At 42.4% G+C, this 60,948-nt stretch overlaps 2 protein-coding genes across 4 annotated transcripts; both read left to right on the top strand.

Moving 5' to 3' along the window:
* The first annotated feature begins 2,059 nt into the window (after positions 1 to 2,059).
* unm_hu7912 (un-named hu7912) lies at positions 2,060 to 10,435 on the top strand. Its single transcript, XM_035164979.2, has 2 exons — positions 2,060 to 2,339; positions 5,221 to 10,435. Exon 2 carries the CDS (start codon positions 5,273 to 5,275, stop codon positions 8,480 to 8,482), a length of 3,210 nt encoding a protein of 1,069 aa, XP_035020870.1. The 5' UTR covers positions 2,060 to 2,339; positions 5,221 to 5,272; the 3' UTR covers positions 8,483 to 10,435.
* Positions 10,436 to 12,446: 2,011 nt separating this feature from the next.
* Positions 12,447 to 40,951, top strand: gapvd1 (GTPase activating protein and VPS9 domains 1). 3 transcript variants are annotated; one of them, XM_035165649.2, is made up of 30 exons: positions 12,447 to 12,599; positions 18,394 to 18,611; positions 18,952 to 19,219; positions 19,330 to 19,902; positions 19,984 to 20,067; positions 20,163 to 20,297; positions 20,810 to 21,002; positions 21,610 to 21,690; positions 21,946 to 21,969; positions 23,465 to 23,619; positions 24,384 to 24,513; positions 24,841 to 24,966; positions 25,086 to 25,259; positions 27,771 to 27,908; positions 29,113 to 29,247; positions 29,831 to 29,950; positions 30,309 to 30,386; positions 32,358 to 32,704; positions 32,884 to 32,971; positions 33,768 to 33,800; positions 34,446 to 34,517; positions 34,613 to 34,750; positions 34,847 to 34,973; positions 35,096 to 35,208; positions 35,745 to 35,904; positions 36,037 to 36,224; positions 36,535 to 36,748; positions 37,228 to 37,300; positions 37,421 to 37,618; positions 37,904 to 40,951. In XM_035165649.2, the coding sequence occupies exons 2-30, from the start codon at positions 18,427 to 18,429 to the stop codon at positions 38,042 to 38,044; spliced, it is 4,491 nt and encodes a 1,496-aa protein (XP_035021540.1). In that variant the 5' UTR covers positions 12,447 to 12,599; positions 18,394 to 18,426; the 3' UTR covers positions 38,045 to 40,951. The 3 variants fall into 3 exon arrangements, with proteins under 3 accessions (XP_035021540.1, XP_035021541.1, XP_035021542.1); XM_035165650.2 differs by lacking the exon at positions 21,946 to 21,969; XM_035165651.2 differs by lacking the exon at positions 33,768 to 33,800.
* The last annotated feature ends 19,997 nt before the right edge of the window (positions 40,952 to 60,948 follow it).

Raw genomic sequence — 60,948 nt, 5'->3', positions numbered from 1 at the left:
GAAATATTAACCACTGCAGGGACCACACACAACATCCCTCACTTCCCCGGGGGGTTCCCATGATACAGTCAAACTGAAATGTTTTTGCTTTAACATCTCCATCTAATGTGTTTTCTTTGTTCCTCTGACATATGACGACAGTCCAAAATAACTTGCTCTGTATCGGGCCTGCCACACTGGCTATTTTTGGGGCCCAGGCAGAGAAATCAGATAGAAACTTTGCAGAAAGACACTTAATCTTGGATAGATTTAATTGGAGACATCTGGATAACTGAAGGTTTGTTTACTGTGCCAGCATGAGTGGGAAGCCGGAAGAAAGCAGAATGGCCAGATTCTTCCTTATGGCTCATTACGTCTGTGACGTCTGAGCAGTGTGAGCTCGTGTTGGAGGCAGAATGGCGTAGTGTTCGGCTTCAGTGTTGTTACTTTGTGGTGGTATTAGTCTGATCGATCCCTGTCAGAGGGGCTTCTAATCAACAGAGCCATTGATTTCCTCTCCACGGAGCCTGTGAGGTGCCTGCGACACCTGCTAGCAGCCAGCTGACGGACACTTATGCCTGCTAACCCACAGCTGACACAAACTGATGCCAAAGCACTGTGCCGGTGAGGGTGAGTCACACATGCCCAGATAGATCCCACTCTCAGCTCAGGGATGCTGGAAGCCACACAATGTGAGATCCACTGTACTGTTGTTCTGAATCATATCTAATACACGTGGTGTGTCACAGATGGAGTCTTGGCCGTGGTGTTCTGTCACCAGGACGCAGGCAGGAAAAGTATAGATAGTCCATGCTCGAGCAGCGTGTGAAGCTGACTCTCCTGCAGCGAAATGAGCTCTGTCAAAGCAAAGTATCATTGTGATCTTCAGCGTGATCAGCACACTTCGTCTGTAGTGATTTCTCTCTTAGCCGTCAGAGTGCTACGGTAAGCAGTTTTCCTGCGGCAGTCACATGCTCCGGGCCGGGGCTCACAGCCAGATGTCCCCATCATCAATTCAGACAATGCAGAAGGATGTGGCGCGGTGGGACTCTGGGGCAGATGTGTGTTACACGGGGGCTTCTTGCAAAAGTACAAACACATGATCTGCAAGCGAGAGAGGATATTATATTAAGAAGCCTCGTGGGTTATCTGAGCAGTTCCTTCAGGGGCCAATCTGTGCCAATGTATGCACAGGCTCTCCAAGCAGATTTGAATCACTGTAAACACTTGGCTCGAGATAATGTATGTTGTGATTTGATGCCTTACAAATAAAATGAATTGAACTGCATGCAGTCCATCAGACTATAAAGCAGCAGTGATTAGTCAACTTTACTGTTTTCTACAACTATTTTGTTTTTCGAAAAACCTCTAAATAGTTTTAAGCGAACAATTTCCCAAGCCCACACACACACACACACACACACACACACACACACACACACACACACACACACACACACACACACACACACACATACACATGCACATACGCTCAAGATTCAATCTCGATGCAATAATTTGAGGCTTTTCTTTATGCTGATGAATGAAAGTAAATTTAATACTTTTGCTTTTTGGGTGGAGGACCATTTAAAGGTGTCACCTGAGAGTATGGAGAGTTACAACCTGCACTGTCACAGTTTTCTGATATTTCATAGATGGGGAAAGTAGTGGCACATTAGTCAGTGATGGAATTAAGAAGCAAACAGTTAATCTTTCCCATCCCCATGCCCACTGGTGTAGGAGGAGCACCAGTGGCTACAGGTTTAGGAGAGGCTCGGTTGTGTGATGCAGTCTTTTCAACCTGTCTGCAGACTTTCATAAATGTCACCATCAGATCTGCTTTGATCACAGAGCCCCTCTCTCTCACTGCAGGATGACCACACAGCCAGCAGCTCCACCGGAAAACACTCACGCACTTACATTTAGAGCTCCATATATTCAGAGATGAACGGAGACACCGCAGTGCACTGTGAACACCCACCCAACCCCAGCCCCGCTCCCCTCCTCCTCCTCCTCCTCCTCCTCCAAGCGCCCCCTCCTCACATAAACACGCACAACCACGCCTCCAGAGGCACGCGCACAGGCGCAGGCTCGGACACACCTCCTCCTTCCTCCCCATCACACACACTCACAAACACACGCACACTCTCTCAAAGACATAAGCGCGCGCGAGAGCATCGCCGGGTGACACAGACAACATGTAAAAGCAGCATGAAGGACGTGCGCTCGGCTCCGGGAGGCTCACAGCAGGTGCGCCAGGACTGAGGCTGCAGCCCGCGGGGAGAGCGGGCTGCTGCTGCTGCTGCCGCTGCTTCTACACCACCACCACCACCACCATGTCCCCCGCATCCGACGACACGGTAAGGCCCCGCATTCACTTCTTAGATCTAACATGCACAAACTTAGCCCAAGTCATTCCCACCGGGCTCCCTGCTCACGATCGGCGGCCCCCGTCCCCCAGCTGAGCCCTCCGCCTCCGCCTGTCTTTTTCCCTGCTGCAAACGATGCCATTGAAAGGCATCGGGTCAGCCTCGGAGAGGATGGAGGGCCGTCCTGCGCCGCAGCACCAAAATAACAGGAGGGTGCCCGGGTGCGCCGGAGCCAGTGTTGGGTAACAACGAGGCTCAGTGCGCCGCGGCTTGGCCCCTGGGGGGGGTTCAGGCGAACTGCATCACATTTGCTATTCTCTGGAAATCCCTGCAGGAGAGCACACCCCCCAAGTTGTTTTACTTGCAATTCATCACCCAAGTGAATATGAGCCCAATATTCATTAACCTGCATGTAACCATAAACACCGCATGGCACCATGAAGAGGCTGCAGCCATTCTTACTGGTTATTTAACAGATTTTTTTTCCCCCAGCCTGAGATTTTTCCCTCAGTGAGCAACTAAGAGGAGTGTTTCATGGTTTCTTTGCTGTGTGCTGTAGCCATGGAGACAGTATGTGGCATGCTGTGCTAGAAAGTGTAGCCCCCCCCCCATGGTAACAGCATCAGACCATGAAGATGAACAGAGGGAGGAATGTGTTGAGTTATAGTCTTGTACCATCTTGGCTTGACCTTCAATTAAAAACAAACAAGAAAAAACAATCTGTTGTGTCAATGATCAGTGTGATTAAATATTAAGAGGAAAAGTCTTCATATTTCTACAGGGAGTTAGAAGTGTGTCTGTGGTCATCTTCTGTAATGATGACCTCACAGTAGACCTATTTAATTCTGATATTTTATCAATCTCGTGTAGTATTTGCTGTATAATTCCTTGTAGAGTCCTTATGTAGAGCTATTTGTACACTATCATTGCAAATCCATTAATATCTACTTTAACCATGTTGTCTCGCTACACTTGGAGAGCTGATGGCTATTATTCATATCCATTAATGTATTCAAAGTGGTGCTCTTGTTTGAGGCAGATAGATTGTGGTAGTGAACTACTCACATCCTTCACCTCATCGGCTCTATTTTTTATACTGAATGAAGAAGTCTCGTCATCCCGCTGACACCTCATCTCATTCATTTAAACCTAGAAAGATTGGAAGATTGGAACTGATGGATTGAAGTAACTTACTTTTCCTATGTGGTTTAGACATCATTTCCACCGTCATCACTAATAGGATATTAATAATGCAACGCTTTATGCTGTATGGGAACAAATGACACAGAATTAATTCCAGATTATTGTTGTATCAATAACACATGAGTGACCATCGTCCCAACAGTGACAGAACAGCTGATAATGAAATATATTCAACCAGAATGGCAGACTTGTAAGAAAGCAGCAGTTTTCACAGGCTTTCAGAAGCTTTGGCTTAAAAAGCTTTGAAATGCTTAAACTTCATTGGATTTAATTTAATAATTTAAAGTTGTTGATTTTAACATACCAAATTAAAACCTAGATTACCTGAATAATTTGTTACTCGCACAATAAGATGAATATAATAGTTTTACTGTGTAGAAGTAATGTAATAGCAAGGTTGTCATGATAAATGCAATGAGATACTGAGTATAAAATCATAGATCATAGATCTTTTGAAACAGTCTCTTTTTTAGATATCTGATAAAATAAATAGAATAATTGTTTTAATGCAACCATAGCTGTTTGTTTCTGTTTATTAAGTGCAGCCAAAAGTACCCACACGTACTCTACATTATGTCCAGGAACAAGAAATTCGAACAAACCAAGCAGAGCAGTGAATAACAGAAAAGGTTTGTTCGTCATGTTGGTCGTGTGTGAACAGACGTGAACCTGGTGTGTTGTGGAGACATGACAGAGAGATGGCTGGTCAGTCCTCTCTCATCACGACGAACAGATGGTAGCTCAGGGTTGGCTTGTGGGCGAGTGCCAACAAGAAAGCCCATGTGTATGACACATAAAAATCCATTGTTGAAATAACATACATGATATTCTTTATATGCCTAATAAAATCGTCTGCATATTTTTTTTTTTTATCTCAGAGAGAAGTTGTTGAGGAGATGTGAATAATTAAAACTGTAGAGGACAAAATGTTTTGTTGTGCTGCTTATTTTTAAATGTTTGACTCTGTAATAATCCTCCAATGAAAATCAAACAAATCTTTAATATCATCTTTGTTTACATTGTAAGCTCACTAATATATAATTATAGATAACTTATTTAATGGTATCCCAATATTTGCTGCAGTAATACAGTAAAATCAAAAATAAACATGTCTACAGCCATGTTTAGTAATTCATCTTTGAATCAAGTGAAGTTAAAAAGTTAGATTCCTTAGTAAACAGCAGTTTGTTGTGTTACAGTGTATGTTAAATTTGATATTTTTTTAATTAAAAGCTTTGTATCTGATTTTAGTATACAATATATTCATTCTAAATAAAGACTATGTCTCAGCCTGCTATAACTGTTTGAGGTTGTACATGCTGCCACCTCAAATATGTTATATTAACTCAAGGTTTTAAGAGAATGACTGGTTGTCAAGTTGGTAAGATATTGTGTTGTGGCTACTGGCAAGAAATCAACCTTGGGTTGTAAATAAGTCTTTAAATCGGTTACATTTTTACCAGGTCATCTTTACAGGAATCAGACCAAAAACGGATATTGTTATATATATTTGCTTGTAATGTTAATGGACTGAAATGATTTCAGCACATGTTTTGAATCACAGACTAAGTAGATATGTCCTTTGTACAACTTATTGTGTTTTTTCTTGAAACTTTACTTGAAGCCCATACAGTGCATTCAGTTGTTTTTGTTTTATCTCTTCCCACAGGCTGTGTTGATCTTGAATGACACCTAATGGAGACCAATGAAGTTACTTTAAGATGACACGGACACATCCCCCTGATATACTGGCATCGACTTTGTATCAGGACATTAGTTCAAATCCTATCAACGACCACTCTTTTTCTCTCCACTCCTCCCAGCAATGTGACTTGAAAATGATAGACAAACCAGAAATCATTAACAAAAGACACTGCCGTAGCTTTGACTTCATTGAGTCACTGGATGATCCACAGTCTTTTTCATCCTCAATGGAGTACCCGTACAAGAGGGCTGAGCATCAGACATTAAACAAAGATGTCATGTGGAATGGACTTGATCAACAGGGACATCTTCGCTTTTCGTCTCCCGATCTGTTTAATACCAGGCAGTTCCAGCAGCAGAACAGCCATGAAAAAAACAGCCATCTTACATGGTCGGACTCTAAAAAGAGAACAAGATCTAAAAGTGCTCCAAGGGTTAAGGCAACCCTCACTCCTGTGCCCATCTCAGTGTCTCCTCCAGGAGCCAGGAAGGGCAGGGATGCACCTCAGGCTGCATCAGATACCCTGAGGACTTCTGAAACACCAAGAGAATCCTACACATCAAACAGGGCTTTTTTGAATGAGGTGCATCCTATCAAACTTCAGCCTCACTCTCCCCTCTATGTGTCAGACTGTTTTGAGGAGGACAAACCAGAAAAACCAGCTGTAACCCCTCATGTCAGGTGCCGTGTGGACATTAAACCAGACGCTTCTGTACTGCAGCACACATCTAGGCAGGTTCCTAATGTACGGACTGAGCACCTTTGGCAGAGATACTCCCAGGCTAGTAGCAGTCGAGGTTTGTATGTACCACGACAGGTTGTCTCCTCGCCAACACCCACACCAAGCGAATGCTATAGTGGAGATTTTAGACAAGGATACCACTACACCACCAGCATGTCTCCCATTTCCTACCAGCATCTAGACATGCACAGAATGCAGTCACCAACAGCACCATATCTGAGTCAAGAGCAAAGAGCTTACTCAAATCCGAACATACCCACCAAGTTTTTCTACACAGAGGACCCTGTTCGGTATCCAGGCCATCCCTATTCTAGAGCACACTTTCAGGATGATCACTCTAGTTTAACCAGCCATGGTAGTACAATGACATGTCAGTATGATCCAAGGACTAGATTGGTGCATACCCTTCCAGTCAGGCCATATTACACAGAGCGCCTGTCCAACAGAGAGCCAGCACACTCTGCATATAGTAGGCCTTACTCCACGAGTGAGGCAGGGTCCTACTTTTCTCAAGCTCCATTGTCAAGATCTTACTATGGAGATGACAGCCAGTTCAATCCATACCATACTAGTAGCTCAAGGTTGTTTTATCCCAAACAGTTCAGCTCTCCTGAGGAGCAGTACTTTCACTCAAGGCCATATTATACGGAGGGTCGTCAACGCCCACGAATGTCCCAGGCTTTTTCAGATGACTTGTATCGCTCAAGTATATCTGGTTATTCTAACCGGTCTTCTCTGCACACACCACCAAGTGTAAGACAAGACCCCAGTATACCCCCGTGGTTTACTAGCAGCTATGTAGACACAAGTAGACTCGGAGCGGAGGTCAAAAACCATTCCAAGTCTTGGGACAATATTCTATATCCACGGCATGACAGAGAGCAGTCAGTACCTCGTGGACGAAGCTATGAGAACCTGTTTTACCAAGCAAAGCATGGAGCACCCGCTGATGTTACATCTCAACCTGTTATACTTAACCTCTCCAGTTCGCCAAGACGTTATGCTGCACTCTCACTATCCGAAAACTCGTTAGAGAGGGGGTCAAGCAGTCCGTGGAGGAACATCAAGAGTGGGAACTGGTTTGTAACACCGGAGATTACCATAACAGACAATGACATCTCTGCAGCCAACAGCAAGCGGCGTGATGTGCACTCTGTCCGTTGGGATATGTCGGATGCTGAAAAGACTTCATCTTCGAGAATACTGCATCAGAAGCAGCCGTCCACCACAGCAGACATAACCAAAGACAGGAAACACAACAACTTCTCCCTCCAGCAGAGTCTAGAGCAGCTGGACGAACTCCTAGCAGATTTGGTTGTTGATTACAAACCACCAACTTGCAGAAAATCAAGTGTCGACCTTTTGGACCAGCTAAAACAACTCATTACTGAAGATGATGACAAAGACAGAGAATCTTCTGGACTTGAAAACTTAGGCTGTCTGAACACACAGCAGTCCTCTAAATCAAGCCCTGACACAATCAAAGACCCCGATAGTGGGTGTGATGCTTTACAAAGGAGTGCAGAAGAATGTTCTCCAGACCACAGCACAGATGATGATGACACTATGGTGTGTGCTAACAAGAAATGCAACCGGATCGAGAGCATGTTCAATGCTTGCTTGTACTACAAATCATGTCACAGTTGCTACACCTTTTATTGCTCACGAAACTGCCGCAGGGACAACTGGGAGACCCACAAAGAAACCTGCCTTTATGGTCGGGTCAGCAGTGTGTGCCGACACACTCTTAAGTTCTGCAGAGAGAGCTCAGATATCCACAAAGCGTTCTCTCGTGTGGCTAAAGCTGGCTACCTCTCCAGAGGGAGAGGCGTTCTCTTCCTGGGTTTTGCTAATCCAGACACAGCTGACAACTTCCTGCATGTTGGGCTGGAGAGCCTCCTCATGTCTCCCACATACTTGTCTCTCAGAGAACTGGATGGATTCAAGGACAACCTTGGTGAATACTGCAAGGAACTGCAGCAGGCAGGGAATGAGTATGACCCCAATGAATGTTTCCTTCTGAATGTATCCATAGCTGTTGGTGAACTAGTGCCTAATAGACCTTCACCAAGAGTCCCAGCACCAACAGTTCGAAAATATGCAAAGGTGTCCTTGGCCTCCTCAAGTCCTGACAAAAAGGTACTTAAGAGGGACAGTGAAATGGAAACGCTCATCCTCACTCCACCTCCAGGCACACCAGATATTGACAAGGAGGGGGAGGAAGGGAGAAAAGCCAGAGAGGTTTGCTTTGTCAACATCCAGCGTGAGCTCAGGACCAGGGGAGTCTTCCTTCGTCACGAGTATCCCAAGATCTATAATCAGCTGTGTGAGTTTGTGGAGAGCAACAAAAGGTTCACTCCTACCACGATTTACCCAATAGACAAGAGAACAGGGAAACAGTTTATGTGCATGATCATGGCTGCATCTGAGCCAAGAACACTGGACTGGTTGGGTACCCCTCATCTCTTGGATGATATTATATAATATATCACTGAATAGTAATGGTAATGATGTCAGTACACAGTATGTACATACTGTAAATACAAGGTGTAAGCAAATTGAACACTGATACAGAAATATGTGTGTATATGTGAGGAATCTCTGCTCTCTCTCTCTCTTTCTCTCTCTCTCTCGCTCTTTCTTTTTTCTCTCTATTGCCACACACAAACACTAACACTCTCATAGACACACACATATACACTACAGTGTACACTCACTTTTAAAAGTTTCCCTATATTGTTTTTGGCTTGTTTTGATCCTGTTGCACTCAGAAGAGTTAATAGCCTGCATGTAGATTAGGCACAAAAACAGTTATCCAGGTGTTTAAGGTGTGAATATGTTTGATCTGTGCCGTTTCTGCAGACTATGTATGAAGCACATAATATTTATGAAGTACACATCTCATTGCCTCCACATTATAGTGGGCACAGCCAGGTCTCATGTTGTAACTGTCACCCACTTTTGATTTAGTTTGACTAATGTTATAGCAGAAATTTATATTATACCTTGTTGGTTGTAATATTACAACTTTTGTTTTGTATTTAAGTATTGTTTCCTAAGTATACTGTAGTTGTGTGGGTATTTGTTATTATTGCTATATTAGTTATTATTTGATAGTTTGACAAAGACGTACAATCAAACAGTTTTTTCCACCTCATTTATATTTTTGTTGGGTCTTACTTCATCCTGCGATAAGACTTGATGTCATCCTTCTATAAATTGCTTTGTTTGAAAGTGGCCTTCAGACGAAAAAAAAAAAGCATTTGACACGAAGCAATGTATAGGTTTAGCTATTTCTAAAGGCTTGACAGCTCTTGACTTAGGTTGTTTGAATTACCATTGTAAAAGAAGAATTATTTTGCTCAAAGCATGTTATTTATATCAAGTATTTTAATATTTATATTGCTAATAGTTAATTGTTTCATGTTAATGAGATACAAATTGATGCTATGACATGTAAGAGGTATATAATATATATTGAGTATTAGATAATTTGAACATCATTACCTTGAGACCTTATTGTAACTAATACCGCAGTATGTTCTTAAACAATATGCAATAAAAGAGCAACCTTAACATCTATATAGTAAACCCTATTTTAATATTAATATTGAGTAATTCCTTGGAGCCAAGAGCTGCAAAGACTTTGTTTGCACTAAAACATAAATTATGAAACAAGAATGTTCCTAACATAGCTGCACCACTGAACCCAGATGATATGCTTGCTTCCTTTGCCATTGTTGACTCATCTAAGGTTGCTCTTTTACTCGGTTATATACATATATCTTTGTGCAAGACCTTCCACAAGTTTCTATTTTGTGATGTTTATAACCTATATATAAATATATAATAAATGGAATTTAATGAGTGACCTTGTGGCTTTGCATTTCTCCACCAGAGTAATCCCTATCCAGTTTTTGAACAGGAGGTTAAAATAATCTTCCAATCGGCATGATAGACTTGCACATTGACATCGGTTATAAATCGTTTTTGCTCTTCACTGGGGTATTAGATCTCTCTCTGTTTAGTGACACACATGAAGGACTGGCCTGTTCAATGTAGAAATAGCCCGTCCCTCATGTATTCAGAAATAATTTACTTTGTTGGTGTTCCATTATTATAAATGATCTTCTCTTGGTTTTGATATAATGACTGCCGGTGATAGCACAAGAGTGCATGAAATGGATAAGAAAACATTTTGTTTGCATAGTGCATATAATACCTATTTACAATCATTTCATTTTACAGTAAATACAGGTTTAAGATTAGAATGGGGGATGAGGTGTAGAGCACACTATTATTGTTCCTGTTTTTAATAATATGTGGCAACTGATGTTTCAACCAGCGACTGTACATTTGCATTGGTAAATCTGCTCTGATGAAGATATGCTGTCTGTCAAAATATTAGTTTTTGCTTAATAAAAGCTTGAATTATAACCGCATCCTCAAATTTCTTCTCATTGTTTTCTCTGAGACACTGAAATGTTGAGATTCCCTCATCCGTTTCATGCTGTGAATCTTCTGTTGTGTTGCTCGCTAAAGGGTTTAGTGTTGCCTCATTCTTCCATGTTATTAGACCACCACCTAGTGGAATAATGCATAACTTATGTGAAACATAAAATTTGCTTTTTTTATTCAGTCCATTATAGGTTTTCAATCTGCATTCTACTGTCTATTAAACTTTCCTTTCAAAATATCAAATTGAAGGCTTATGGCATTTTGTTTTACCTGTTATTCTGTCATATTAAGTATTAAGTGCAGTGCCAGGGGATGAAGTTCAGGTAAAAGTATTTCAACTGCAGTGTTGTTTGTGAATGACTATAGATCAAGATGCTAAGACAGTGCACCTTCGTCAAAAAGTTTGCTCTAATCCAACAATTATGTGTCTTTCCATCACCTCTAAGTGTATTCTCATCAGCATATTACACATCATCATATTATCATTTTGTCAGACTGTTGCATTCAAAGGCTGTAGGCGTTTTTATTTGCTGAAATTTTGAACAGCTCAAATAGTTTCACACACACACACCCACACCCCCACACACAAAGACAAAACAATAATAATTCACAACTGATATGCCGTAGTAACAAATTGGATGTAAAATCCAGAGAGGTGAGCAGGTATTCTGCTTTTCTGGGTTCCACCATGCCATGTGGGCCCCTGCTCTGCTTTATCTCAGAAGCATTTATTTTATTGTTGGTCAGCTCAGAGTGGTTAGCAGCAACATGTCTGAGTTCTCAATTTAAGTGTGTGAGGGTATATGAGGCCCACAGTTACTAGAATGGTCGCCAGTTATTTCATGCATATTTAAGTGGGATTAGTACGTCAGGATTTATCTTTACAAATAGCTTAAAACTAAATATTCAGTGCCAATGAATGTCAAACAGGATCCAGATGTTCAAATATATACAGAATTTGGATACAAAAATATAACAAAATAGTCTCTTTTTTTAAGAATATGGAACATGCTGCTTTATGACCATCAAGACAAAAATGTGTTATTTCAATTTTTTTTTAAACATGTTGACTGAAATTAGCATAAGAACTTGAAACAGATCATTAGAAAAGTTTTGCAAACAATAAAGAAAGCATTGATTACCTCCTATCTTCAGCATCTGTTTGTCTGTCTATTAGCAGGATAACACAAAAACTACTGGATGGATTACCATGACATTTGGTGGAAGGAAGAGTCAGGGAAGAGCACATTCAATCTTAGTGTGATTTGCAAACAGGGGGAAGATCCAGGCTTTTTTTCCTCTTTCTTCAACATTGTGAGATGGGGCATTTTATGTTAGTTGACTCATGGATCTTGATGAAAAAAAAAATGTTTAATGAAAGTGTGCAATTGGGTGCAGATCCAAATTAAAAATCTGGATTTGGTGAATTTAAATGTTAATAGTGATAGTGATAATAAAAGCAGATTGACAGATATTATTCAGTAAAATATGACTTACAGCGTTTTTGAACACACACTGCACACACACTCCAGACAACACGGACGACACCATCACGCCCCCTGGGGCTTGGCACTACTCTCATCCTATCCACCGCGGGCCTTATGTTTACTATGTGGTACTGTGTACTATATTTTTAGTGCTTAAAATGTGGTGTACTTATCTGTTCTGTTTTTTGCATACTTATATGTTCCGTCTGATTATAAAATGGCATATGAATCTAGTCTATTTCCTGTATATATGGCAGAATTAACAATACAGTTGACTTTGACAAAACCCCCAAAGGCCCGAGTGTGAGGTTTTCCATTGTAAACTGTTGTATGATTTTAAACCAGAAAAACGTCTGTAATTATTATTATTGTTATTATTACATAACTAATATTACCGATTATTCACGACAGATATGTGGGCCTGTTTTTCTACAACGTGAACTACGATGAAATGTCCCTATAACGCAGCTCTCGCGCATGCGTGCGGCGCGTGTCTCCTCGTGATGACAGCGAATGACAGCAGCACAGTTCGCTCCTGCAGCAGATCCAGTGTGAGACGGCTAACCGCCAGCGAACTGCCCGTGTGACTCGACTCATCCTCGGATCGGCTGCGTTTGGAGAGACCGAGGACAACCAGCGCACGATAATTACGCTCGGTGAGTTGTCGAATTCCAGTCAGCACGTTTTATTCCGTCGCGTTCGGCCACTCGGGAGCTTGCAGCCCCGACGCTAAGCTAACGTAGCTAACTAGCTCGTCGTTAGCTCACCCGTCTCGACTAGCGACCGTTAGCCGGGTGTAACTTGGTTTAGGTTAGCAGCCGACTGCTAGTTTAGCTTAGCTTCCCCGGTGTGTTGTCTGCGCTCAAATCAGTGGCAACACGGTGCAAACACTTATTCGCTGATGCCATTACGGCGGCTGGGTGTCTAGTGTCAGTTTCCATCGTAGCCTTTAGCTGACCCAACGGTGGTCTCACGGGAGAATTAGATTTGACCATCAGTACGTCCGAGGCGCCTCAGTGTAACAACCACACCACAACAGACATTATGTAAAGCTCTCTCTTTATGTGTTTGCCGCCGGGCGACATCCTGTCCGGATACTTCTCCGTCCAGTCAAGGACGATCTGAGCACATTAGCAGCACATTAAACTCTCTGTGCCAAACGTACCCCCACCCCACCCAGGGAGCCGCTGGAAGGAATGTCTCAAGTTGTCCCTAACAACACAAGCATTCACATCCAGCGGGTGTAGGCCCTGCGATACAATAACACGGACCATTTAACATCATGCATGTCCAAACACTGGGTATTGTTGTTAGCTGCTTGTAGCATAGAGGCAATGATATTCCCGTTTTGTCCAATATTTCTGATGTAATCCGGCAAAAAAAAGTCAAATGTGAGGCTCCGCTGCTTTTCTCTACTTGATGTCACCATAAATATTGCTGGTGTTTGGCTAAACAGATTACTCAAACACCTACAGAGCATCTGAACTCCAAATCTAAATGTTAAACAATGAAAAAGAGGCTTGATTACAAAGCAAGTCATTCCATCTGTGCACCCCCTAAGGAGTAATATTTTCTCCCCCACTGAGTAGACGAATAGTGACACATTATATGACAGTAATCTGCATGTCTGTGTATGAGTCAGTAGTTAGTTTCTCTTGATTTTTTTTTTTTTTATGATTAATGTTAATCATGAGATTCAGTCTGTCAACTTGTCTGTGTTGCTGTAAAATCCGGTTTCTTTCATGGTTTGAGTGGAATGATTTTGAAGTTCAAGTGTGATGTCACCCACTTTTTTTGCTTTGTAGCTAGATTTACAATATGTCCCAGCAGTTTTCTTGTCAGGATGCAAGATAATGAAAGGTTTGCAGAAAACAGACAAGAGGCTGAAAACGCAAACATTTTATATTCAGGCCAAAACTTCGATCTACTGTATGCTCTTTCCTTCACCTGATGGTTATTGTAAATACGTCACTGCTTCATTATTTCCTTGCATGTTGTTGTTCTCAGATTATTTGGTCTCCCTGAACAGAGTCAGAAATATCTCTAAAGCAGTTTTAAGAAATTTTCTTTTGTCTTTCACATATGAAGAATGTAGCAGGAGATTGTCAGAGTCATACGTGTTTACAACAACAGGAACATTTCTGGAACATTTAGGTGAGGATGATGCTTGAGTTTCACATGCTGAATGCAACGTTTTTTTAACAGCACATTGGACTCAGCTCATTTCACCAAAAGCTTCTGAATCTCGTTTTCTTTCCAAGTGTTTTCTACCTGTATGAAACCTCCCTTTCCATTCCGAGATATTTGTATCCTCCTTGGTTTTTTTCAGGCTTTCTTCCGTCATGCCCACACGCCCCCACTTGCTCACTGTGAATTTTCTGGACATTTTCCTGCTGTATTCTCGCATGAGCTCACTCTGACTTTTGACATTTTACATGGAGGATGGCAGGGAACGTTCCAGAAAATATGCAGAGTAGCTGACTCTAATATTTGCATTCTCACATACAGCCCCTTATCTGAAAGCAGTTTTAGTTCAGCGTCAGGAAGTTGCCCTCAAAACAACTGATAAAGTGTCAGTAACTGGGTTAAGTTCTACGATACCTGGGTGTAAAGTACAAGCTGTAACATTTAACTTCAAGACATCATAGACAATTAGTAAACTGTGTTCCATGTCACTGCTAAATGCTGTTTATCCACAAGTCTTTAACATAACACCCAGTGATTAACTACATATTTAGGTGGATAACAAAAACAGTTTTTGAGTTCCAGCATAAACAATGTTCTGCTGTATTAGGTTTAGAAACATGGATTTAGGAAGAAGCAACTGTATTGGGACACAGCTTATGTGTGTTGTGTGTTTTGTTTTTCATTTTGCCACCACTACAGCTTCTAGTGTCACAGACAGTAGACGCAGGTTAAACATTCCTGTGAGGCAATAGTGGCCTTAAAGCTAGATCGGTGCGCTTGTGTCACGTCAGGACAGATCTGCACGGGGAAAGTGAAAGAGCAGTGCTCGACTCTGCCCTATCTGCTTTAACTGACTGAATACTCCAACCAGAAATTTAATGCCGGCTTAGTGACTGATTAACTGATTTTACAAAAACAGTGTGGTTATCGCTCAAGGTTGAGTAGAAAGTGTCACCCGTGAACCTCGTGTATGTGGAGCGGTGTAAGAAATCATCTAGAAGGGAAGCGTGAAGAGGATGTTGGCTCAGAACCGTGAATACCTTCTGTAGAAAGTGAAATCCTTTTCAATATCTATAAAAAGCATTGGTGTGAGAGAGTGTGTGATTTTTGGAGTGGGTGGAGTGGGCTTTGTTCTAAACACCTTTACTGTGGTGCTGTGAAGTTTACATACATTCCCTTTAAAGAGTAGTGTTGTTTTGTCGTTCACAAGAAAACATTATTTTGAACTTATAAACTTTTTCATGAAGTATTTGGGAAGTGCTTTGGCATTTTAAATTCAAATGTTTGCCACCTGTCTCTTATGCTGCCTTATTGTTATATTAATAGTTCTAAGTTGGATGCTATGTTTGAACGTATGTGGCTGGGCAATGAAACAATATCAATAATTATCAAAATGTAATTTTCATTAATAGCAATATAACAAAAGTCCAGTGTATATTGACATATTGCTCATGCATTGTGCAAGGCTATAGTGAGGAGGTATAACACATAATTGATCTACCACAGATTTGTAAAATTGTTGTTTATCAAGTGTTCATTGTTGTCATTATCTACACACATAGAAAATCACAAAACCACAACCTTCACTCAGGAGCAAAAATCTGTCTTTACTGAACTTAACCATTATGTGACATTTATCCTTATAATTAGCACTATTGCCTGATATGAACATTGTTATCGTGATATTAGGCCGTATCGTCCAGCCGTAGTTGAACATTCAGTCACCTTGAATGAAGGTGTTGCCATTCTCACACAGCTCACAAGTCTGAACACTTCACAATCTGTTTGGTTTTGCTTCTGCTTTAGAGTTCCTCAATGCTCTCCATAACTGACTCGCCAGGTAGCTTCTATGTGTGAGCCACACATGCAAGAGTACTGGATGGACACTGGAGGCTATAGCAGTTAACCTCTCTGCAGGCCACTTAATGGCCTAGTAGCTTTCACTTCCTTTACAAGTATGTGAGGAATGTGCTTATTGGAGAACATGAGTACATACGTGGAACTGACTCCTGAGAGTAGTACCTTTCTGTATTATACCATTACCATTGTAATAATTGTTTCAGTTTTTGAATATGCCAAACTTGCCCCTTTTCAACCTCTTACATGTGAATATCTGTGGCTTTTTCTGCCTCCTCTGGTTGTGAACTTAATAATTTTGCCCATAGAAGAAAGCAATATGAAGACTTCACATACCTTGGGAAATTAATGGTGGACATTTTTCACTTTTAACAATCAGTTTATTAATACAGAAAATAATCAGCCGATTGTTAGATAATGATAAACATCAGTCACTAACTTCATGTGATCATCATTTACCATTTCCCACACTGTGCTTTAGCTTGTATTTATTTTGCCTCTATTATGTCTATTTAGCATTTATAGTCTATATAAACATAAAATCATTTTTTTAATGAATTGTTTTGGTCTTTAAAAGTGAAAAAATAATGAATACAAGTCATAGTCATAACAAGTCAACAAAAAAAGTGTAATATTGTGAAATGATGAGAAGCTACACACATTTAAAACATTTTAGAAAGTGTTGGTGATTGCTTGATTTTTTCATTGAGTGATTGCAGCAGGAGTGTCATATTTCTCATGTGATGAGGAGCAGTTGTGCGTTATGATGAAAACATTTATATCCATGTTTCTCCCCAAACCAGGGAGTATATGTATAAGATTAATATTGTTTTTTTAACAAAAAAGATCCATCACTCATCCATACATCACTAATCCCTGTTTATTCTTGGTTTGCCGAGGGAATTTATTGTAGAACCATCAATATATGCGTGAATCTGCATGACCGATTTGATTTGTCAGGCATATCACCTCTGACGCTGTGGTTGTCTGTTACCTTGTGAACAATGACACTGCCTTGCGGTCATTCCTATTCTGAGGCACCTTTCTCCAGTCTCGTCTGATTCTCTTCCCACAGCCCCAGCTCCACTGGATAAATCTGTGTTTGCTATGTTAGTGACCAGTTACAAAGAGGCGTTTGTGTAAAACTTTCACAGAGAAATCATTCAAATTTCATGCACTCAACTTGGATTGTATGTCTTGGCTGTGTGTGTCTGGAAGAGGACGAGTAATTAGCATACTCTGCTGTGTAGCATCTTGTGAAGCATGCTCTTGCTGTTGTTGTCAGGCCAGTGTGTGCAACACGCTGAATGCAAATGATCACTTCCCTTGCATGATGTGAGCATCATGTGTGAGCCAGAGCTTTACTATTTCCTGTTTTTCCTTTTGAAAAGATATTATTGTAAATGTACTGTGAATCAATACTGATACTGTGGTGTCATGGGTTGGAATGTGGTCAGAGAAGTTTACTGTATTGTCAAGTCGAGTCAAACGTTGGTTCAGAATGTTAGTTTTTTTGGCAGAGTGTTATATAACTGATCATGCACTTTGTACTCTGATTGGTGGTGCCTGCTAAAAAAACATTGCCGTTTATTTCATTGACGCTTCAATGGGTATTCCACGTTTATAAAATGCCGGGATTTCATATTTGAAGCATGAGATATTTAGTGTTTTTGTTCCTTGTATGAGTCAGTCTCCAGAAACACAGGATTCTATGTTTCCTAGAACCTGACTAATATAGATTTTTGGGGGCCAATGCTAATATTTGGGAGAAAAAAAAGTTCAATATAAAAATTGGCAGTGATTCCTAAGATGTTATCAAATCCATATGACACAAACATGCATTGAGGCTTGATATTTTACATTTTAATCTCTAAAACTTTATTGTAAATAACCAATTTTTTTTCAATAAAAAACTTTAACAACTGAATATACAGAACTTTAATTCAGAAAATAAACATATGTTGTGAATACAAATGCATAAATATATGTTATCAGCACATATCAACAACAATGATACTGATGTCTGTGAATGGCGCATATCTGTGCTAATGTATTTATCTTCCTGAAAAAATATCCACCTGTTTTAAACTCCATGTTCTGTTTTGACTTTATGAATTCAAGATAACAAGGATCATTTTGTCTGACTGTACAAAGCTTCTCCAGAGCTACAGTGGATACTATATAGCTGTGTTCAGATGATGAATAGTGTCAATGACAAGTAAATTTACTTTTATATGTGAAACTGGTGGAGTTCCCCTTAACAGTTATCTCAAGAAACTTTAACTAGCTATTGAAACTTGACTGGCATTTACAAAAAGGTAATTTGACCTTTTTGTTATGTTTGCGTTCCACATATTCACGTCATTTACCTGTTTCTGTTCCGTCTTTGTCTCCTTTGTGCTCCAGTTATTTACCTCTCGCCTGCCTGAGCTGGTGAAGATGGTGAAGCCAGACATCCACACTCTGGCCCACCACCTGAAGCAGGAGCGGCTGTATGTGGGGTCGGAAAAGCAGCTAATCCAGAGGCTCAACAGTGATGTGCTGAAGACAGCTGAGAGGCTGTACAGGGCCGCATGGATCGCCAAGCAGCAGAGGATCAACCTCGATCGTCTCATTCTCACCAGGTCAGAGTTACCATCATGATTCACTTTGGCCTAGACATGGAGTTGTAAAAGGAAGGATAGGTGTACAGCCAGGATGTGCTTGATCTAGTTTAGCATATAGAACTTGTAACTTGGTGGTTTAATCTGTAAAAAGGACGATTTGTGTTTGAAGTTCAAAAGCTAAACGGGCAAGTTACTACAGTTTAGATTAGTTGTCCGAAAAGGGAGAGTACAGTGATGTTCTTGTGTTACGTTGGATATATGTCAATTTAAAACGGAATTGTGAAGTAGAAAAAATAAGTTGTTGGTAAAATACATTTCACATTATGCATATTAGTAATGAAACAACCTTTGTCTGTAGTGTGGAGGCCTCTCCTGCCGAATGCTGCCAACATGCCAAAATGCTGGAGGACACACAGTTTGTTGATGGCTACAAGACCCTGGGCTTCCAGGAGACGATCTATGGCGAGTTTTTGGCCCGGTTGAGGGAGAACCCCAGACTGGTAGCTTCCTGCCTGGTGGCAGGAGAGAGGCTGAACCAGGAGCACACCCCCGGGGTCATCTATACAGTCTTCACCTCACTTTATGGCAACTGTATCATGCAGGAGGACGAGAGCTATTTGCTACAGGTTTGGGGCCCTCTAGTGTCACACAGTAGAAAAACAGTTTTATAACTTCTCAGCAAAATTAAATGTTTTTAACTGGTACATGCGTTTTTTATTTTCCTGCCAACTCCTAGGTGTTGCGGTACCTGGTAGAGTTTGAGCTGAAGGAGAGTGACAACCCTCGCCGTCTGCTGCGACGGGGAACCTGTGCCTTCAGCATCCTTTTCAAGCTCTTCTCAGAGGGCCTGTACTCAGCCAAGCTCTTCCTCACTGCCACCCTCCACGAACCCATTATGCAGCTACTGGTGGAAGATGAAGACCACCTGGAGACGGACCCAGGCAAGGTTACAGAGCGCCTCACTCCGGCTCAGCAGGAGCGCTTCGGAGAGAAGGGCTCTGATGACTACAAACAAAGGGTGCAGGCAGCTGTGGAGGCCAACGAAGCCAAGCTGGTGGCTTTGGTCAACAAATTTATTGGTTACTTGAAGCAAAACACCTACTGCTTCCCCCACAGCCTGCGCTGGATTGTGTCCCAGATGTACAAGACGTTGTCATGTGTGGAGCGTCTTGAAGTAGGTGAGGTGCGCACCATGTGTACAGACCTGCTGCTGACCTGCTTCATCTGTCCAGCTATCGTCAACCCGGAGCAGTATGGTATAATCTCTGATGCCCCCATCAATGAAGTTGCACGCTTTAATCTAATGCAGGTAAGTTTACTCTTCTTCACACTTGAACACGTGACAGTCATTCTCCTGAAGACTGATACTGCATCATTTTTTGTGACACAGGTGGGGCAGCTTTTGCAGCAGTTGGCAATGGCTGATGATGATGCAGATCCAAGGCGGAAAAGCAGTTTGTCTAAATTTGATAAGGTATGTGTAACCAGTGTACATTTTCTTTTAATTTTGGCTTAAGTTCCTGAAATGTCTCCTTATGCTAAGTCACCTTTCTGGCTCTCTGTCCCCAGAGTTGTGTTGCTGCCTTTCTGGATGTGGTAATTGGAGGAAGAGCAGCCGAGACCCCGCCCATGTCCTCGATGAACCTTCTAGAAGGCCTCAGCAGGACTGTGGTCTATATTACACATGATCAGCTGCTAGCAATGGTGAGCTCTTTTGCTACCGATATCCAAATGTAAGATTAATAACATTGCATCATAGGTTCTCAACAAACCAGGTCATATGATAAGATTTTGCTGCAAACATTTCTTTGAAACCACTTGAAAAGAACTTTCAAGTACACAGTTTGTGTATTTTGGGTGGACAGAATAACAAAAATACCAAACAATATAAGCTGTGTGTTAAATGTCCTTTTGGTAAAGATCAGAAGAGCAAATATCTTGCTTAGCACATGTCTTCCAGTCAGTGTTGTTCATCCTTCTCTTAGGACCAATTGCATTGTAACTTTTCTGTGTTTCTACACATGTTATCATTATTGAGAGCTTAACTGTACTTCACTTTACACCATTCACACAGTTACAAGTAGCACCAGCATTACATTTTGTACCAGGCAATAGCTTACATTTATAAAGAACAAGAGCTTGGCAAGCACACAGTGTCATCAAACGATGAGTTACTGTGATGATCTTAAGAACAACGTCTTTCCTTTGTTGCGTAGGTGGACTTTGTGCGCAGTGTGACTGCAGGGGACCAACTCCGGGAGGAGGAGCACATGGCCCTGGAGAACCTGCTGGCCAACGTGCCCCAGTCCCGAACTGTGAAGAGCAACAGTCTGGAGCTCACTCCCTCCAACACCCCCCAGCTCTCCCCGGCTACCACTCCTGCCAACAAGAAGAACAGGCTCCCCATAGGTACCTACCTGCACTGCGTCTAAGCCTCTGCCTTTCTGCCACTCTGGTTTTCAGAATAAATGGCTGATGTGTTGATTGGTCTGTATGATGCAACCTCTTGTAATTTCCAAATATGAGGATCTGAAGGATATTTTGCTCATAAGAATATCAAAATCTGAAGCAAGAACTCGTAAATAGAAGGGTAATATTTTGTTTAATGAGAAGCAAAGTAAACAAGCTGAGTGGTGATGGCTAGTCAAAGTCCTGAGTGTTATTAGAAGCTAATGAGCGCCTTCTCAGCTTGTTATGAAGATAATTAGCATGGCCTGGATTGAGGCTCAATTACAGAAATGACAACCAATTAAATTACCAAATATAAATGAGCTAATTTTAATTGGAATGGATGGAAAAGATGCATAGACTACCTTCATTAGCATTTCCAAGACAAATGATGCTGTAGCAACATCCCCTTAATTAGAAACCAACCACTTGTGCCTGCTTCTCTGAAATGTGACATATACATACACAGATCTTGACTTGACACTCTTATGAAATGTACTCTGTATTCTTTCTCCAACTCCCTACCTTATCCTTCTCCTTTCCTCCTGTGCTGCCAATGAATGACCAGGACAACACTTAGCTGCCATAACATCCTGGGACCCCACAAGCACCACTCTGTCTGCCCACATTCCATTAGTAGCCCCTTTTGGTGGGTAGTTGGTCAGTTGTGTTAGAGCTGGAGAGAGCTTATCCCATGTATCAGCTGTTTCACCCAGTCAGCACTCATCTAGCTCAGGCTCCTAGCCGCACAGTAACCACACTACCTCGCTGCCTCGCCACTATTGCGTAGTACTCTCACAATGCTTGCTTTGCTTCGCACAGTGCTTTGGCTCATTATTAGCGCGAAGATGTTTTTCCACTCATTATGTTTTCTACGTTTTCCCCTTTTTGCTTCCTCATTCAGCGGAATATGGCTATTCATTACAAGGTAGAGTGGGGAAATTAACCTGCCTTCCACCTCCCCTCCCGGTCTCCTAATGGAGACACTAGTGTAGTTAGTCTTAGTAGCCTATTTGGCCTGTTCTTTTCTCTTACTATTTTTAGAGGTGCCTGTACCAGCATCAGAAAAGCCTCTAATAATGTTGAAGATGCCAGGTTAGGCATTGGTGAGTAGGCTAATCTGTGCCTCTGTTCCGATACCACATTTTAAAAGTTTTAAGTTTCCCCCAGATAAAATTGCAAATTTAGAAATCACCTCTTTTTTGCCGCTCCAAACAGCAGTTGTGCTGTACTGGCACTGCCATGTACTGACTTCCGGGTGTGTAGTGTTAGCCAGAGCCATGTCTCAAAGGATTTTGATCATATTATGTCTTTATGTTCAGACACAGCTTCAGATCTCTTAAAAATGCTCAATGATCAACACTGTTTCATTCTTTTTAACCTGCATTTTTACTTTGGTAGAGACATTTTTCATGAAATCCACTTAACCCAGAATCAGTGTGATGTGGATGAATGTGTGACATTTCTTTATTTACATTTTTTCTCTTGAAATGATTGGAAAAGAGCAGGCATTCAATTCAAGTGCAGGACCTCGGTGAAGTTATCAGTAGCTGTGATTAGTTCTTTTTCATTTTAAAATGCATCCAGTGGATGGAGCTAAAGAGTCACAGACTGCTGAAGTGCTTCAGTGTTGTCAGACCTGCACAAACAGTTGCAGCAGGTCACACGCACAGAGCAACATGTTTCAATGTAACTGATGCAGAATGAATTCATGAACTCAAATCTAGTTCCATGTTATTATTTATCTATTTATATATATATATATATATATATATATACATATACACACACACACACACAGTGTTTACTGTAGTGTTGTTAAAAATATTTAGTCTAAATGATATGGCAGATTTAGCATCTTTTGCATTCTACAGACATCATGACCCAAGTTTTCCATGATTTTTTGTGTGTATCTGCTCCTGAGTACTAACCTTGCTCAGTGTAAATACCATTTTCAGATTTGAAAAACTTAATTTTAACATTTGAGGAAAGCTCAACCTTTATTATTGTTAACTAACTGCTACCTAACATGTTCACTCGTCTTTATTGTCACACCAATGATGATGAAAGAGGGAATAATACATTTTTAATTTTTTTGCTATTTTGTTTGTGAAATAGAGCTTGTTACTTACATTTATAAGCCTCTTAAATTCTGAATAATAATGAAAAACAGTTACAGGAAATGTGGCGACACATTGGTGTGACATGCCAGATGAGAGTTTTGGTTGAGTTTCATGTTTTTGGCTAAAGCTGTAATACTGTTTGGTTGTTTACTGACACAAAATTACTCTCTAAATGTGTTGCTTGAATCAAACTAAATCCAAACCAGATCAAAGCACAGTGACGCATGTTTGTTTTTTTAATGTAACAATCAGAAAATAACTGTTTCTTTACTAATTCCCTCCATCCCACCAAACCAACAGCTGCTCGTAGCCGCAGCCGTACCAACATAGCCCAGGAGGGGGAGGCAGAGGCCAGCTCCCAAGAGTCCCTTCAGGAGACGGAGCCAGAGGAGGTGCTGGTGATTTCACTAGGAACTGGTCCTCAGACGGTCCCTGGGATGATGTCAGAGAATGAGGTAATGTGACTTGAATTAATGTGTTCATTTGCAGGAGAGGTGATTTTGTAATTAAATGGAGCGCCATTTTTTTTTTCCTGCAACTGAAGGGAAGTAATTCTTGGCCCGCACCATTCACCTCACCTGTGCTTGACGGCTTCCTCACTGAACTGTCTTAACATAACCAACAGTGTTACTGCTGCAGTGCTGCTGCTGCTGCCAGCCCTAATTTTCTACACTGAGTTTGATAAAGTTTTATTAAATTATAAATTTAGTTCTTTGTTAATTTAGGGAGAGAGTGCAAGCAAGGACATGCACAGAAAACTACTGGCCTTCACTCTTGTGTTAATTTATTGACTGTATATAATACATAACTATAGTCTACCTTGGGTTTGATTATACTATACTTAAACAACACAATCTCTCAGCGAAGCTCGAGCCGTGTCTCAGAGTCTCGACTCATGCAGACTGTTTGATCTGTTGACATATGCGCTAAAATGAAAAGCAGGAGGTTCTGCGACCACCCAGTACAGGTGAGGTAAGCAGTGTGGCATGGGGCTAAGACTTCCTGGAGTTGGTGTCATGCATTTATTAGTGCTTTGGATAAGAAACTTTGATTCTCATTTAGAACTGAATCCTTGCTCCATATTTAATTGTCTCCTCCTGTCTTTGAATGAGTTTTCCTCTAACAAGTAAAGCAAGTTTGCAACCAAACAAAAGTGACATACAGAATATACTATAGACAGCTCTTTCACCATGTACTTCCTGTCTCTACCGCCCACAAGGTTTTGAACCTGCAGATGGCTGATGGGGCCCAGGGAGATAGTCATGCTGATGATACCAAACTGCATGGTAAACCAGACAAAACCCTGCGCTTCTCCCTCTGCAGTGACAACTTGGAAGGCATCTCAGAGGGTCAGTCTGCTGTCTGATGACACATAAATCTAAAACATGAGGCAAACAGATGGTTGCTCTGGTTTTTCCTTTTATATTTTCAGAGCAATATCAGAAAATGTGGAAAGAAAGTGCACCATTGTGATTATGAATAGTTCTACTGCTACTATGTCTTGTCATACACGGTTATATGGATAAATAAACAATGCATTTTTTATAATGCTTTTTACTATTAAACTCCAATACAAATATTTAAAGGTGACAAGGTCAGTTACAATCACTATAATCTAAGAGCTTACTAAATTCTGTTACCTTGTGTATGTTTTTAAATGTTCCTTTTGTGTTCAGGTCCTTCCAATCGTTCTAATTCAGTCTCGTCTCTGGACCTGGAGGGAGAGTCTGTCTCTGAGCTTGGAGCTGGACCCTCAGGCAGCAACGGGGTGGAGGCTCTGCAGCTTTTGGAGCATGAACAGGGTATGTGTGTGTATTCATGGCATAATGTTGCTTAACATTAAGTTGAAAACTTCATGTGTCAGTCCTTTTTAATAAACTTATCCACATGGAAGGCTCTTCTAACAATCTGTCCTCTTCAGCCACCACTCAGGACAACCTGGATGATAAACTGCGCAAGTTTGAGATCAGAGACATGATGGGACTGACAGACGATCGGGACATCTCTGAGACAGTCAGCGAAACCTGGAGCACCGACGTGCTCGGCAGCGACTTCGACCCTAACATGGATGAGGATCGGCTGCAGGAAATAGCAGGTGGGGTCATGGCTTGGTTAGCTCGGTTAGCTACATGTGTACACGTTGACTTCCTGCATCATCGAGCAAATTGATTAATCTACACAGCCTATGAGATCATTGCACATTTTATTAAATGAATTTGCTGCACATAGGGACTGCTACATTAAATAGATTTAGGGAAATGTCATCACCTTGTGGTATGGGGGTGAAATAGCATCAAAAAGCAGGGCTTCAGTTCAGCGCTGGCTCCTTTACACGCATGCATGACCCTTGTAGCTTTATCACGTTATACTTTTCTTTTATTAAATAAAATATTTAAATTGCATTTCAGCATTTAAATAACGCAGATCATCAAGAATTTGTTTTCTACATGTGACCTGAAACTAATAATTTAGGTCAATGTTTATACTTATTTAGTTCGTTTTAGGTTTAATAAACTGTTTTGTATTTAGAATACATGTAGTTGTATGATTTTCTTTGCAACTATAAACATTGCTCAGTTTGATTAATATGCCGTGGTAATTATACTTTTGCTGTTGGTATTGTTCATCTTGAATCTGAAGTGCGTGGACGAGATAAAAAATTACTAATACTGTAGATTTTATTGCCAGTGACTTAACTGTATATGCAATAATCTTCAAATTGATAGTATACACTTGTCAAGTAGAAGAAAACATCTTAAAATAGACTCATAATGCAAAATAAGTTATTTTCTCTGGATGTGCATCCTGAGATCGGCTCGTAGTACCACAGTGGCAATAGCTAATAAATACATGTATAAACCTAATGTACTGCTATGTAAGATAAAAATCTCAAGTAGATTGTGGAGGGCAAGTTCTACAGTCTGTTGAGAAAAAAATACAGGCTTATCTAATGGGAAAGCAGCTATAAAGAGAATATTTGAGTCTTTAGTTTATTCAGATTCCAATCACCCAGTCTCCTTTGCCTCAGTCTTTTTCTTCACAGCCTTCTCTCTGCCCATCGCTCTCTCTCTCTCTCTCTCACTCTCTCCCTGCCTCTCTCTCTCTTTGACATTCACTCAGTCCCTGCAGTCTTATTGACCTTGGTTCCCTCTCATTTGCATTCACCATTTTTCATTCTTCGGAATATGGCGTTGGGGGACTTTTCCATCATTAAGTGAATTTACAGCGATTTCCTTATGTGTTTTCTCCAAGGGATTGGGTTATGAGATGCACATTAAATATCCATTAATACCTCATTATCCCACTGATAAGATTACCATGATAATGAGGCAGAAATTCTAATTGTTTCACTTCTTGTTGTGCCACTCATTTAATCATCCACCTGAAAGACAAGTACTCTGCGCCCCTACCTTGAAGACTGTAAACACGGACAGCGGGATAGAGCTCTCCCGCCGCCAATGAGAGCCCGGCCCCCGCCAACATCAGTACACACTGTTGCCTGAGCGCTGGCATGCATGTGTGCTCGTGGAGTGCGTGTGCCCTGAAGTGGAAGCATGACGTACCAGGGGGTGCGGCTACCACAGGCCGACTTTTCGGTGTTGAGCCTTGGCCACTGACTCCCCCCCTGCATTCTTCCGCCTTGTTAAATCACAACTTCCGAATTGGAGATACAGGGACACTGTGCTGAGGACTTAGTGTGAGGGTTGGGAGAAACGGTAATTTGGTTGTGAGTAATGCTGGGCTTAATCAACAGAACAAAGTCATGGCCCTGAGGGCCAGTGCAGGGTGAGATATTATCATTAACCTCTGACCCTTGGCACAGTGGTATATGTGCCTGTGGGTCTCAGCATGAAATACATGTGACCTCCAACTCTGTGCGTTTCTGTATACACAGCTCACTGTCTCTGAAACCCCATCTCCACAGCAGAGAGGCACCATTTAGTATTTTTGCTTATGTCAGACCTTTTTATAGTGCTGAAGGCTTTAAACTGATGGAACAGTTACATTTTCTAATTAAGATCTAACACATTAAATACTGTAAAAGTGCCATTTAGTGTTAAAAGAATCATTCGATAAATTGTTGAAAAGAAAATCAATACATTTGTTATTTCAGTCATCCGTTGAGCAAATATTTTCTGGAAATACATTTGCTGGTTTCAGTTTATCATGAAAACCAAATTGAGGCTTTTGTTTTATATATAATTGCAAATAGACTGATGAAAAAATGTCAATTGATAATGAAAGTAATAATTTGTTGCATCCCCGCAAATGGAGCAGAGCATTAAATATGAACGTTCATGGGACTCAATTTTCCACCAATGCTACCAAAGGCCTCTTTTCTGTTTTTTCTTGCATTCTCAAGTTCACACATGGCTCATATTTAAAATCTGAATAATTTATTAGAACTAATTACAGAATATGAATCAACAGCAGAGCCTTAACAACACATACTTTGAGTCTTTGGTAAAGAACTAAAAGGTGCTTTCAAGATGACTTTTCCACTTCAGAGGTGACTTCTTGCTGCTCTGACACTTTGCCAGATAAAAAAAACAGTTTCATTCAGCTGAAAGAGGTTAACTCTTTGTCTATCTCTCTCTGTTCTCAGGGGCAGCTGCAGAGAACATGCTTGGCAGCCTGCTGTATCCTCCTGGCTCAAGTTCAGTGCTGCTGGACCCCTACGGCTCCACCATCTCAGAGACCACAAGTGAGGCCTGGAGCGTGGAGGTCCTGCCCAGCGACTCAGGTGGGGAGCCAGGTTTATTCTGCTGATGCAGACGCCTTTTGACTGTTCTTTTGCTCTTGTTATTGTCTTGATTCTTGCACTTCATCTCCACGACAGTCTCAAATGTGTGTCTGCATGCACATGTGCCTGTGCAGGCATGCAGTTTATGCTTGCTCATTATAGTGGGGTCTGGGACTCCAGGTGCACTGCGTTCCATACCAACAATGTGTGCGTACATCTGTCATCGTATTTGTGTGCATTTGCCTGTCTTTCAGGACAGATCTGCCTGTGCCAGTAAAAGGCAGCTCAGGGTTTCCTTAGAGGGACCACCAGGTGTGTTTGCACCTGTGGTGGAGGAGTGGGGAGGGAATCATGAGGGGAGCAGCTGTCCTCAGTCACTTTACATGTCAGCTTTTTGTTTGTCCAGACTTAACACTGCAATGCTCGTCTTGTCTTTGACATCACGTTTTGACAGTAAACACTCAGGTCATCATTTGTTTAAGTATTGATTATACTTTCTTGACTGTTCTTGCACACTGAGCATTCAATACAAACATTTTATTAAGAAGAGATTACAAGCTCAAACCCCCTGTTTGAAACTAGTGTTTTGTGAAAATCAGTAGAGTGCTTTATTAACGGTGTTAAGTGTTTCTTTGAAAAGCCTGGGCCTTATGTTAATTGAAGTAGTACACCATTTCAATATGTGCAATACAGAAATGACATGCATGAGTGTCTTGATTGCTTTTTGTTCCGTTTGCTGCCCCTGTTCTGCTCTGTAATAGCACGATTGGAGGCTTGCTTCGAGTGGAGCACTTGTTTCATGGCTAGGCAGCAGAAAACTACACTCTGAAGAGCACTTCACCAACACATTATTACTAACGAGCATGCAAATGAGTACTGCTGTTAGTATGGAGCCTCTGGGTTCGACCCAACAGCTCCATTGGGTAGCCATACAATTGGCCGTACTAGCTTTATGGTTTAGTTTGGCAGTTTGAAGACATGATAATGTATGCTTTGTTTGACTTGGTTTCCCAATAATCATAACAGAGGAAGAGGTGGAGTGAGAAAATGACAATCATGTGTAGCGAACTGCCAAAAGTAAAGTGGATGTAGATTCTGATTCATCTCTACTTCAAGTGACACCTGAGACATCTCATCACTGATGTCTTTTTTTCTAAAAACGAGAAAAGGGTTTTCATACACATTTTTTGGGGTTTGTTTGCAGAGGCCCCAGACCTGAAACAGGAGGAGCGTCTGCAGGAGCTGGAGAGCTGCTCAGGGGTCGGCAGCACCTCGGACGACACAGAGGTCAGAGAGGTCAGCTCGAGACCCAGCACCCCAGGCCTCAGCGTTGTCTCAGGTATAAATTGAACCTCTCCAACTCTCCCCTCACCTGCATTGTTCAATATCTGTACTAAAACTACCTTTGTCTCCTTGTTTTTGTGAAGAGCGGTCATGGTGCTGGGAGGGTTGTTAACAAGCATACTGGGGGTCAGCGGGTATTTTTCTGTATGACACAGAGGTTAATACTGGTTGTCTTTTCCTTGGGCTCAGGTGGACATGTAATGTTGACATGCATGAAGTAGTATGCTAGATTAGGGAGCCAGCGGTGATGTTCCTGGCTCAGCCCACTGGGAAACATCCCTCGGGAACCGGCCAATGGATAGTCTGTGTCTGATGATCACTCTTATCTGTGTCTTTCCCCGAACCCATGGGAGCTTACGCTACCAATTTAGAGATCCCACTGGGCTCCATTCTGAGAGAGGACATACAGCATAGTCTAAAGAAAAAATATCCTCTTTTGTTTGAGCAACATAGAACATGCGTGTTGTCTTTTCCTGACTCCCTGAAACTCTCACTGTGAAGGTGATACTAAGTTGCCTTTGTCCTGAATGTCAACACAACTGTTTTTGGGTTGTTTTTCCTTTTTTTTTGTGCCGCAGGTATCAGTGCAACCTCAGAAGACATCCCCAACAAGATCGAGGACTTGCGGTCAGAGTGCAGCTCAGACTTTGGAGGGAAGGACTCTGTGACCAGTCCAGATGGGGAGGAGTCAGGCCACGGTAGGAGAGTGTCAAATCCCAGCGAGGCTCGCGGCGCCATCATTCCTGTGTGTCTTATGTGGTCAAAACAACATGAGCCAGAGTGATCAGTCCCTGTCACTTCTACAGCTGGCACCAAGCTAAATCGCTGTTTTACCCCCCACACTTAAAATCGTTATGTAAAGTTATACTGAAGCCTTAACTACTCTTTGTTTGCCTGGTTAGGGAATCACGCTATGAGAGGGCTAGGCTATTATCTTTTCAACTCAATGAACTAAAGCAGTTTTTAAACTAACAGTGATGAGCGTTGTGCTGTGTGTATTCACAGTTGATTTAGTACTCACTGTTAATTGTCTCGTATCCTCTTGTGTCTTTGCAGGAGCACACCATCTGACATCTCCACCCTCACAGACCGACTCCTTACTGGCCATGTTCGATCCCCTCTCCTCTGCCGAAGGTAATTTGCACCTCCAGAATGCTCTCCAGCCAATCAGAGCTAGAAACGAGTATCATTAAATCCCCACCCTAATGTCATGGACGCACAGAACAGCTGGAGCCCTGCAAAATTAACCTAGAGAGTGCCTGGACCCCTCACATGAGCCTTACTTACCTCAGCTTAAAAGTGCAAGTGAAATGTCACCCGATTAGGCTCATTTAGTATCGCAGTTTATTCTCCAAAGTCTTTGTTCCTGCTTCTGTGTGTTTAGTTTTGCGGAGCAGGTGGAAAGTGGAGGTGTTTGAGAGAGCAATGGTGGTGGCTGTGTGTCTGTGGCAAGGTGAAGGGATGACAGGTTGAAAGACCTCACCCCAGGCTCTTTGGCACTGTCCCTTAGTCCCACTGTGCTCATGGCACGAGTCTGCCATTGGAAGCTTTTCAGGAGAGAGAGTCTACCCTTGGAACAGGTGGCCTACCTACACCTAGGGCTCATCTCCCTCTAACATCTCTCTTTAGCACTCTTCCCCACTTTTGAGGTGTTGTTTTTTTCTCTACTGGTTTTATTATGCCTTCATACCTGCGGTAGCCGTGGCGGAAGGTGTTGTGTTTTCAGGTTCTCTGTTCGTCCCATTGTTGCGAACATAGGGACAGAATCTTGAACTCAGGGACAAATTCATTGGAATTTGGTGGTCGAAGGTCGAGGGTAATACTTATAACATTTTAAACAATGTCTAACAGGATAAAACAATGACGTTATTACGTTTAAATTGAAAGGAGACACAGGTCAGCTTCACTGTGACAATAATAAAAACAATTCTCTGGCCATTATTCAACGTCATATCTCAGGAGTAGTAGGGGGAGATAATGACTTTATTTCACATTTGATCGGATACTGAATGCTGACACTAATCTTTGGTGTCCACCTTTTTTTTTTAGATTAGCTTCTTTGCCGCATCATCCATATTTGAAGAATTGTTTACTGTCACGGCTACAACTTTTTAAATTATTACTATTATCTCTTTCTTGCTGCTGATGCTTACACATGCACATTCTTTTCTTTTCTTTAGTTTACTTAATGTATTCTCTAGAACTTGACCATCATAATTAAATGGTTATCCCCAACTCATTCTCCAACCTTAAGCTAAACCTAATAAAACCCTAAAACCAAGACTCAACCTTCAAAAAGCCCCAAAAAGTCGTTAAAACCAGCGAAAATACATCAAAACAATGTTTTTGTAACAAAATGTCCTCATAACTATAGAAACACACACACACAAATCTAGTTGTTAAATCAGAACTTATAAAGAGGAAGGTGAAAAGGCCAATACAGTTAACAAAAAATGTATAAATATTGATATTAATGATTATTTATAATTGAATGAAAAGGATATGTCTCCAATAAGAATTGGCTTTATTGGCCAATCGTTTACCTTTTCTCAGTGAACTTACAGTGTATAGTATATGCAGTTTATACAGTGGACAAATGCAAAAAGTCTAATCAATTTATATCTCTATTACATATAAATAATTGTCATACTTTGTCATAAATTCCATATTCCTATATTTAAGTCTGCTCTACATTTATTACATGAGTCTGTACAGTCATGGAAGTGGACTGAAAATGGACGGCTTGGTGGAAGCCTACTGTACAACTGTTAGGCAGCAGTTTCAGTCATATTAGGTGAGTTGCTGCTGTACAGACCAACAGTACCTCTCAATAAAACTACTGGTAGAATTTCATTAATTTATTTAATGAAACGGTTTTAAAAGCATTTAAATATAAGTATCTACTTAGGGAAAATTCACTCAGTCTTGGTTATGTGTGTGCTGTGGGCTGGTAAATGACCCTTAGAATATTTAAGAGAATGTAATGAAAACTACTTGAACAAAGTGCCCATGGATATTTAAATATTGTCCGAATTCATTCACTAAAATGTAATGAAATTATGTCTAATTTATCTTTGTATATGCTTATGACTTGTATAACCTCAGGCTCTTCCACTGGAACAATTGTGAGGCCCAAAGTGCACTACGCCAGGCCGGCTCACCCTCCACCTGACCCTCCCATCCCTGAGGCCAGCGCCCTGGGGCCAGAGACGCGCCACTCTCTGTTCATGCCCCACTGCCTGGCCCAGGCTGAGCTGGAGCACACCAAGCAGCGCCACTCCTTCCCTGACAAGCTGGTCCGCAGCCGCAGCTCTGACATAGTGTGCCCAGGGCGTCGGCCCACGAGCGACCCCGGCCTGAACCGACGGGTAGCAGTTGAAGAGCGCGACCCTGCCGGGGCCTTCGCCTTAGGACCCTCCTCGTCCCCCAGCAAGGACTCCCTGAAAGGAGAGGTAACCAGCTGTTGTAGTGCTCTGGGTTAATAATGTACCACAGCCATTTCTGCGTTTGAGAAATGCTGCATACAAACAGCTTAAAAATAAATGGTTTCTTCTGTAGCCAGTCAAAGCTGTTTTATTTAATAAACTTACCTGCAAGTGCCCAATTGTGACAAGTTCATTTCCATTCAAAGGTTGAGGACAGGAAAGACAGTGACGACGAGAAGTCTGATCGCAACAGACCCTGGTGGAAGAAACGTTTTGTGTCAGCCATCCCCAAAGGTAAGGAAACAGGGCATTGGTCACTGTAAACATTTCTGCTCTTCAAATCTGAAAAATGAACTTGTGTGCATTTAAAGGTGATCTGTTCGTTTGCAGCGCTCCCTTTTACTTTTTGTTGTGGGGAGGAAAAAAGTTCTCTTAATCACAACTGGCAGGAAGCATCACCCTTTAAAGAGCAGAGCGAAAAACCAATTTATAACATGAGAAAGAGAATGATGATCCATGTTGTCCACTCCATTGCTGATGCTCCATTTGGAAAATGATGTTTCTTGTTGTTTGAAGTTACTCCAGAGACGTGTCCGAACCTTTTTCTCTCACGTCTCACTGGCTGCAGATTTATATAGACTTTTCAAAGCTAATCAGTCATCAGAGGAGCTTTAGCTGTGTAGATTGTATGGCTGTAGCCCTCCCAGCAGTGCTGTCAGCCAGCGGCTAATGGTCATTAGATAGACCTCTCTGTCATCAGCCCTGATAGATGACACATCTCTTGTTGCAGTTCTACTCTACAGCCATCTCTCATACATCTGTCTGGGAAATAATGAGCTGTGCCCACACAGAATGAGTGCTTATTACTCTTTGTGCTAATGATGTTTCTTAAGTAAACAATAAATTGATATTCATAAAATGGAGGACTGGGTGCACTTGCTAACTTAGCCGCGAAGGCCTGCACCACCAGCCAAACCTCTGTAGAGTCCACTGTGTTGTTGTTGCTCTGCATGGTGACGTGCAGTCAGTTGTCCCGCAGAGTGGCAGCCTGTGTGTGAAAGGCCAACCCTGTCTGTTGTGTTCCTCACAGTGCTGTATTGGACGGCTGAGAGTGATGTCCCAGGTAAAGCTTCGGCGCTGTCCTCATTGAGCTAGCTTACTGCTGGAGCCAGTGGCTGTGTACCCATGCTGCTTTGTAGATGTCGCCTTAGAGCAGTAGAGCTGTGATATATCATGGTGTAGCTCACATGACCACACTCCTCATCCATGCATCTGTTTGATCACCCCCTTTTTTTTGGTTTCGCCATAGTACGGTGCCATTTGACTGTATGGAGAATACAGAATATCAGTGTAATTACTCCACCCAGTGTTTCTTGTGTGCATCATCATATTTTAGACTGTGTGTCTCTAGTTTGTCCTGTTTACACCCTCCTGTGTTAACAGGATACGCATCAGTATGATTATTTACATCCTTATAGCCTGCACTTGTTATAATAAGCTAAAGTGGATCTTTGTGATATTCTGGTTTCATTCACCATTTCATTATTTATTTGCTTTTTTTCCTCAGTGAACTTCTACAAATCGACTTTATCAGTTTTGTATGATGCCATGCATTCCACATTGAGATTTTTAGTCTCAATAAAACCCATGAAAAAAACCAAAGATTTAAAGAGGCTGTCAACAGCTGACTCATGATCAGCCTGTCATCCCGTGATAGTAAAAATAGTGGGACTTTGCCTCAGTCAATCATCACGTCTCTCCTCCACAGCTCCAATCGCAGCATTTCGGAAAAGGGACAAACAAGAGAAAGATGACGTTGTCCAGGAGCGTATTTCACAAGGTCAGTCCTGGCTCGCTTAAATTAAATTAATTCCTATTAGTTGAAACTAATCCGTCACAGTGGATTTAATTTTAATGGAGCCTGTATGTTGGTAGTTTTGTCAGATGACCTGTTGCCCAGACAGAGCAGTCAAGCACAGGCAGCTGAAGACATCCTCGACAAGTACAGGAACATCAAGAGGCCCAGCCCAAGTGATGGAGCAGCAACTGGAGCTTCCTATGACGGTACCGGAGGTCAGTTTAAAAATAAAATGGCATCTGCATATTACATGCACTTGCTTTAGACGAGGTGAAAACCTTTTTATTTTGTATTTTTGTATATTTCCACAGATCTTTGTGTTGAAGACAACGTACACGACTCTCCAAGAGAAGACACTCTGCAGAATATGTCCACAGATGACCTCCCAGACTCGGCCAGCCAGTCAGCAAATCAGCACGACTCCAAGTTCTCTTTCAGGTCAAACATTTATTATCCTGCAGCAAACCACCTTTAACAATCACTCAAGACTGTCCTGTGTTCTTAGCACATACTGCATAGCCATTGCTGTTTATTAGATTTGTTTTGTTTCTGTCTCCCAGTGATGCAAAGAAGAAGTTGAGGTTAGCGCTGTGTTCTGCAGACTCTGTGGCTCTGCCCATCATGGCTCCTGCAACCACACGAAATGGGCTGCCTGATCACATGGATACCGAAGGTAGAAGTTTCTTGTACATTTGTGCTAAAACTTTGTACTTAGCCTGTTCGACTTAGTCTGATCTACCAGAGTTGAGGTGTCTTTGTCACAAATCTCCGGGGGGAGCACGGTACAAGACCTTAATGTTGGCAAGCATCCAACTACCTGAAAGTGTCCTTAAGCAAGACACCGAATCTGTTCCACCTTCACCTTCTGTTTCACCTCCCAAGGTTAAAGGCAAGGTTGAAAGAGTGAGTCCTGTTAAAAGAGAAGGTCCATATGGTGTCGGTAAAATATAAAATTATTAAACCGTCAGACGTATTTAAAATAATTGTGTAACCACATAGATTCATATTGCCTGTCTAAGCCAATACAAACATGACGCTGCACAAAATCGAGACAGACCTCTTAAAAAAAGATAAGACTCCCATCTTCGTGCCCATCAGTCACATTGTCATGTGGAGGCGGCAGGTTGATCAGATTACAGCGACCAGGCGTCCCTTTGTGAGCTGCGAGTGTCGTCATTCTAACACTGTCTCCCTGTCGCCCTCTCTCAGACAATGAGATCGTCTGCTTCCTGAAGGTCCAGCTCGCGGAAGCCATCAACCTCCAGGATAAGAACCAGATGGCCCAGATCCAGGAGACCACACGCTGCGTCGGCCGCTTCGATGCACGCACCTGCAGGAAGCTGCTGGCTGCCATTGCGGAGGATTACAGGTAAATCTGGAGGCCAGGAGAAATTAATATCTAGAACAGCCAGTGAATCGTTTTTGCTACGTTTTTGTTGTATATAACAACATAAAAAATACCTAAAGATAAATAACAATTCCTTCTGTGTGTTTCTTTTAGAAAGCGGGCACCGTACATAGCTTATTTAACCAGGTGTCGTCAGGGCCTGCAGACCTCTCAGGCTCATCTGGAGCGGCTCCTCCAGAGGGTGCTCAGAGACAAGGAGGTTGCGAACCGCTACTTCACCACTGTCTGTGTTCGACTCCTTCTTGAACACATGGAATCCAAGATGCTTGACTTTACTAAGGGTACGTCTACATTTTCATTTTACTTGTAAGTAAGTTGTAGTAACTGAGCAGATGTATGATTTATAATGGTTTTGCTGTTATTACACAAACAAAAGGAGCAAATATGCTGTGGCAATAACACATTAAATCACAGAAAGATGTCGTCTTTATGATATTCAACAATAGAGTTCTGTTTCAAGTATTATGTGTTCACACAGTGTCTTTTACAAGCAAAACTCACCTCACTTAACAACACCAAACAAGCAGTGTTCCTGTGTACTGTGTATCCTGTGCTGATGTTAAGTCTGTTGTTTCTCTTCCTCCCCCTCAGCGTTCCAGGGTTGCACAGCGTCGGATGACAAGACAGCAGCAGTGGAGGATTTTCTGCGCTACTTGTACGGTGCTATGGCCCGTGATGCCATTTGGCAGTATGCAAGCGAGGACCAGCTGCAGGATGCCCAGATGGCTATCGAGCGCAGCGTTATGAACCGCATCTTCAAACTGGCTTTCTACCCCAACCAGGATGGAGATATTCTCAGAGACCAGTGAGTGGCAACAAACAAAGAGCTGGACTAGGCTCTGCTGGTTTTTATCAAGAATTGAACTGGCAAAAGTGTGGAGACAACAAAGAAATGTGCTGGGAGTTAATATTGCAAATGATGTCAATCATAACACATTTTAATATTATACAGTAATGGTTGAGGCCCTTAGCAGAATTCATTAAAGTAAATAGAGTAAATGGGAATTATAAAGCAGCCAATGCTGATGGTGGTCTGAGGTCCCAGCATGCACTGCTTCTCTTTTGACTTGACTCTAAGAGAATATTTTCTCTTGTATGTTGACAATTATACAAATTCAATGAATTTCTTTTGTTTGTTGAAAGTTTAACCCACAATAAGTAATTTCTATCTATCTGCTTCTGTATATGACAGGGGAAAAAAATGTTTCCCTTGGCTAATAATCCAAGTCGCTTTCTACCGTGTTCTGCTTGATTTCCTGTCCTGAGTTGTTTTGTCTCACACAGGCTTCTCCATGAACACATCCAGCGGGTCTCAAAAGTAGTGACGGCCACTCATAAAGCTCTTCAAATCCCAGAGGTATCTGACATTTTGACCTCTTGCACTGAAAGAGACATGGAGGAAGGGACCTGTCATTACGCACATCCTTATAAACTTTAGGTTGTTTAAACCATGTGTGTTTAACTTTTCTGTTTGCAGGTTTACTTGAGGGAGGCTCCCTGGCCGTCTGCACAGTCTGAGATCAGGACCATCAATGCATACAAGACGCCACGGGACAAAGTCCAGTGTATACTGCGCATGTGTTCAACCATCATGAACCTCCTCAGTTTGGCCAATGAAGACTCCGTCCCTGGAGCGGACGACTTTGTCCCTGTCCTCGTCTTTGTCCTCATAAGGGTAAGTGGGCTCTTACTTCATTCCTTCACACTGTGCTGCTACTGTTTCCAAGAATGTCTACCTTCCATATGGATCATTTATTGACTTCTTCTCAGTGAAGATTGAGAATAATCCATAATTCCACAAAAACAACTGTAATTGTAGAACACCATAAAGACTTCTCTTTGTTAACCTGTGTAGATATACTTTCCATATTTCCATATTTATGATTACAATCTGCACGGCGTTGCGTGAGGTTCTTTCAGCGGTTAATGTGGGCCCATCCCCACGTCTCCTCCCCTCCAGGCAAACCCGCCCTGCCTGCTGTCCACCGTTCAGTACATCAATAATTTCTACGCCAGCCGGCTGAGTGGGGAGGAGTGCTATTGGTGGATGCAGTTCACCGCGGCGGTGGAATTCATTAAGACCATCGACGATCGCAAGTGAAGCAGAACAGCCACCTGTATGGGCAGACTGCGGGGGAAGGAGCCGGGAGACTGGGAGACTTCCCAACCAACTGCTCCCTCTGCACAGTTTATAAAACCTGGCCCTCAGCCTGCTCTTTATTTGTATAGCTTGTACATAGCCAGAGACACTGAAAGATTACAAAATATATATTACTGTATGTATGTGGACAAATCCAGGTTTTAGCCGTGGTGAAAAAAATGGCCTTGGGGGAAAAAATTGGCAAGATGTTACCTGATTTGGATTTTTCCTTTTACCTTTGTCTCTTCAGTCATGTTTCACTTTTGGGGTCTGTATTAGGAATTTTATATACACACAGTTACCAGTATGACATTAAATCAACATAAAAGATAATCCTATATAGGGATATAGGGACCAGACTTGCTTGATGTGATCACTGATCTTATTTTTCCCCCCAGAGTGAGAGGGAAGGGCTTCCAATTAAATTACATTATAATGTTGATTAAATGCTTTGTAACGTGGGGATTTACAGTGCGTGATAAGTTACTGGTGGGATTTGGTGACTCATAAACACTGAAATCAATTCACAATAAGCATACCACTCATCAGGTTAGTGTATCAGACAGTAGGGCAGCTTATTTCATGAACTGTTTACTTCATCCTATTCCCAAAAAACCCGTGTCGGTGACAATTTGGACATAAGGGCCCACATATTTATATGAAATAAAATGTATTTATTTCTGTAAATCTATTTAATGCTTTGTTGATCTAATTTTAAACATAATGGAAATGCACATTATGGCCATTCAAGATGTCTGAGGCGAGTAGTGGCGGCGTCATAATAAACTTGCAAGAAAAGCTTGGGATAAGAAAGGCACCTTAGCAACGAGTCGCCCTCGGGCGGGGGCTTCGGGGCGATCGTGATACAGGGTCAATTCATGCACAGAGTAGTGGTGGCATTTATGAAAATACTGGAATCAGTGCCTTTGGTAGGTGGCACTCTTTACAGGTTTTGATGAGGGTGTTTTTTTATTTTTTTATTTAGTCTTTACCCAGCATAGGCATTATCCCCCCCCACCACACACACAATGGGTCAACCATGTCTCACTGAGGAACCTTAGTCCAGCCCTCGCTGCAGGAACATCGTCACAGCTCAGTTTGATACACTTGAGTTTAAACAACTGTCCCCTTTTGGATTTCTGGATATTACCTCACAGTTGAAACCAACGAGCCTGATGTCAGTCTGTAAACTTTAACCTGTCCTGCATTGGTTGACAACAAAGTACTGGATCTTTTTTTTTTTTGTTTTTTTTTGCACTGGTTATAAAATAGTAAAAAACAATGAAGGGAAAGGGAGGAAAAGTTGGATCTTGAGCTGCTGTGATGCCTGTTGTGGTCACGTCACCTTAATTAACACAAGCCTTCGTTAGCGAACAAAGATGTTTTAGTTTCTAATCTTCTAGCTGAGATGTCACGTGTGTCTGTGTGAGCAGACTAGTGAACTATTGGATGTTAGCTCTACCTCCTCATAAGTTCAAGAAAGGGACTCGTGTTTATGTGCACTTATATTTCTTTATTTTTTATTTTTCCCCAATTTGCCGTGCTGTGATATCCCAGTGTCATTGTATCTTTCCATTATAGTACGAGCATGTCTTTTATTATCCAGAAACGACTAAAACTCCTTTTCTCTCGAAATCCTCTGCTTCATTTTTGTGCACGGACGTGCCACGTGTATTCTAGTTTTCAATAATGATCCATTTCTTTTCATGGTTAATGCCCTGACAGCACAATACACAGTAGGATAGAAGAGCAAGTAATCAACACTTTGGACTCGTTACTGACTCGCAGTTGATGCTAAAGTGGTTGGTGTAGTACATGAAGTGTGTTTTTCTTTCTTTTTTTCGTCTAGTGAGTGTGTTTGAGACGACTGCGTGATTGGTTGACCCTCTGCCTCCTCTTGCATGAAGTCATTGAATGGTCTGTACATCCTCAGTCATGATAAACGGTAGAATAGGATTAGAATCTGCCACAGGCCAGTTAATTGAACCTGCAAGAGGACGCAAAGCTTCTCTTTGTGATACTTGCATATCAGAACTCGATTTTATTTTGCACAAAGCAGATGGCTCTTCCGATTTGACAGGGAGCAGTGCATTTTGAAATGTCGTTTCTTTTGGCCTTTATAGTCATAAACATAAACATATTGTGATTAAAATAATATTTGAGTAGCAAACGTTAAGCACCTGACTGTTACTTTCTCAAGCTGATGAACACCCTGGGTTTATGAGCAAATGCATTTTTTACATCCGTCTGCAGGAGCATGTGCAGCAGATCCGTATGTGCAGTACATTTCCTTTGCAGACTCTGTAATCAATTTGATGAGAAAACCATGCACTGGAAAATCCAGTTGCAGGTTGCATCTATACTAATTAAGTTTATGTGATGTCACTTTAATTGGAAATACATACTGCACAAATCTGATGAAATTATTTGGACCTGGCTTATGTTTCAGCGTTTCCCCGAACAGCCGGTCGCAGCAGCTACGTACGACCCCAGTGAAGAACTGATCAAAACAACAAATAACACACACACACACACACACACACACACACACACAAATATATATATATATATATATGGCTGTGATATAGCACCTGTGATTTTTTTTAGCTGTGATCGTATGCAAACCACTGGACAATGGCGTGGAGTGAGCAGACAGGAGCTGGTCCAGAGCTCTAATGCTCTGCTCCTTGTACATTTTCAGTTTCAAGGCTCAGCAGACAAGAAAAGAAAAAGTTTTACATCTTACATCTAATTTTCCATTTAATTGTAAGCTTGCACAATTATGACATGCGGGGAAAGCCGGTTTGTCTTTACTGTGATTAATGCATTATGTAATTCTTTAAAAACAATAAAAGAAGCAGAAGTTTTTCCATTTTATTTTATTCTTCTGTGTCACATTATGCCGTGTTTTCTCCACAGGAGCGTCACAAACGCCCGGCGCACACGCACAGCAGCGTTTCATTGTTCTGCGGCTTCTCGGACAGTTGTAGGTATATCTGTCCGACAGTTCACACAATAAGAGAGATGGTAGGGAAATTTATGCATGGAATATAATTGTTAGTGGGGGCAGTGGAGCAGCATCATCCAATCTAGCAGCCACAAATAGCAACCTCTCAGCAAACATTTCATTACTGCTGACAAGTGTACGGTGGATTGTAATTGGAGATATCCCCTCATCTAAAAGCCCTCCTTACTTCACCGATCGCCTGCTCTCTAATACTCATCTTTTTTTTCATCATAAACTTCTTGGTGGGGTGCTTTGTGTCCCCAGATGATATCTCCCAGTCGTTAATTTAAATTCAAATTTTTGGTGTGTGAAGTTAATTAGTTGCGTAAGCCAATGGCTAGATAGGCCAGATTTGGAGATTGGATCTTTTGACTATGTGGCACTTTGCTGATGTGAGATACAAGGGGGCTGGGCTTTTATTTTGTATTAAACTGCAGCACGCGCTCTCTAAGCATTAACTAATACCTGCTTCAGCAGTTAAATAGAGGCAGCACGAGGCTCACTTACATGAGGCTGTTAACTTCTGGTGTCGTCAGTGCAGAAGGGTCAAGTGATGAAGAGGAGGAGGAGGAGGAGGATGGTTTGTCTGTATCATCTGACCCTTATATTAATGCCATACTGTTGCTTGGAGATACAAACAGGCCTGGGGGTCTTCTCACCCAGATGGCTGCGGAACAGCAGATGATCAGTCCACCAGGGGCTCGTGCATGACTTCACACTGTTGGTCTGGTACCTCCTGACTGTAGGGCAGCAGCGGAGGAGAGCTGTCCCTCCTCCCCTATGTAACTGAGGCCTCCTCCTCATCACAACCAGACAGTGATCTCATGAAGACACACAGATTCCCCTTAGACCGGCCTCATACAGGTTTAACATGTTGAAAAACCATTATGGGAGAGCGTGGATATTATAGCGATACAATAAAATGAGCAGTCAGGCCTTGCTGAAAAATAAATTCATACCACTTTTAGATTTAAGAAAATAAAGGTGCTTTCATTTTCATTTGTTTAGAAGAGCTCATTAATCAACAGACAAAATACTGTAATTAAGCCAGAGTTGGCTGTATGAGCTCATTTTCATCTGTTGTCCCTCGCCAGTGTATAAAAAGCAACCTGAAGGAAAATACAGTGACCGATATATCTATGGAAAATTCATGTGACCCATGATTAAATAACATTATAAAATCAATTATGTCAGATATAATACAAGTATAGTAATCCAAGTATAGATAATAAAGTACAATAAGATGAATAAAGGTTCACAATCAGGTACCACAAAATACATAAACCTCCAAAAGAGCATTATTTGCAATATTGAAGTTGTTTTATCTTTATTCCAAGGATCTGTTGGTCTGTCCATGTCCATATTAAACACATAGTAAAACTGCAACATCTGATTAAACAACATTAGCGCTGCCTGCTATCTTAGTATCTTTAGTACAAAGAGTGTGTTATACAGTCGGTGTCCGGCAGATGGCAGACGCACCATTCCTGACGCCGCCGTGCAGAGCTGACGTGAGAGAGACAAAGAAGAGCAGCAGAGGACCAGAGGGACCTGCAGTCTGGAGCCAGGTCTGTCCACTGTTTACTGTGCCTTCACTGGACAGGAAAATTATTATTATTATTATGATCATTATTAGTAATATAGTTAGTAAGAGTAGTAGTTGTAGACAGTAAACTTAAAGCTCAAGAAACAGGTTAATAAAGTACTATTATTTTGTAATAATTACACTGTGAGGATGTTTGTTGTTGTGCAAAGTTACTTGTGGCATTTTTACTATTTTGTGAAAAGTGTCACACAGGTGCATGTGTCCTGTTTCCTCAGCTCACATGCACGTGGTACCAGCGTGTTCCAGGTCCATGTGTACTGCATGAACTCATCTGCAGATAGTGGCGGGAAATCTCCACAAAGGACAATACATACAACACAAGGCAGCAGCTCGTCAATTAAATTAAGTGTGTGTGTGTGTGTGTAGGGGGGGTGGGGGGATGTCAATATTAAAACTTAAAATGAAATAGCCGCGAGGATGCAGGCGCGGACGAGGAGATTAAAACTCAGAGGGACACCAGGACTCTGTGCCTTGAGGTGGTGATACTGTAAATATGATATCAATGCAAATAGTAAGAGTGAGCACCCCCCCTGTCTCTCTAATAATTTATATCTAAAGATCAACAACAACAAAAATCACAGACAAACGATTGTAAGGGAGATTTGTGTCTTGTAACAAATAACAGAGCAGCTCTGGTTCATTGGAACAGTTGCTGTAGTGAGTCAATGTTAAACCACAGAAATACTATGTGTGATAAGACACTAACAACTGTCTTAGCTGCAGCCTCATCTCAGAGCACAGTGGACCTGATGCATCCTCTCGCACTTTTACTGGGACATTAAACCAATGAGATTGGCTCTGAAATAGTAGCTGCTGGGACGCGCGACAGTTTCCTGTCCTGCTCTCCACAAACCCAACTCTACGCAGGGGGTGTCAATCACTGAGGTTGCCGCTCCTTCCTCGTATTGTGCTTATATCATTAAAAAAAAAAAGAAAAGAACAATTTTCGCAGGCTCGGCTAATCACCTGTGAGAGAAAGAGTGGGTGGTGACATCAAATTGAACCGTGGAAATGGAACAGGAATTAGATGCACTTAGCCATCACATGTTAATGGCAGCAATCAACAGCCAATTACCCGGCGTACTTGAGTACCTTGACAAGTGCAGGTGTACCCTGCAACTAACACGGGCCTCTTTCGCACATTTCCATAAATTCGACAATAAACTCCCTCTGTGATTGAGCGTGCGTGTTTCATTGAGGTTGCAATTAAGCAATATTGTAAGGGAAGTGCCAAGAGTGGATTTGTACGAGGGGAGAAAAAAAAAATCCCTTAAGGGCAATAATAACATGTATTTTACCTGGATGCATGTACATCGATAAAGTTGTAATGTGTTTATATTAAAATGACCTTTGTCGTAATTGCCCGGAGAGACGCGGGTGCTGCTTATGTGTTTGAATGTTGCTAAATCAATGTTCAGAGATGTGTTGGCAGGCGGCGTTTCTTTTGTGCGACTCGACAGTGCAGTGGTGTCTCCGGCTGGCATGGCCCTCACTGTGAACATGATCCAGGCTGAAGATCTGCTGCTGATGCTGATGATCTCTGTCACCGGGGTGGATTTCAGGACTCGGTTCTGGCTGCTGCCCTGATAAGTCTAGGAAACACACACACACACACACATGACTGAGATGAACACATCAGCCGGGCGCTCAGTGCGAGGCCGGCGTCCCGGTATGACCCACTTTGATTATTCTGTCCTTAAGCAACAGGTGACGGGCTTTTCCCCGGATGTCATCTGTGTCGTTGGCCTCTGTTCAGCGGCGGCATTCAGGACCAAGGGAGAGCTGGCTGGCAATGTGCCCGATCTACAAGTGAGCTGTCCTATCATTGACATCAAGTAAGCCGAAGATGTCATGTCTTCATCTTGTGAGAGTTCAATCCCCCTTTCAGGATGGATCAAGCTCTCTGTCGCTGGAGAGAGGCTGTGCAGATAAGTGTAGCGGCTCATGCTTCCTCCTGGGAATGTCTACAAAATAACTGTAGGGATACAGGCATACGTAATACAGGCCGCTTTATTGGCGATCATGAAACGATAAATTGCACCATCGTGTGTGTGTGTGTGTGTGTGTGTGTGCACCCTGTATCCAAACATCCACATTTTCAACGTACAAACACACCCTGCTTGAGAGTTGAAGTGCGTATTGTTGCACAAGTGTTGTTTTTTTCTGTGTGACCAGGCACAGACGTGTGCTTTGTATGAGCCCTGCGTGGCCTGATACTCAGGCTGCAGTCCATCTGCTGGATATCACTGTGAGCTGCAGCAGAGCCGAGCGCTGCTCTGAGCCGCTGGCCGACAAACTCCTCTCCACAGACTCTAAAGGTTACCAACACGTGGACAGATACAGAGGTCGATCAATAATCTGATTCAGACTAAAAAAACTGAAATAATGGTAATTATTATAATAATTATCTTTACAAGACATAAATAAAATGAATAATTAGAATAAAAAGCAAATGTTACTCAGAATCAGAATAGGAGACACATTTTTATTTCCAACATTTTAAAAATAGAAAAAAATACATTAATATATGCATGTAAGCAAACAAGTGAACTTAAACAACAAATGTTCAAAATTAATAAAACATGTCCGAAGAGTTATGAAGAGGTGAACGCTTATCGAGTCCTACCTTCTTTTTTTTTCATATTTCATCAAACTAAATTATGCTGCGCTGCAATATTCCAGCTTTCATCATAAACAGCTCAATCACAATCAGTAAACATAAACATTCACTACTCAGCGAGAGCAGATAAACACAATTAAAGCAAACAAAGCATTTACACATCCTAGTTAGTGTTTTAATGTACTACTTCCCTACTACAAGTATTCAGTAATAGTAAAAGTAAAACCAAGGTTAGAATCAGGTGAAGAGGCAGAGACACCTAACAGTATTTTATATATGAACACAAGAGGAACTGAAAGTAAAACTAAAGGTTAAAATCTGATTAGTGAGAGATAGAAATCCTATTTTAGATAAAAAAACACTACATAACAATTATAAACCCATTGTCAAATCAACATCATCGTTTTTATTGCTGTTGGTTAATAGTCTAATTTAAATAATGGCCAGTCAATGACTAATAGTGCCGTTTCAACACGAAGCAAACATTTTATAATATTAGATCTATTACAATAAGAGCATTGACAGTCCATTAGCTTTTAAGAATGATCTGTTCACCTGCTCCTCTTCCTCTTTCTCTTGTGTTTGCCTTGGAGCTACTTGACTTGTTCTACTTGACTCCTGAACCATTTTAATATCAGGCTGCCATGGGTTTCCTTCCTGTGAGCCCGTGTCTTCATATTTCTGTTTCTGCCCTCCCACAACCAGAGATAAAAACTGGAGTATGGAGGGAGCGTGCTGCTGCTCCTCTTTACCAGTGTATATTAAAACAGTTAGTGACCCTGTTAATGGACCTTTAAAAACACCACGCTGGAGTGTGCAGACCGTGCAAATGTCGAGGAAATATTTTGGGAGTCACTTGAAGATGATATTTGTGCAAATATTAAAAATACGAGCACCTGCATTCACTTGCAAAAATGCAAAAATTTTTGATTTTTTAAAATACGGCATCTCTGCATTACTACACATCCAGAATATTATTTAAAAAAAATGTTTTTCCCTGGAATGAATTCCTCCACACTGGCTCTAATCTGCGAAGACACACAGTTTAATGTCAACGTAATTTGTATTGTAACACGTTTGTGAATTAATTTCTATGGATGAACAATGTCAGAAAAATCAAAGAAATCCCTATAATTCAACGTGCCAGTTCCGTTTGGTTTAGTGCTACGTGCAACAGCTAGTTAACAGTTCATATTAATCACTTCTGAAATGATATCAATAAAGCAGCCCCATGGAAAAATGGCAATTAAGCATTTATTGGCCCAACGTGATCAGTGTTGTCAGAGGTCATGTGCACATGTCAATGGCAGTGTGTGTGTGTGTACGTGTGCGTGCACATGCAGTCTGTGTGCCTGTGCATCTTAAGTCTGGTTCAACTTTTCCTCCCTGACAAACGTGCCTCAGTAAAAGACGCAGCCTGTCTCGCTGCAGCAAACCTTTTACGCTGTGTCTCCGTGTCACTGGCACCTCATTGCTTCCCCACAGAGGAGTCCACAATGCTATATATTAATTAAGGGTTTCAGGAACAATAATGGTGACAATAAAGACAGTCCTCCCTCTTTGTCCTCCGCGCTCTGCCATCACACCACATTAGGAGGCATGCGAGGGGAGATAGGGGAGGAGGAGGAGGAGGGGGATGGAGGAGAGATAGAGCTCCTTCTCTTCGGAATGTAATCTCCCTGATGTTACATGGTGCAGCCTAAACTGATAAATTGCAGATTAAATGGCGGCCACACTCCACTTCACCCTGCAGCCTACGCCACACCCCCTTAGTTCCTCGCATTTTTGCTATTCACTGCCTTCTTGGCCTGTCAATTCTGCCTAATCGTGAGAGGCACTAAAACACCAGGTCTTGACAGAGCCAGATCAAGAATGATGAACATCTCTCAATGGCAAAAGACTCATGCTCCTAACTCTACTAGAAGGCTCGCATCACTTATGCAGAAATCAGCGGCGTGCCAGCATCCAGGAATTATGCCTGCTGACAGGAGATGCATAAGGTGCGCATTGTGCGGCTGGAGCAGCCTTGACAAGTTATAGTTAACTGCGGCGGTGGCGACCCCGAACACAAAGGATACAGCGGCTTATTAATGGAGGAGCATCCATGTCAATAATCCCAGTTTTTGGGCTGTGTCCAGAGTCATGCATCTTGCCACTACAAGTGGCACACACACTTGGTTTTTACCAGCACTAAAAAAATAAAAACACACAGCCGACACACACACAGACTTCCTCGCTCTCTCTGGAGTTATGGGCTGGAAAGCTTTCTTTTCCTATACAATGAAAGGCACGGCAGCTGGGGGGGAAAAAAATGAAAGGTGAATATAAATATCAACGTATACGTCTGAGTTTAATTATTTATGTGTTTGCTTAAAAACCCTGCCGCCTGGGGAAGGAGGAGGGAGCGAGGTGGTGGGAGGGGGGGGTGACCTAATCCATAAGCATGAATACAAAGAAATAAGTCATTAAATTCATAACCGCATGTTGCTGATGTCGTCTATGGAAATATTTGTAATGTATATTCTAATTTTACTGAATAAATTAGGCAGAGATGCATTTCCATGTAAATTTATTCAAGGGGAAAAGGAAGAGGAGTGTGGGGGGTGCGGTAAGATCTGCCAGATTATGCATAATTGTAGTATTGTAGCCCTCATTTCTACATCTAGCTCCGTATTGCGTGGTCATTAAATTCTAAAATAATGGCAACCTCACAGCTTCTCCGTCCTAATTGCCCCTTCCATACAATTGCCTTCTCGAGACAATATGATGAAGTGTGCTGAAGGATGTGTTAATAAGACGGCATCTCTAACCGAGGAGGACAATGCTTTGGAGTTGTACTCTCAGCGTATATATACAGAGTGGAGTGACTTCACTCACTCTGCGTCTCCCGTTTGTTCACCTTTTTGCCGTTTGATGCCTTTGAGGTGGCAAACAACTGCTCCGAGTATCGGCTCAGCCCTGACATATCAGGAGGAAACTGGGATTTCAGCTTGTCTCCACTCATCTCAATATGTGGAGAAATCAAAGAGGGGAAAAAGGCTCATTAATAAAAATATGTGTATCTAATCCACTCAGTCGTCGGGGGGCGGGGGTGAGGGGGGACTTTTTTAATGAAATGCAACATGTTACCTAATTGCGCATCTGCATCAGGAGCCCAGTATACATTTCAAAGGAATATATGCATGAATTTCAAATGCAGTATCTCTCAATTGAGAGTAGCTAGGACTGAGAGGAAGGGAAGGAGAGATCAATCTTTGTGATGATGTGTGAAAAGGGCAAGCTCCTCGCCCAGCATGTACTTCTCCTCATTACCTTTCATTTGGCAACCAAGGCATCTTCCACTTGATACAAAATAAGCAACTTGAAAACAGTGTGATGATGTGGCCGCGCTGGAACCTGCGTGTCCTCATCTGTGTGTACCTGGAAACGCACGCCTCAGACTGTGAGCTTGCACTTGCATGATCGAAGGTTATTATAATGTGTTTAAAGTGTCCCCCAGTGGACGCTGTGTCCACGCCGAGACTTGGTGGACTTATCATGAGCCGTTCTGCAGGCCTGATCTGTCTGTGCCACAGCCCCTCACACGCACAACACCCCAGAGTGCGCTCCTCGCAGCCCACCCCGCCGAAAACCTCCTCTCAGCTTATTCCGCCTGTGACGTTCAGCCATGCTTCATCTCCACATCCTTAAAAGCAGAAATTAATGACAAGCACAAAGCTGCTCATTTATAATTGCTTCATTATACTGTTGTGTTCTCCTGACAATAATGGTGTTGCTGGTGTTTTTCTAATTATATGGCATTTTTTTTGCTCGTTATCAAGGACTTCAGGTAATTGTGGAGAAAATAATGACTGTCTGCCTGCCCGCTCCCTCCGTCTCTCATGGATTGCACATCACAAACAGTCTCAGTGCAGCCCGCCGCCGTATGAAGGAGGCGGCTGGGTTGCCTTTTAAAGCTGACTCCATTTACACTGCGAGTCATCAGCGGCCCAGTGGCTCAAGCGTCTCTAATGAGCAACTTGTATTCGAGTGTCTGAGTCGAAGTTTATGACAGATTACTATCAGAGTCTGAACCTTTCTTATTTTTATTTTGGAATTTGTTATTAACTCCCTGCTTTGCCAAAATCCCTCTGATGACCTGACGTGGAAAAATAAAAACTTGAAAAAAGTCAAACAAATTGACCTTTAAACCATAAATGAATAAATGAGCTAAAATAACACGTGTATCAAACCCTGTTCAGCGACCACACACGTCTCATATGAGAAGTCTCAAATGTGATTTGCAACAGGGACGATAACATCACTAATAACGCTGTATGTGTAGTGTGATGTCATTCAACTGTGGGGACATTAGTGATTTGCATTTAATACCCGGTGTGCTCCGCTCCTCCTTTTTCATGCAACATTGCCGGATATGGATGATGACATTATAATAATTAAAGAACATTATGGACAGAGGGCGCTTTGCTGTTTGCTACTGTGCGTAATGGCGGCCAACACTGTTATTTCTATTTGAAGAATGCATCCATGTGTGAAATAATAATACTCCCTCCAGGAATACCATTGTCATATTTTATTTGTCAGTAGAAAAAGATGAAACAGAAAGAAGAAAAAAAAAAAAACATAATAAAAAAAAAGGAGCTCTCCTTCTTCATTTCCATTCTTCTTCCTTTTGTTTTTTAATTCTGCTGTTGCAGCATCCAGCACCATTGCTGTCTGAAAACCTCAGAGGCGGACTTAATTAGTTGCTAAGAGAAAGCTGCCAGTGGTGGGGAGCAGAGAGAGCGGGGCAGATTTTAGTTTGCTCTGAACTTTGCTAATTATCAGGTAGGATGTAATTTCCTCCGCTCCCTTGAGACGCCCAGCAGAGAGCTGCGGCAACTAAGAGGGGCAAAACAAGGCTGATCCCCGAGAAAAGTGTGAAATATAGACTGTTGTGCACAAATCCTTTTGTTTCCATTTCTTCTTCCAGGTCACTAAGAGGTTTTTTTCCCCCCGTCATTTCTGGAGCTGTGATTACAGACTAATAATGTGACACATGGTGAACACCACCTGAGGAGGTGTGGGGGAGTTGGAGCAGAGCAGTGATCACGGACAGGTGGAAACAGGATGTAGTGTACGGCTCAGAACGAGGGAACGGCGAGTGCAGGGCGTACATCATTTATATCCAGCAATGTCTGAGCAGTGACAGGGACTGTGTTTAGCAGGTTCCTATCCCACATGCATCACATTATGATTCTGAAGTGCCTCAGACGAAAGAGGAGGTTGAATTGCCGTTGACCTGAGTGAGCTAAAATGACATAGATTCAGACAAATAGAGCACTGAGCTAAGCGGAAAAAACAAGATGGATGTCTAGTGGCAGCACATCTGCACAGGCTCCCTCTGTATCCCTGTGTGTGTGTGCGTGTACGTGTGTGTGTTTGTGTGTGTGTGTTTGGTGAGTCCAAACTTTTGACATTTTCCCCATAAACACCACATCTAAAGGCGTCTGGATGCACAAGCAACAGCCCCGCGTACATGTGAATGCAATTTAAAACTCAAGAAATTATGCAGGTTCCCACTCTGCAAACACACATTTCTTTTAAGGCCGCCCCAACTCAGAGAAGATCCTTTAACTGCGCACAACTCCACTTTAAATCTCAGGACTACATTCAGAGAGATCTCTCTGTTCTAAAATGTCAGTGTGAAGTTTTCAGAGTGGCTTTTACAAGCTTCCCAGTTTAAATCTTGGCAGACTCTTCTGTGTGCGAGTGTATCACCATGGTTGCGGCGTCTAATATGCACGCCCCAGTGCATTGAGAAAAGAGAGCACTTCTTCCTCTCTTGGTATAATTGTCCCTTAGAGACCTATGGAATTGGAGTCTAAGTGGAATACCAGTCTCTTTCTCCAGCCTCGCCCCCCCCTTGACACCGCCAACACCACCCCCACCCGCCCCACCACCCCCACACCCTCCTTCTCTCCCTTCCTCTCTCAGGGGTTGGATCGTGCATTTGGAGACTCTTGATTTGGTCCTGTCTTTATTTCATCACAGGCGTCTTCTCAGCCCGCTCCTCGCCATGCTGCTTGAGCGCTAGAGCGTTAGGCTTTATTAACCCCCCTAAGCAAGAGGTACCTAAGGGAGGTCAGACACTGGTCGTTAAAAATCTATTGTGACTTGTCTGAAAAATGAATAAATGAGCACATTATTTCCCCCTGTTCCACAGCCCCGGTACACTGTTTGTCTAATCAAGTGCAGGAGCAGGCAAAGTCAACCAGGGTTGACAAGCACATTTTATTTAAGTTTTTGTCTGTCAGAGGAGTTTAAATGTGTAATGAACAAAGGAGTGGTGATTTGAAATATAATCCCATTACACTGATGAAATTACAAAGACGGCGAGAGTTCACAAATCATGCTCATTGTTTTCTATCATGAGCGATGCCCCTATTGAGGTTGTGGCGCGAGGAGGAAGGGCAGACTGTGAATGAATAGTGACAGCACTGTAAGGGGATTGGGAGTGCGGCGCGGCCCCGGCCTCGGTGCACCTCCCCGTACTGGGAGATGCTAAAGGGCTTTGTTCATGCCTCTGCCGCTGCTCAGGATGAACTCATTAGACTGGGCCAAACACAAAATTAGAAAACAGACAGAGCTGTGTCTCGATGAAAGTCAAGTTGGACGCATTCAGGAAGAAACTGTTTGATTCGTTTTCCCGAAAGACCTGCGGACAAATTGAGTTAAGCAGGTTTTAACCTAGCTCACGCAAAAGGGAATTTTCAGATTAGAAGTTATGCTATTTTTTCCAAGACATTTCAGTGACTGTACGACAGCAGTGTAGTGTGCAAAGAAATCAACTTTGTTTTAGTGAATAGAAGCTGAGATAGTGCACTGTATTGCCAATGCTAAGATTTGTTTATGTCCACACCACTGCTATCTTCAAGACACTTTTGCGTATGGGAGTTCGGGCGAGATCAACAGCCTGTGATGTCTGACGACTGTTCATTTCTCTTTTAGAGTCAAGCTTGTGAGATTTTGTCTGTAGGATTAATATGGCTGTGTGTGCAGAAGCTGCACAAGTCCTTTGATGTCTCCCTTTGATAAGGAGGGTGCTAACAGTTAGGCCCAGGGCTTAGAAAAAGTTGGACCAGAACTCGAGGAAAAAAAAAATATATTGGAGAAACTTCTGTTTTAGTTTGCTGCAACTTTAATTGGAAGCCTCACATGCCCCTTAAACAACATCATCTGAAGCTAATAAGACTTAAAAAGTACATCTGGCTCTAAAATGCTTACCATTTTTAACGCTAATGAACTGAGGCGTGCAGTGGAGATCGGCAACTGCGGGGAGATGTACAGTATATCTGGAGAATTCCCCCGCTGCACACGGGCTCATAAAATACATCTGAAGACAGGAACTTGTATCTGATTATTCGTGTTTAATTGGAGGCGCTGAGTGATGCAAACTAGGTTTTAATGCCCTCCCCTGCTGCCTGACTACAAGTAGCATCAGTGTTGCCACCCCTCCTTTTCCATCTATCCTCCCAGAAATGACCAAACATGCTGCTAACAATGTCTGAAGCACACTCGCACCAACTCCCCGCTAACTGTGGCAACACAAAATGCAGATATTAGCCACTAATCTAAATGCCACAGTTCTTTTTTTGTTTCCTGGCACGTGAGGAAGTGCAATAGTGTCCGTGACACTCCTGCCAAGGAAACAGTCTCATGACTCATGTGAGAACTTTATTAAATCATGTTTGTATAAGATTTTTTGGGGTTTTTGATAACTGGACATATTAAGGTGTGTGGATTTATGTTTCATCAGTCCTGGTCATGTAGCAGACATGAAAACCAACATGTTAAGTGAGAAAATAATAATAGTGTAATGTATGATGTATTAAATCTAGACCCAGTTGACAATGACAACATTCAAAAGAGAACGACAGGGAGGCTCCACTAAACCCTCTGAGTGTAAGGGGCATTTGATATTAATATCCTTCAACTGTCACACGTGTTCTCCGTTGAGCTTTGTTGAATGTCCGATTTTTGTTTGACGTTTGACACCACCTTCTGTCTCACGCCGCTGCCTTCTCTTCGAGGCTTTGATCTTCTCTGTGTACGATATAATAGCTCATCCTGTAAACATGAGACCAGATTGAATAAAGAATATTTTTTGCTTTCCCTCGGCCCTGGAAAACATTTCTGTCATGTGCTGTCCACGCTCATCTCAGCTTCGGGCCGGCCGCGCCGCCTTTATTCAATGTGACAGAGGAGAGCTGGGGACTCTTTCTCCTGGCACCCAGGTACGCGCCACACTGACACTCTCCTCTGAAGTGCCACATTAATTCTAATAAAGCCGCTGCCTTACCAGGGCCCATGAAGACCAGAGCTGTGGAGAGGGAGAGAGGTGGTGGTGGAAGGGGGGTGGGGGTTCAGACACTAGTATAAATACCAGGCTTAATGAAGGGAGGCAGTGGTGGCGCAGGTGGTGTGGCAGTGCAGGTGGCACCTCTCGCCCTTAGGCTCCCGGGTGAGTCCGCTGCCACCACCACTCCAGGGGGCACAGCAGCAGAGATTGCATTTTAATTACCAGGTACACCTTGTCCTCCTGATGGGTCACCGCCTTGGTGGGAGTGAGCGCGCAGACGTGCCTGTTCTCAGACCTGCTTCATCCCTACACGCGTGTTTACAATGAGATACTCCCTTAAACACTGTAACGTATAACGCTCGAGTGCAAACGGGGATCCTATTGTTCATGCTTGGCCTGTCACCACTCAACATAACTAATTCTGTACATGGGAGAGGCCGCCATCTTCCCTGAATTATGTGCCCCTCTCTCCCTGTGGGGAGGCATCCATCCAGCCCCAGTCATTGCTAACCCTCCCCTTGAGGAGCTCTATCCACAGGGAGGTCCACACCTGTTTCCTCACCCCCCTCCCCTCCTTCTCCCTCACTCTGGAAAAACCATCTTTCTCTCTCCTCCAGTGGTAACTCAAAACTCTTGACGTTTCAAATGCTTCTTTAGTTGGGGTTTCAAGTTTTGTGCAATTGGCGTACCTGGGCTGAGGAATGGATCGTGGTTTGCACGCCGCCCATCCCCTCTTGCGTGTCAAGACCCTGTACAGATGGGTGTTGAGAGGGCTAGGATGGAGGGGGAAAGAAAAGGCTGTGTCCTGGACATATGAAAACACCCCCATCTCTTTCTTTCTCTCTCTCTCTTTCTCTCTCTCTCGCTCTCCCTCCCTCTCTCTCTCTCTCTGGGGACGCCTCTGTCAGCACACACCAGCACTCGGCAGCACAGATGTTGTTGCATTGTCTGGAGCACCAAAGCCCAGATCAGCCCAACTGGGAGCTTCTACTCATTAGCTATTGTCTGTGTGTGTCTGACTAGGCCTTTGATGAATGCAGCAGTTAGCCGCGGATCAGACACCAAACAGAGAGAGCAGAGAAAAAAAACCCATCAATCCATCTATAGCCCATAAGATAATGCATCGCTATGTTCAACAAATGACTATTACCTATTTAAAATATCCAATATATTCACATATATACCTGAGGTGGATCTTCTTCTGCATCAAACAGTGTGAGACAAACTATATCATCTTAAGCTCTGACTCTATAAGCTCTGGAAAATATATTTAGCCACCATGTTACCACGAGAAAACTCAGCTTCTCTCTTTGCTTCCTCACCCACAGAAAGGCCATGCTATTATTTATTTAAGTCGTCCTCCATCCCTCCTTCTCCCTTCTTGCATGCATCCACCCACCCAGACCTCCACCCATCCACCCATCCACCCATCCACCCATCCACCCATCCGCCCATCCACCCAGCCAGCCAGCCAGCCAGCCGGGCTGTGAACACATTGCGGGGCCTGAGGGTAGTGCTGTGGACAACCTGCGCCGTGTTCACATGGCTGAGCAGAGAGCGAGTGAGGAAGACTGGCACGCTGAAACCAAACAGGTGTATGATTCAGAGGCGTGAGCTGTGAAGGGTGAATTTCTTATACAAGTCAGTGTTGCTTTTGGAGCAAACAGCGGCTTGGAGCCGTCCCAGGAAACATTTACACGCATTGTGACTCGTTCCTCGCCGGAGCCAGAATGTGTTTCTATTGTTTCATGGCACAGACAGAGAGGAACTTTGCATTGCTTGTGTAACTTTATTAATGCACTGGGATTCAAGTAAATAGAGTAAATGCTGGTTAAAATCACACCCATCAACATGTCAAGTAAAATATAAATATTACCATGGCACTGAGCTTTACGGTTAAAATCAAATGCACTGTTTTTAAACAGTGATGTGAGTTGAGTGAAATCTGTGAATTTTCTCGTTCAGATCTCAGATTGTGTAGGAGTCCGTCTACACTCACCCACAGACAACATCTCCTCTATTATTTATTCATTATAAATATATAGGCCTATATATATTAGTTTTCATAGAATCCATGTTGTTAATAAATCATCACTTCCAGTGCACGAGTGTATCACTCTTTGAAAAGATACGACCAACACATTACAATACTAAGAAACTTTTCATAAACTGCAGGGATTCTAAATGAATGAGGGGTATTGTGTCATCCATTTGTAGTGAGGGTGACATTTTTTTAATTAATATTATTATGTCACACATTTTTACTTTTAAGCATAGTCATTTGAATTATTAGTCTTTTGTTGTCGATTTATTTCGATCAGTATTTTCCCAATGGATTTTCTCCAGAGGTGAACTTGCAGCACTGCAGCACAGCACAGTGGTTCTTCATTCACTCTGTGACACGGTTCACAACAACATGGAGGCAAGTGGAAGGCTGCTAGACGCTTCAGGAGCTCTGTACTTAAAGGGCAATAATGTAGTAATATATTTATGAATATACAATTACATACACATAAAGATTACTGACATCTGGAGCACATGGACATTGCTCCCCCTGCTGTGTTTAACACCCTGTGCTAACTGACCTCTTTTTTATTCTACATATCAAAGCCTGTAGAACATTTCCCCCATACTTTAACTGAAATGTCTGTTAGTTTATTTGCAGTTGAATGTGAGCAACTCATACTGTCGGTAATAATCCTTCACTGAACAAGAAAAATTGTTATGCTAACAGCTGTATAGATCAAATAAGTCATTGTATTGGGTAAAAGGGTGAATAATACTGAATAGTTTTCCAAAAAAGTGTTTTATTTCATGAGTAAGGGTTTTGTTTAAAGCCTATAAAATCATATATCTGCTTGTGTTTCTTGCCTCTTGCTTCATTAGCAAATATCTTCATAAACACAAAGTTATTATTGCCTCTGCCACAAAGGTTGCTTTTTCATCTGTGTTTGTTAGTTAGCAGGATTATGCAAAAACTGCAGGACAGATTTCCATGAAACTTGTCGGCAGGATGCGATATGGGTCAGGGGAGCATTAAAGTTTGGTGTGAATCTGCATCAGGGAGCAGATCCAGGATTCTTTTTAAATATCTATGTGTGTGATTTGATGCAGCTCGGTGTTGGGCCTTGGCAGAGGTGAGCTCTACCGAGGGCCACTCCAGTTACTGATAGGACCAATGACCAAAACTAAAAGAAATACTTTTATAAGTGAAGCAACAGAATTTAAATACTTAACTGGATTTATTATTTTGTGCCGTAATACAGTCGTACGACCTTAATGCTGCTTTAATGTATAGAGAGTGGCAATGAGAGGAAGTTATGGTGCTATGGCACAATGAGTCATTCCATACCCTTGTATTTCAGAAGTAATCAACAGACCTCTCCACACTTTGGAATACAGAAATGACACAATGTCCCGGAGGAGTCGCTAAGGAAGCGGACATAAATCTCTGCACAGTCAGTGCTTGAAGGCTGGACCTTGGGGTTAAGATAAGAGACCATGTTAGTGGTTATTAAGTGAAAGTTTCCGATCGATAGCCGGAGAGACGTAATCAGGGAGGGTTTAATTGCAGAGGGGAAGACATCTATTCACGTTATTGCAGCACCTGTCCATGGGAAGCTTAATTTTTTTTGGTGTTCCAGCCTCTCACTTCAACCACCTGACTCCAGCTGACCTGCTGAAAGGCTCGGCCCCATGTAGAGGTGAGGGACATTTAGTGATTTCACTCCAATTCTACTTTGTGACATTTGTATGACTCATGACTGTACGGTACCACAGCGTATAACCGACGTCAGTGCACTGTAAAGAAAAAAAACTATTAATGTCATCTACAACGTCGTCTGCACAGTTAAGGTTCATTTCAAACTCGTAGATCTGCATCAATATAAAGATATTTAAAATACAGCACAAAAATATAGAATGCAACAATCACACTTGACACACACATATACAGACTTTTGTTCCAGTGTTTTCAAAAACAAGTTGAATACCTTGTGATCTCGTCTTTCAGTCAGTTAATCAAACTTAGGCATAAGATTTCTCAGCGGAGCAAGAGAGGTGGGGACATTGCTAAACACTGGCCGCACATGATATATGGCTAATTATTGATTTAATCTTAAAATCTATTTTTCTCTTCACAAATGTCATTAAATTTACTGACTCTTTTCAACTATTAATGAAATAATTAAATCCCTTCATAGTTTTCTTTTGTCATAAAAATCAAGTAAGCATGGAGAAAAAGATAATCAGCTCCGCAGAGGGAAAAGGAAAACTTCTGAATACGACTCCTGAACTCTCGAAAGCATTAACCTTTAAAAATCAGATTTACATCTGCGTTTACCGACCTCCTGCGAGTCAACCTGGCAATAAACACCTTCAAGACTTCAAACATCTCCAGTGACCTCAGAAAATATTTGACTCTGGTTATAATTCAGCCATTAGTTACAACTCGTGCAAAATGAATGGCTACATCGTGCTTTGCTTCACATCGTCCGATGCATCAGCCGAGGAAATAAAGAACGTTGATATGAGGAGGGATTTTTAACAGTATTCCGACATTAATCACTTGGAAATCCAATGTATTTTTTGTTAATAGGGCTACACTCAATAAAGAAGTTTAAATATAAATATAAGGATTCAGCATTACAGATGAATTGGATTCTCACAAAGAAAATTGGGTGATTATTCAGTGCAGTGGCAGCGTCTCTTTCCCTATTTAAAGAGACTCTGCTACATTATGTTGTATGATCATAATAAGCATAAAAGCCCATTAGTATCTACAGCGGCCCCTGTTCCTGGTTCGGCAGCAGCCGGTTCATTTCTGGCTCCATGTGCTGCTTGATCACCAAAATCCAAAGGCGACTTATTGCAGGGGATTTCATGCCATGAAATGATGATGATGTGGATGGATGGCTGATGCCGCGTCAAATCCAGTAGATGTCAGTAAATTGGAACATATGTTGCTTAAACTATAACATCATGATAATTCTCCTCCAAGATGGCTCATAAAACTGGAATTTATTAGCCTAAATCTCGGGTGATGATAACATAGATAATTTTTAATGGAAGGTTAATGCAAGAATCAAAAGATAAAAATGGACCCTTTGGCCTTGTATCAGCTGGATCCTACGGTGGCGTGCCACAATCTGAACAATTTTTATGCACCGTGGGGTGTTCCCCTTTCATTACATTTTATAGCTTAAAGCATAAAAATATACGGAACATTTTCATGGCTAATAAAACCCCAGATCTTTACATGATAAGCAGAATGGAGACAGAGTTTAAAGGAAATCTAGCTGGAGCGAAGCCTCTGCAAAAATATTCCCTCTGCTATTTGTCCCAGCGCTGTCCCACCAGAATGAGGAGTGTGTTCAGCTGCTCGCGAGCCATCCCTCCTCCCAGCGGGGACCTGAGAGCCCGCTCCGACACAAGCACCGAGCGCTTCCTCTATTCCCACAGACGCACTTTTAAAATAGGCCACATTGGAGAAAACATGACTTTTCACTATTCTAATAAATGGGAGCCTGCCTGTTTATTATTAATGACATCCCAGCACACTTTTCAGATTTGGTTGGTGTTACGCCATGTGAGTAATTTATATCCATGCCAGCGTGAGAGCCCGCGTGTGTACGCTTACTGTCTTTTTACTGTCAGCTATGTGTAGTACTTCCATGCAATTTTAATGTTTACCAGGTCAGTCCTGACCTTCTTAATCCTCCTGGTTATTAATACGGTAAAGCCAACACAGAGGAACAATTAATCAAAAACACCTCTTTCTTCCCTTTTTCACCTTTCATACATATTAATTATATCCAGCAGCCCTGAGCTGAGGTGTGCATTAACATGTATGTACCAGTGCAGAGAAATAAGTCAAAAAGCGGCGCGGCGACTCTGCCCCTACAGCATGAGGTAGTTCTCCAGGATTAGCCTTATGAGGCTGAGTGGCAGGAACTTGAACATGACAGAGCACTGATACACTTTCTTGTCCAGACAATTATCCGTGCCCTACTTTTAAAGCTAATTCTACACGGGCCCCGCAGGTTGTGTGTGAAGCATCCCGGTGGGGGGGCTGCGGTGGAGGGTGTCAGTCACAGGAGGACCAGACTGCCCCGGAGCAAAGCTGCCGGTCCCTTCTCAGAGGAGGGGGCAGGAGGAGGGGGGGGAGCAGAGGGGGGGATGATTGAAATAGAAGTTGAGATGTAGGACACATAAATAAAGAGATTTTTTTTTTTTCCTGGAATACACTTCCCTCTCCTCACATTTACATAATACTCCACCATGCACACCATCACTTCTATCAGCCCCAAGGTTTATGGAGTCATGTGATGATGCATGTTGCAGCAGGACCGACCTGTAATTCACATCAGAAACCCAAAATATTAGCAGTGCAACTCAAAACATCATGTTTACTGCAGGTAAGTATGTTCATATATTTTACCAGCACATTCTTTCACCTGCTCCTACTTTACGTGTTCGAAATAACTCCAGCAGCATCTTAGGTGAGGGATGAAGGCCTGCGTTCGCTCCTGCTGCTCAGGCTATTGTACTTGCAAACACCGCATGACCTCCAAGGAGAGATGGAAGACAATGTGAGAGGGCATCGGAGAGCGGCCGTGTCCGTGGGTGGGGGGACGGGGAGGATGGGAAGCAGATGGCAGTGGCTCTGTCCCATCAGCACAACAGAAGGGGGACTCAAGATGGCCACAGGCCCCCCTCACATTAACAGCATTCAGGGAGACGCCTTATCATCCCGCCAGCTTGATACGTTTTTAACAACATCCACACCACCACCACCGCCGCCCCCCCCCAAAACCCCAACCCCACATCACACCGCTGGAGATGCTGAATCAATCATCTGGGTACTTACAGTGTTACATTAAAGTCAAGGGTAGGGCCTATCGCACGTAGCCGAGGAATGAGATCTAGATGAGGAAATATATTCCTCAAAATGAGACAAAACAAAATCGGGTTTAAGATGACGGGGCACGACCTGCCTGACGTGGCTCGTGGTCGACTCTGAGCGAGGCTGCGGCGTCTCCGAGAGGCTTGTCTGGGAGATAACCTTCAGCAGGCTCGCAGCCCTCACCTCTCCTCACAGTGTGAAGAGCGTGTAGTGAATAGCTGCTAATTAAGCTTTGTGAATATAAAGACGCTACCGTACTGTTGCAACCACCAAAACACACACACACACACACACACGCACACGCACACGCACACACGCACGCAGAGTACTGCACACACACTTTCTTCTCCCGTCAAAGACATTACAGTTCACTCAGGACAACCAGTC

This window comes from Hippoglossus stenolepis, chromosome 9, assembly GCF_022539355.2.
Source record: "Hippoglossus stenolepis isolate QCI-W04-F060 chromosome 9, HSTE1.2, whole genome shotgun sequence".
NCBI lineage: Eukaryota > Metazoa > Chordata > Actinopteri > Pleuronectiformes > Pleuronectidae > Hippoglossus > Hippoglossus stenolepis.
The sequence above is the reverse complement of the archived record's forward strand: the minus strand, read 5'-3'. Positions and strand labels throughout refer to the sequence as shown.

Coding starts and splice junctions, on each gene's coding strand:
- unm_hu7912 (XM_035164979.2), top strand. CDS start 5,273: ATGACACGGACACATCCCCCTGATATACTGGCATCGACTTTGTATCAG.
- gapvd1 (XM_035165649.2), top strand. CDS start 18,427: ATGGTGAAGCCAGACATCCACACTCTGGCCCACCACCTGAAGCAGGAG. Junction 32,972..33,767: donor TGTGTCAGCCATCCCCAAAG/GTAAGGAAACAG, acceptor TGTTCCTCACAG/TGCTGTATTGGACGGCTGAG. Junction 37,619..37,903: donor TCGTCTTTGTCCTCATAAGG/GTAAGTGGGCTC, acceptor CCTCCCCTCCAG/GCAAACCCGCCCTGCCTGCT.